This window comes from Oncorhynchus keta, chromosome 1 (genome assembly GCF_023373465.1).
Source record: "Oncorhynchus keta strain PuntledgeMale-10-30-2019 chromosome 1, Oket_V2, whole genome shotgun sequence".
Lineage (NCBI taxonomy): Eukaryota > Metazoa > Chordata > Actinopteri > Salmoniformes > Salmonidae > Oncorhynchus > Oncorhynchus keta.
Genome location: NC_068421.1, coordinates 18,270,710 through 18,342,798, shown reverse-complemented (window position 1 = coordinate 18,342,798; position 72,089 = coordinate 18,270,710). Strand labels below are relative to the sequence as shown.

General features: G+C 42.7%; 1 protein-coding gene across 17 annotated transcripts; it reads right to left on the bottom strand.

Annotated features, from left to right (window-relative positions):
- Positions 1 to 27,726: 27,726 nt before the first annotated feature.
- On the bottom strand, positions 27,727 to 60,294 carry LOC118392891 (2-phosphoxylose phosphatase 1-like). 17 transcript variants are annotated; one of them, XM_052511688.1, is made up of 6 exons: positions 59,608 to 60,294; positions 56,326 to 56,469; positions 41,823 to 42,011; positions 33,029 to 33,155; positions 29,822 to 29,961; positions 27,727 to 29,707 (listed from the first exon to the last, which is right to left on the bottom strand). In XM_052511688.1, exons 2-6 carry the CDS (start codon positions 56,402 to 56,404, stop codon positions 28,650 to 28,652), a joined length of 1,593 nt encoding a protein of 530 aa, XP_052367648.1. In that variant the 5' UTR covers positions 56,405 to 56,469; positions 59,608 to 60,294; the 3' UTR covers positions 27,727 to 28,649. The 17 variants fall into 17 exon arrangements, with proteins under 17 accessions (XP_052367648.1, XP_052368148.1, XP_052368115.1 ...); XM_052512188.1 differs by lacking the exons at positions 41,823 to 42,011; positions 56,326 to 56,469; positions 59,608 to 60,294 and adding exons at positions 33,375 to 33,572; positions 40,904 to 41,139; XM_052512155.1 differs by lacking the exons at positions 41,823 to 42,011; positions 56,326 to 56,469; positions 59,608 to 60,294 and adding exons at positions 33,375 to 33,572; positions 35,995 to 37,573.
- Positions 60,295 to 72,089: the final 11,795 nt, after the last annotated feature.

The following is a 72,089-nucleotide window of genomic DNA, read 5'->3' as shown; positions in this document are numbered from 1 at the left end:
TCCTTCCTTACCTCTCTCTCCTTCCTTACCTCTCTCTCCTTCTTACCTCTCTCCTCTCCTTCCTTACCTCTCTCCTTTCTTACCTCTCTCCTTCTCTCTCTTTCCCCTCTCTCTCCTTCCTTACCTCTCTCTCTCCTTCCTTACCTCTCTCTCTCCCTTACCTCTCTCTCCTTCCTTACCCTCTCTCTCCTTCCTTACCTCTCTCTCCTTCCTTCTTCTCTCTCCTTCCTTACTGCTCTCTCCTTCCTTACCTCTCTCTCCTTCCTTACCTCTCTCTCTCCTTCCTTACCCCTCTCTCTCCTTCCTTACCTCTCTCTCCTTCCTTACTCTCTCTCTCTCCTTCCTTCTTCTCTCCTCTCTCTCCTTCCTTACTCTCTCTCTCCTTCCTTACCTCTCTCTCTCCTTCCTTACCTCTCTCTCTCCTTCCTTACCTCTCTCTCTCCTTCCTTACCTCTCTCTCCTTCCTTACCTCTCTCTCTCCTTCCTTCCTCTCTCTCCTTCCTTACCTCTCTCTCTCCTTCCTCTCCTTCCTTACTCTCTCTCTCCTTCCTTACTTCTCTCTCTCCTTCCTTCTCTCTCTCCTTCCTTACCTCTCTCTCCTTCCTTTCCTCTCTCTCCTTCCTTACCTCTCTCTCTCCTTCCTTACCTCTCTCCTTCCTTCCCCTCTCTCTCCTTCCTTACCTGCTCTATCCTTCCTTACCCCTCTCTCTCCTTCCTTACTGCTCTCTCTTCCTTACCTCTCTCCTTCCTTACCTCTCTCTCTCCTTCCTTACTGCTCTCTCCTTCCTTACCTCTCTCTCTCCTTCCTTACCTCTCTCTCTCCTTCCTTACCTCTCTCTCTCCTTCCTTACCTCTCTCTCCTTCCTTACTGCTCTCTCCTTCCTTACCCTCTCTCTCTCCTTCCTTACCTCTCTCTCTCCTTCCTTACCTCTCTCTCCTTCCTTACCTCTCTCTCCTTCCTTACTGCTCTCTCCTTCCTTACCTCTCTCTCCTTCCTTACCTCTCTCTCTCCTTCCTTACTCTCTCTCTCCTTCCTTACTGCTCTCTCCTTCCTTCCCTCTCTCTCTCCTTCCTTACCTCTCTCTCTCCTTCCTTACTCTCTCTCTCCTTCCTTACCTCTGTCTCTCCTTCCTTACCTCTTTCTCTCCTTCCTTACCTCTCTCTCTCCTTCCTTACCCCTCTCTCTCCTTCCTTACCTCTCTCTATCCTTCCTTCTACATCTCTCCCTCTTTCTCCCTCTTGTTCTCCAGTTCTTTCCTCACCTGGTCCTGCTGTCCCTGTGTCTCTGTACAATAATTCAATCAAGGAGTCTCCCAGCTGGAGCTCTGAGTTTCTCCTCTACATTATAAAGGTTAACCACAGTAGGAGCTGAGAGAGATTTGGTTTACAATCTGTACCTCTGACAGGGGAGTGCCAGCCAATGCGCGTTTGTATGTGTGTGCGTGCATGTGTCCTAGTAATCCAAACAGACACAAATACACACACAAACCTTAAATAGCGACACATGTTACCGTATACTGAGACCATATCATACTTGCAGGTTAACATAACCACACTAATACATTCCATCCATATAGAGACCTGCAACACACACACAACACACACACACCCAGGGCCCAGAGTGGCGCTGTGCTAGAACAGGTAGGTCACAGAGAGAGCCGTGTTCAGCCCATGTTCTGTTCCACCCCTGGGCCATCAGGGATTCTGTTCCCCAGCCAGGAACCTGCTGAGAAAGACAGGAAGTGGAACCCTTCCACCTGATACACCACCTTGCAGAGCCCCAGGGGAATCATTTTGGTGTGACCCACGTGATGGATTAGCTGCTATTCCAGAACTGCTGTTTACCTTCACTCAATCAAAGGCAAATCAGGCAGGCAGGCAGACAGATGGTGTGGTGGGGACTCAGGTCCACACAATGGAACAGAACACATGGCAAACATGGAAATGCAGCCAAATAAGGCCACTCTTCAGGAAGACTGCATTGCCTCTAGAGAAAGTTGTGTGTTCTGCAGGAGGAACGTGAGGACATGAGCTAGAAAGTCATCATTCATGTTGTTACAGGTGACATGACAAGGTTAACCCTTTCTTCTCCTCAAACAGGACCAATACAGAAACAAGCCTCTTAATCTCTTAATGACTTGATCTGACATGTGGTCAGACAGACTCTTCACCTACTTTTCAAAACCCCTTTGGAGGAGAAGGTCAGAGGGGAGAGGAGACATCTCTTCCACTGCTCTCTCACACCATGTCTACTCAATTCAATTCAATGGGGTTCAATGGCATGGGAAACATGTATACATTGCCCAAGCAAGTGAAATGGATTATAAACTAAAGTGAAATAAACAATAAAAATGTTCAGAGAACATTACACTCACACAAGTTCCAAAAGAATAAAGACATTACAAATGTCATAGTATGTAAATATACAGTGTTGTAATGATGTACAAATAGTTAAGGTAAAAAAAGGAAAAGAAAAACATAAATATGGCTTGTATTGACAATGGTTGCCTTTTTCTTGTGGCAACAGGTCACAAATCTTGCTGCTGTGATGGCACACTGTGGTATTTCACCCAATAGATACGGGAACTTATCAAAATTGTATTTGTTTTCTAATTCTTTGTGGGTCTATGTGATCTGAGGGAAATTGTGTCTCTAATATGGTCATACATTTGGCAGGAGGTTAGGAAGTGCAGCTCAGTTTCCACCTCATTTTGTTGACAGTGTGACCATAGCCTGTCTTCTCTTGAGAGCTCTCCCTCTCTGTCTCCCTCACCCTCCCTGTCTGTCTCTCTCTCCCTCTGTCTGTCTCTCTCTCCCTCTGTCTGTCTCCCCCTCTCTCCTCTGTCTGTGTCACCCTCTCTGTCTCCCCCTCTCTCCTCTGTCTGTGTCACCCTCTCTGTCTCCCCCTCTCTCGACAGACAGACAGACAGACAGACAGACAGTCTCTCTCTCTCTCTCTCAGCAAGGTGGCAGTAATAATCAAACTCATCTCTCTCTCTCTCTCTCTCAGCAAGGTGGCAGTAATAATCAAACTCAATTAGCTCAGCTCTGTCCCTTAGAGCAGAGTGACACTCATAAATTCAGATAATTTTAGCTAATGAGCACTAACACCAACCCCAATAAATCATACACACACACGCATGCATGCATAGTACAAACACACCCCCACACAAATGGATGCGTGCATGCATAGTACACACACACACTCACACACATATGCATGTGCCACGTATTCACACAGACACACTTGTCTAGTAGCCAGCTCTCACAGACTCCCTCATCTCAGGGTGTTTGTTTAAGTAAAAGCTTAATAAAGACTCACATCTGAGAAAACACAGCAGGGTTTGTTCTAGCCACTGACAGACAGGACACACAGAGTCTTTGGCCCTCAATTAGCTGACCCTTAGCCTAACACACACTTTCCCGCCCAATCCTTCCCTGATGTCACCTTGAGCTTTGTGTCTATGAATATCACATTTCTTGATTTGGCAGACAGGTTTGTGTTTTCTACATCATGGTACCACTAAATATCGTATGCAGATAACTATCTGTCCCCAATGAAAAATCCCTCAAGTAATATTGTCACAAGAAGTGTATTTATTTATTGTATTCTACCTTTACTTAACAAAGTTAGTCTCAAGATAAAAAGCGATTTTTCAAGAGAGGCCTGGAAAAAGACAGTAGCAGCAAAACATCAGTTTCAGACAAACAGGCACATGACATCAACAAGACACAAATACATCAATATATCAGGTTCAGACAAACAGTCACATGACATCAACAAGACATCATATACATCAATATATCAGTTTCAGACAAACAGGCACATGACATCAACAAGACACAAATACATCAATATATCAGTTTCAGACAAACAGGCACATGACATCAACAAGACACAAATACATCAATATATCAGTTTCAGACAAACAGGCACATGACATCAACAAGACACAAATACATCAATATATCAGTTTCAGACAAACAGGCACATGACATCAACAAGACACAAATACATCAATATATCAGTTTCAGACAAACAGGCACATGACATCAACAAGACACAAATACATCAATATATCAGTTTCAGACAAACAGGCACATGACATCAACAAGACATCATATACATCAATATATCAGGTTCAGACAAACAGGCACATGACATCAACAAGACATCATGTACATCAATATATCAGTTTCAGACAAACAGGCACATGACATCAACAAGACATCACATACATCAATATATCAGTTTCAGACAAACAGTCACATGACATCAACAAGACATCATGTACATCAATATATCAGTTTCAGACAAACAGGCACATGACATCAACAAGACATCATATACATCAATATATCAGTTTCAGACAAACAGGCACATGACATCAACAAGACATCATATACATCAATATATCAGTTTCAGACAAACAGGCACATGACATCAACAAGACATCATATACATCAATATATCAGGTTCAGACAAACAGGCACATGACATCAACAAGACATCATATACATCAATATATCAGTTTCAGACAAACAGGCACATGACATCAACAAGACACAAATACATCAATATATCAGGTTCAGACAAACAGGCACATGACATCAACAAGACACAAATACATCAATATATCAGTTTCAGACAAACAGGCACATGACATCAACAAGACATCATATACATCAATATATGAGGTTCAGACAAACAGGCACATGACATCAACAAGACATCATATACATCAATATATCAGTTTCAGACAAACAGGCACATGACATCAACAAGACATCATATACATCAATATATCAGTTTCAGACAAACAGGCACATGACATCAACAAGACATCATATACATCAATATATCAGTTTCAGACAAACAGGCACATGACATCAACAAGACATCATATACATCAATATATCAGGTTCAGACAAACAGGCACATGACATCAACAAGACATCATATACATCAATATATCAGTTTCAGACAAACAGGCACATGACATCAACAAGACATCATATACATCAATATATCAGGTTCAGACAAACAGGCACATGACATCAACAAGACATCATATACATCAATATATCAGTTTCAGACAAACAGGCACATGACATCAACAAGACATCATATACATCAATATATCAGTTTCAGACAAACAGGCACATGACATCAACAAGACATCATATACATCAATATATCAGGTTCAGACAAACAGGCACATGACATCAACAAGACATCATATACATCAATATATCAGGTTCAGACAAACAGGCACATGACATCAACAAGACATCATATACATCAATATATCAGTTTCAGACAAACAGGCACATGACATCAACAAGACATCATATACATCAATATATCAGTTTCAGACAAACAGGCACATGACATCAACAAGACATCATATACATCAATATATCAGTTTCAGACAAACAGGCACATGACATCATATACATCAATATATCAGGTTCAGACAAACAGGCACATGACATCAACAAGACATCATATACATCAATATATCAGTTTCAGACAAACAGGCACATGACATCAACAAGACATCATATACATCAATATATCAGTTTCAGACAAACAGGCACATGACATCAACAAGACATCATATACATCAATATATCAGTTTCAGACAAACAGGCACATGACATCAACAAGACATCATATACATCAATATATCAGTTTCAGACAAACAGGCACATGACATCAACAAGACATCATATACATCAATATATCAGTTTCAGACAAACAGGCACATGACATCAACAAGACATCATGTACATCAATATATCAGTTTCAGACAAACAGGCACATGACATCAACAAGACATCATATACATCAATATATGAGTTTCAGACAAACAGGCACATGACATCAACAAGACATCATATACATCAATATATCAGGTTCAGACAAACAGGCACATGACATCAACAAGACATCATATACATCAATATATCAGTTTCAGACAAACAGGCACATGACATCAACAAGACATCATATACATCAATATATCAGTTTCAGACAAACAGGCACATGACATCAACAAAACATCATATACATCAATATATCAGTTTCAGACAAACAGGCACATGACATCAACAAGAAATCATATACATCAATATATCAGTTTCAGACAAACAGGCACATGACATCAACAAGACACAAATACATCAATATATCAGGTTCAGACAAACAGTCACATGACATCAACAAGACATCATATACATCAATATATCAGGTTCAGACAAACAGGCACATGACATCAACAAGACATCATATACATCAATATATCAGTTTCAGACAAACAGGCACATGACATCAACAAGAAATCATGTACATCAATATATCAGTTTCAGACAAACAGGCACATGACATCAACAAGACATCATGTACATCAATATATCAGGTTCAGACAAACAGGCACATGACATCAACAAGACATCATGTACATCAATATATCAGGTTCAGACAAACAGGCACATGACATCAACAAGACATCATATACATCAATATATCAGGTTCAGACAAACAGGCACATGACATCAACAAGACATCATGTACATCAATATATCAGGTTCAGACAAACAGGCACATGACATCAACAAGACATCATGTACCTCAATATATCAGTTTCAGACAAACAGGCACATGACATCAACAAGACATCATGTACATCAATATATCAGTTTCAGACAAACAGGCACATGACATCAACAAGACATCATATACATCAATATATCAGTTTCAGACAAACAGGCACATGACATCAACAAGACATCATATACATCAATATATCAGTTTCAGACAAACAGTCACATGACATCAACAAGACATCATGTACATCAATATATCAGTTTCAGACAAACAGGCACATGACATCAACAAGACATCATATACATCAATATATCAGTTTCAGACAAACAGGCACATGACATCAACAAGACATCATATACATCAATATATCAGTTTCAGACAAACAGGCACATGACATCAACAAGACATCATGTACATCAATATATCAGTTTCAGACAAACAGGCACATGACATCAACAAGACATCATATACATCAATATATCAGTTTCAGACAAACAGGCACATGACATCAACAAGACATCATATACATCAATATATCAGTTTCAGACAAACAGGCACATGACATCAACAAGACATCATATACATCAATATATCAGTTTCAGACAAACAGGCACATGACATCAACAAGACACAAATACATCAATATATCAGTTTCAGACAAACAGGCACATGACATCAACAAGACACAAATACATCAATATATCAGTTTCAGACAAACAGGCACATGACATCAACAAGACACAAATACATCAATATATCAGTTTCAGACAAACAGGCACATGACATCAACAAGACATCATATACATCAATATATCAGTTTCAGACAAACAGGCACATGACATCAACAAGACATCATGTACATCAATATATCAGTTTCAGACAAACAGGCACATGACATCAACAAGACATCATATACATCAATATATCAGTTTCAGACAAACAGGCACATGACATCAACAAGACATCATATACATCAATATATCAGGTTCAGACAAACAGTCACATGACATCAACAAGACACAAATACATCAATATATGAGTTTCAGACAAACAGGCACATGACATCAACAAGACATCATATACATCAATATATCAGTTTCAGACAAACAGGCACATGACATCAACAAGACATCATATACATCAATATATCAGGTTCAGACAAACAGGCACATGACATCAACAAGACACAAATACATCAATATATCAGTTTCAGACAAACAGGCACATGACATCAACAAGACACAAATACATCAATATATCAGTTTCAGACAAACAGGCACATGACATCAACAAGACATCATATACATCAATATATCAGTTTCAGACAAACAGGCACATGACATCAACAAGACATCATATACATCAATATATCAGTTTCAGACAAACAGGCACATGACATCAACAAGACATCATATACATCAATATATCAGGTTCAGACAAACAGGCACATGACATCAACAAGACATCATATACATCAATATATCAGTTTCAGACAAACAGGCACATGACATCAACAAGACATCATATACATCAATATATCAGGTTCAGACAAACAGGCACATGACATCAACAAGACACAAATACATCAATATATCAGTTTCAGACAAACAGGCACATGACATCAACAAGACATCATATACATCAATATATCAGTTTCAGACAAACAGGCACATGACATCAACAAGACATCATATACATCAATATATCAGTTTCAGACAAACAGGCACATGACATCAACAAGACATCATATACATCAATATATCAGTTTCAGACAAACAGGCACATGACATCAACAAGACATCATATACATCAATATATCAGGTTCAGACAAACAGGCACATGACATCAACAAGACATCATATACATCAATATATCAGGTTCAGACAAACAGGCACATGACATCAACAAGACATCATATACATCAATATATCAGGTTCAGACAAACAGGCACATGACATCAACAAGACATCATATACATCAATATATCAGTTTCAGACAAACAGGCACATGACATCAACAAGACATCATATACATCAATATATCAGTTTCAGACAAACAGGCACATGACATCAACAAGACATCATGTACATCAATATATCAGTTTCAGACAAACAGGCACATGACATCAACAAGACATCATATACATCAATATATCAGGTTCAGACAAACAGGCACATGACATCAACAAGACATCATATACATCAATATATCAGTTTCAGACAAACAGGCACATGACATCAACAAGACATCATATACATCAATATATCAGTTTCAGACAAACAGGCACATGACATCAACAAGACATCATATACATCAATATATCAGTTTCAGACAAACAGGCACATGACATCAACAAGACATCATATACATCAATATATCAGTTTCAGACAAACAGGCACATGACATCAACAAGAAATCATATACATCAATATATCAGTTTCAGACAAACAGGCACATGACATCAACAAGACATCATATACATCAATATATCAGTTTCAGACAAACAGGCACATGACATCAACAAGACATCATATACATCAATATATCAGTTTCAGACAAACAGGCACATGACATCAACAAGACATCATATACATCAATATATCAGTTTCAGACAAACAGGCACATGACATCAACAAGACATCATATACATCAATATATCAGTTTCAGACAAACAGGCACATGACATCAACAAGACACAAATACATCAATATATCAGTTTCAGACAAACAGGCACATGACATCAACAAGACATCATATACATCAATATATCAGTTTCAGACAAACAGGCACATGACATCAACAAGACATCATATACATCAATATATCAGTTTCAGACAAACAGGCACATGACATCAACAAGACATCATATACATCAATATATCAGGTTCAGACAAACAGGCACATGACATCAACAAGACACAAATACATCAATATATCAGTTTCAGACAAACAGGCACATGACATCAACAAGACATCATATACATCAATATATCAGGTTCAGACAAACAGTCACATGACATCAACAAGACATCAAATACATCAATATATCAGGTTCAGACAAACAGGCACATGACATCAACAAGACATCATATACATCAATATATCAGGTTCAGACAAACAGTCACATGACATCAACAAGACATCATATACATCAATATATCAGTTTCAGACAAACAGGCACATGACATCAACAAGACATCATATACATCAATATATCAGGTTCAGACAAACAGGCACATGACATCAACAAGACATCATATACATCAATATATCAGTTTCAGACAAACAGGCACATGACATCAACAAGACATCATATACATCAATATATCAGTTTCAGACAAACAGGCACATGACATCAACAAGACATCATATACATCAATATATCAGTTTCAGACAAACAGGCACATGACATCAACAAGACACAAATACATCAATATATCAGTTTCAGACAAACAGGCACATGACATCAACAAGACATCATATACATCAATATATCAGTTTCAGACAAACAGGCACATGACATCAACAAGACATCATATACATCAATATATCAGTTTCAGACAAACAGGCACATGACATCAACAAGACATCATATACATCAATATATCAGTTTCAGACAAACAGGCACATGACATCAACAAGACATCATGTACATCAATATATCAGTTTCAAACAAACAGGCACATGACATCAACAAGACATCATATACATCAATATATCAGTTTCAGACAAACAGGCACATGACATCAACAAGACATCATGTACATCAATATATCAGTTTCAGACAAACAGGCACATGACATCAACAAGACATCATATACATCAATATATCAGTTTCAGACAAACAGGCACATGACATCAACAAGACATCATATACATCAATATATCAGTTTCAGACAAACAGGCACATGACATCAACAAGACATCAAATACATCAATATATCAGGTTCAGACAAACAGGCACATGACATCAACAAGACATCATATACATCAATATATCAGTTTCAGACAAACAGGCACATGACATCAACAAGACATCATATACATCAATATATCAGGTTCAGACAAACAGGCACATGACATCAACAAGAAATCATGTACATCAATATATCAGTTTCAAACAAACAGTCACATGACATCAACAAGACATCATATACATCAATATATCAGTTTCAGACAAACAGTCACATGACATCAACAAGACATCATATACATCAATATATCAGTTTCAGACAAACAGTCACATGACATCAACAAGACATCATGTACATCAATATATCAGTTTCAGACAAACAGGCACATGACATCAACAAGACATCATATACATCAATATATCAGTTTCAGACAAACAGGCACATGACATCAACAAGACATCATATACATCAATATATCAGGTTCAGACAAACAGGCACATGACATCAACAAGACACAAATACATCAATATATCAGTTTCAGACAAACAGGCACATGACATCAACAAGACATCATATACATCAATATATCAGTTTCAGACAAACAGGCACATGACATCAACAAGACATCATATACATCAAAACTAAAAGCAGCATGGTTGTACACGACAAAAGTCACAGTCTCACAAGAAGTGACAGTGCTTCAAATATCACTCGGCCACTTAACCCAGCTCAGCTATTCTCTGTCAAGCCCTTCTAACTACGGGGACAGCGCCTTCTAACTACAGAACAGCACCTTCTAACTACGGGGACAGCGCCTGCTAACTACAGAACAGCACCTTCTAACTATAGAACAGCACCTTCTAACTATAGAAAAGCACCTTCTAACTACAGAACAGCACCTTCTAACTACAGAACAGCACCTTCTAACTACAGAACAGCACCTTCTAACTACAGAACAGCACCTTCTAACTACAGAACAGCACCTTCTAACTACAGAACAGCACCTACTAACTACAGAACAGCACCTTCTAACTACAGAACAGCACCTTCTAACTACAGAACAGCACCTTCTAACTACAGAACAGCACCTTCTAACTACAGAACAGCACCTTCTAACTACAGAACAGCACCTTCTAACTACAGAACAGCACCTTCTAACTACAGAACAGCACCTTCTAACTACAGAACAGCACCTTCTAACTACAGAACAGCGCCTTCTAACTACAGAACAGCGCCTTCTAACTACAGAACAGCGCCTTCTAACTACAGAACAGCACCTTCTAACTATAGAACAGCACCTTCTAACTATAGAACAGCACCTTCTAACTACAGAACAGCACCTTCTAACTACAGAACAGCACCTTCTAACTATAGAACAGCACCTTCTAACTACAGAACAGCGCATTCTAACTACGGGGACAGCGCCTTCTAACTACAGAACAGCACCTTCTAACTACAGAACAGCACCTTCTAACTACAGAACAGCACCTTCTAACTACAGAACAGCACCTTCTAACTATAGAACAGCACCTTCTAGCTTTTGAATTAATCAAATGTATTTATGAAGCCCTTTTTACATCAGCAGATGACACAAAGTGCTATACAGAAACCCAGCATAAAACCCCAAACAGCAAGCAATGGAGATGTAGAAGCACAGTGGCTCGGAAAAACTCCCTTGAAAGGCAGGAACCTAGAAAGAGGAGGAACAAGGCTCTGAGGGGTGGCCAATCCTCCATGGTCAAGATGTTCAAACGTTCATAGATGACCAGCAGGGTCAAAACATAATCACAGCGGTTGTAGAGGGTGCAGCAGGTCAGCACCTCAGGAGTAAATGTCAGTTGGCTTTTCATAGCCGATCATTCAGAGTTAGAGACAGCAGGTGCGGTAGAGAGAGAGAGAGAGAGACGAAAACAGGTCCTGGACAAGATAGCACGTCCGGTGAAAAGGTCAGGGTTACAGAACAGTTTAAACTGGAGCAGCAGCACGACCAGGTGGACTGGGAACAGCAAGGAGTCACCAGGCCAGGTAGTCCTGAGGCATGGTCCTAGGGCTCAGGTCCTCTTAGAGGAGAGAAAAAGAAAAAGAAAAAGAAAAAATGAGAGAGAGAGAGACAGAATTAGAGGGAGCATACTTAAATTCACACAGGACACCGGATAAGACAGAATAAATATTCCAGATATAACAGACTGACCATAGCCACCGACAAATAAACTATTGAAGCATAATTCCTGGAGGCTGAGACAGGAAGGGTGGGGAGGCAGCACCGTCTAACCATAAATGTGATTTGAACCACTAACCCTTACCATCATCATTACCCTGACTATCTCATATCGGTTCCGATAATGTTCCTACTTTACTCTGTTCTAGCAGTGACTACCTTCACACTTTAATCTGTTCTAATAGGAACTACCTGTTAAGGTTGTCTTCCGGTGAAAGAGAGGAGGACCAAAATGCAGCGTGGTTATCTCGATACATCTTAAATAAAGAATATAACGAACAAAAGAAAACCACTAAACGGAACGTGGAAAAACCAAAACAGCCCTATTTTTTTTCATAAAAAATAATTTATTACCTTCAATACCATTCATTCTTTACAACTCATAATTTTCATACATACTCCAATAATGGTATTTTAATTTAACTAAACAAAAACCCCAAACAAAACCTCAGGGGAGCATCTTCCCTCCCCATCACCCTACAAACTACCTTTCCCCATCTCCCCGTCCCTAATCTATCCCCTTACAAATCTAAATGACACCCAGCCCTAAACCCCCCTTCCACCACTCCTGAGCAGCATGCTGCCCCCACTTCCTCTCCTCCCTCTTCATCCTCCCCCTCAAATCTCCTTCCACCCTCCTCACTATCCCTTCCACCCCCCAATCTCTCCCTGCCTTCACCATGTTCTGCCTGGCTTCCCACAGCCCCCGTTTAAAGAGACTCATGAGAAGCCAGAGCGGAAACCTGTGCCTATCCGTCCCTCTCGCTCTCCCTACAACTGCAGCTGGTTTGGAAAAAAATAGGGGAGTCTGAGTCCCCAAACAAAAAACTCCCCAACTCCTCCTGTACCCAGTCCTGGGTCTTGTTAGGTGTGTCCCCACCCAACAGAAGTTGAGGGCCTGGGGAAACCAGCAGCAACCCAGAGGTTTCTCCCACCCCCATCGCTCTCTTGGCCATCCCCTCTCTCTCACTGTCGGCCAATCGCACGCACCCTCCTCTTCACTCTCTTCTTTGGTGATGGCGGCAGTGGAGAGATACCACCTCCCCCGCCAGCTCCTCCACCATATCCCTCATCTCTTCCACCAGGGCACTTTCCCCCACTCCACTTGCACTTCCACCATCTCCTTCTCCAACACTCCTCCTTCGCTTTCTTCTCTCTCATGCTCCTCCACTCGGTTGCCTTCTTCCGCCGCTTTTCCTGGTTCTCCTACTCCCGTGCCTTCCGTTTCCTTCTCTCTTCCATCCGCCACTTCTTGCTCCTCCTCCTTCCTTGCGGCCTTTCCCTCTGGACCTGTACTCTGGTAATGAGGCGTGCTTCCTTCCCCTTCTCTTCTTCCCCCATCCCCCGCTCCTGCTCCCCCCAGCCACAGACACGTATGACATCTGACGAGCCGGGCACCCTCGCCACAGGTGTGCTGACGAGCCACACCTGTGGCACGCCTTAGGCTTGTCACAATCCTTCGCCTCATGCTCCCCAGATCCACAAAATCTGCATTTTCTTGAGCTGCACGAGGCGAAGATGTGGCCGTAGGCCATACAGCGCCTGCAAAATTTGGGCTGACGTGCCTAAAACAACGTCCCCCTGTCAGCCCCTAGGGAGAACATAGCAGGAGGATGGAGGTAGCCACCATGTCCCTTTGGGTCCTCCCTGAGGAGGGCCTGGAAGCCTCTCCTCCCATTCCAAAACCCAAGGGAGTCTTTGAAGTGCCTTGCTGAGGAGATGTTATCCATGTATCTCCCCAGAAAGGCCCTCACCTCTTCGTCCTTAACGTAAGGGTTGTAAATGTTGACAGTTACAACCCTAAAGTTGTTCCTCGCCAGGCTTGTTATTTCATAGTGGCACATCGGCCTCTCACCTCCCACTGCTCTTGCCCTTCTCAGGATATCATCGTGTTTTTCCTCTGTATATAGTGCCACGTCGTATGCTCCCTCCAACAAGTTGCCTTGGAAGCAAAATACGCCCTTCACCATCAGCTTTAGAATCCCCATCAAGATTGTCCTTCCAAAAGTTTCCCGTCCTAAAGGCTCCAACTCCTTTTCCTTCCAAGCAAACCGAATCGTGTTGGCCAGCCCAATCCCAGGGACCGACCGTGTTGATGTATTTAGCACCATCTCCACAAGGAGAATGGTGCACCCGGCTCACGTTCTCTTCTCTTCCAAAACAAGGAAAAAATATAAACCAAAGTGACTGAGCCTATCTGGTGCAAAGTAACACAGAGACAGGAACAATCACCCACGAAACACTCAAAGAATATGGCTGCCTAAATATGGTTCCCAATCAGAGACAACGATAAACACCTGCCTCTGATTGAGAACCACTCCAGGCAACCATAGACTTTTCTAGAGAACCCCACAAACCACAATCCCATAACCTACAAAAAAACCCTAGACAAAACACACCACAATAAATAACCCATGTCACACCCTGGCCTGACCAAAACACAAAATACTAAGACCAGGGCGTGACACTACCTCCACATTTTAGTCTGTTCGAGCAGTGACTACCTCCACACATTAGTCTGTTGTAATAGTAACAACCTCCACATGTTAGTATATTCTAGTAGTGACTACCTCCACACATTAGTCTGTTGTAATAGTAACTACCTCCACATATTAGTATGTTCTAGTAGTGACTACCTCCACACATTAGTCTGTTGTAATAGTAACTACCTCCACACATTAGTCTGTTGTAATAGTAACTACTTCCACATTTTAGTCTGTTCTAGCAGTGACTACCTCCACACATCAGTCTGTTGTAATAGTAACTACCTCCACATTTTAGTCTGTTCTAGCAGTGAATACCTCCACACATTAGTCTGTTGTAATAGTAACTACCTCCACATTTTAGTATGTTCTAGTAGTGACTACCTCCACACTTTAGTCTGTTCTAGTAGTAACTACCTCCACATTTTAGTCTGTTCTAGCAGTGAATACCTTCATTAGTCTGTTGTAATAGTAACAACCTCCACATTTTAGTATGTTCTAGTAGTGACTACCTCCACACATTAGTCTGTTGTAATAGTAACTACCTCCACATTTTAGTATGTTCTAGATGTGACTACCTCCACATTTTAGTCTATTCTAGCAGTAACTACCTCCACACATTAGTCTGTTGTAATAGTAACTACCTCCACAGTTTACTCTGTTCCAGTAGTGACTACCTCCACAGTTTACTCTGTTCCAGTAGTGACTACCTCCACAGTTTACTCTGTTCTAGTAGTGACTACCTCCACAGTTTACTCTGTTCCAGTAGTGACTACCTCCACAGTTTACTCTGTTCTAGTAGTGACTACCTCCACAGTTTACTCTGTTCCAGTAGTGACTACCTCCACAGTTGACTCTGTTCTAGTAGTGACTACCTCCACACTTTAATCTGTTCTTGAAGTGACAATGTCCACAGTTTACTCTGTTCCAGTAGTGACTACGTCCACAGTTTACTCTGTTCCAGTAGTGACTACCTCCACAGTTTACTCTGTTCCAGTAGTGACTACCTCCACAGTTTACTCTGTTCCAGTAGTGACTACCTCCACAGTTTACTCTGTTCCAGTAGTGATTACCTCCACAGTTTACTCTGTTCCAGTAGTGACTACCTCCACAGTTTACTCTGTTCCAGTAGTGACTACCTCCACAGTTTACTCTGTTCCAGTAGTGACTACCTCCACAGTTTACTCTGTTCCAGTAGTGACTACCTCCACAGTTTACTCTGTTCCAGTAGTGACTACCTCCCCACTTAAGTCTCTTCTAATAGTGATTACCTCCCCACTTAAGTCTCTTCTAGAAGTGATTACCTCCCCACTTAAGTCTCTTCTAATAGTGACTACCTCCCCACTTAAGTCTCTTCTAATAGTGATTACCTCCCCACTTAAGTCTGTTCTAATAGTGACTACCTCCCCACTTAAGTCTGTTCTAATAGTGACTACCTCCCCACTTAAGTATGTTCTAATAGTGATTACCTCCCCACTTAAGTCTGTTCTAATAGTGACTACCTTCCCACTTAAGTCTGTTCTAATAGTGACTACCTCCCCACTTAAGTCTGTTCTAATAGTGATTACCTCCCCACTTAAGTCTGTTCTAATAGTGACTACCTTCCCACTTAAGTCTGTTCTAATAGTGACTACCTCCCCACTTAAGTCTGTTCTAATAGTGACTACCTCCCCACTTAAGTCTCTTCTAATAGTGACTACCTCCCCACTTAAGTCTCTTCTAATAGTGACTACCTCCCCACTTAAGTCTCTTCTAATAGTGAATACATCCCCACTTAAGTCTGTTCTAATAGTGACGACCTCCCCACTTAAGTCTCTTCTAATAGTGATTACCTCCCCACTTAAGTCTGTTGTAATAGTGACTACCTTCCCACTTTTTTTTTATTTTATTTTATTTTATTTCACCTTTATTTAACCAGGTAGGCTAGTTGAGAACAAGTTCTCATTTGCAACTAGACCTGGCCAAGATAAAGCATAGCAGTGTGAACAGACAACACAGAGTTACACATGGAGTAAACAATTAGCAAGTCAATAACACAGTAGAAAAATGGGCAGTCTATATACAATGTGTGCAAAAGGCATGAGGTAGGCGAATAATACAATTTTGCAGATTAACACTGGAGTGATAAATGATCAGATGGTCATGTACAGGTAGAGATATTGGTGTGCAAAAGAGCAGGAAAGTAAATAAATAAAAACAGTATAAAAACAGTATGGGAATGAGGTAGGTGAAAATGGGTGAGCTATTTACCTATAGACCAGCTGCAGCGAGTTAGCTGCTCGGATAGCTGATGTTTGAAGTTGGTGAGGGAGATAAAAGTCTCCCCTTCAGCGATTTTTATTGTTCCAGTCACAGGCAGCAGAGTACTGGAACGAAAGGCGGCCAAATGAGGTGTTGGCTTTAGGGATGATCAGTGAGATACCCTGCTGGAAGTCGGATGGGTCTAACCAGTGAACTGAGATAAGGCGGAGCTTTACCTAGCATGGACTTGTAGATGACCTGGAGCCAGTGGGTCTGGCGACGGATATGTAGTGAGGGCCAGCCGACTAGAGCATACAGGTCGCAGTGGTGGGTGGTATAAGGTGCTTTAGTGACAAAACGGATGGCACTGTGATAGACTGCATCCAGTTTGCTGAGTAGAGTGTTGGAAGCCATTTTGTAGATGACATCGCCGAGGTCGAGGATCGGTAGGATAGTCAGTTTTACTAGGTCCAGCGTGAGTGAAGGAGGCTTTGTTGCGGAATAGAAAGCCGACTCTTGATTTGATTTTTGATTGGAGATGTTTGAGTGAGTCTGGAAGGAGAGTTTGCAGTCTAGCCCCTAGGTACTTATAGATGTCCACATATTCAAGGTCCGAACCATCCAGGGTGGTGATGCTAGTCGGGCATGCGGGTGCAGGCAGTGGGAAGTCTTAAGTCTGTTCTAATAGTGACTACCTCCCCACTTAAGTCTGTTCTAATAGTGACTACCTCCCCACTTAAGTCTCTTCTAGTAGTGACTACCTCCCCACTTAAGTCTCTTCTAATAGTGATTACCTCCCCACTTAAGTCTGTTCTAATAGTGACTACCTCCCCACTTAAGTCTGTTCTAATAGTGACTACCTCCCCACTTAAGTCTCTTCTAATAGTGACTACCTCCCCACTTAAGTCTGTTCTAATAGTGACTACCTCCCCACTTAAGTCTCTTCTAATAGTGACTACCGCCACACTTTATTCTGTTCTAGTAGTGACTACCTCCCCACTTAAGTCTCTTCTAATAGTGACTACCTTCCCACTTAAGTCTGTTCTAATAGTGACTACCTCCCCACTTAAGTCTGTTCTAATAGTGACTACCTCCCCACTTAAGTCTCTTCTAATAGTGACTACCTCCCCACTTAAGTCTCTTCTAATAGTGACTACCTCCCCACTTAAGTCTCTTCTAATAGTGACTACCTCCCCACTTAAGTCTCTTCTAATAGTGAATACCTCCCCACTTAAGTCTGTTCTAATAGTGACTACCTCCCCACTTAAGTCTGTTCTAATAGTGACTACCTCCCCACTTAAGTCTGTTCTAATAGTGACTACCTCCCCACTTAAGTCTGTTCTAGTAGTGACTACCTCCCCACTTAAGTCTCTTCTAATAGTGACTACCTCCCCACTTAAGTCTGTTCTAATAGTGACTACCTCCCCACTTAAGTCTGTTCTAATAGTGACTACCTCCCCACTTAAGTCTCTTCTAATAGTGACTACCTCCCCACTTAAGTCTGTTCTAATAGTGACTACCTCCCCTCTTAAGTCTGTTCTAATAGTGACTACCGCCACACTTTATTCTGTTCTAGTAGTGACTACCTCCCCACTTAAGTCTCTTCTAATAGTGACTACCTCCCCACTTAAGTCTGTTCTAATAGTGATTACCTCCCCACTTAAGTCTCTTCTAATAGTGACTACCTCCCCACTTAAGTCTGTTCTAATAGTGACTACCTCCCCACTTAAGTCTGTTCTAATAGTGACTACCTCCCCACTTAAGTCTGTTCTAATAGTGACTACCTCCCCACTTAAGTCTCTTCTAATAGTGACTACCTCCCCACTTAAGTCTCTTCTAATAGTGACTACCTCCCCACTTAAGTCTCTTCTAATAGTGATTACCTCCCCACTTAAGTCTGTTCTAATAGTGACTACCTCCCCACTTAAGTCTGTTCTAATAGTGACTACCTCCACACTTTATTCTGTTCTAGTAGTGACTACCTCCCCACTTAAGTCTCTTCTAATAGTGATTACCTCCCCACTTAAGTCTCTTCTAATAGTGACTACCTCCCCACTTAAGTCTCTTCTAATAGTGACTACCTCCCCACTTAAGTCTCTTCTAATAGTGACTACCTCCCCACTTAAGTCTCTTCTAACAGTGATTACCTCCCCACTTAAGTCTCTTCTAATAGTGACTACCTCCCCTCTTAAGTCTGTTCTAATAGTGACTACCGCCCCACTTTATTCTGTTCTAGTAGTGATTACCTCCCCACTTAAGTCTCTTCTAATAGTGATTACCTCCCCACTTAAGTCTCTTCTAATAGTGACTACCTCCCCACTTAAGTCTCTTCTAATAGTGACTACCTCCCCACTTAAGTCTCTTCTAATAGTGACTACCTTCCCACTTAAGTCTCTTCTAATAGTGACTACCTCCCCACTTAAGTCTGTTCTAATAGTGATTACCTCCCCACTTAAGTCTCTTCTAATAGTGATTACCTCCCCACTTAAGTCTCTTCTAATAGTGACTACCTTCCCACTTAAGTCTGTTCTAATAGTGACTACCTCCCCACTTAAGTCTCTTCTAATAGTGACTACCTCCCCACTTAAGTCTCTTGTAATAGTGACTACCTTCCCCTTAAGTCTGTTTAAGTCTACCTTCTTAATTCTGTTCTAATAGTGACTACCTCCCCACTTTAAGTCTCTTCTAATAGTGATTACCTCCCCACTTAAGTCTGTTCTAATAGTGACTACCTCCCACTTAAGTCTCTTCTAATAGTGATTACCTCCCACTTAAGTCTGTTCTAATAGTGACTACCTCCCCACTTAAGTCTCTTCTAATAGTGACTACCTTCCCACTTAAGTCTGTTCTAATAGTGACTACCTCCCCACTTAAGTCTGTTCTAATAGTGATTACCTCCCCACTTAAGTCTGTTCTAATAGTGATTACCTCCCCACTTAAGTCTGTTCTAATAGTGATTACCTCCCCACTTAAGTCTGTTCTAATAGTGACTACCTCCCCACTTAAGTCTGTTCTAATAGTGATTACCTCCCCACTTAAGTCTGTTCTAATAGTGACTACCTCCCCACTTAAGTCTGTTCTAATAGTGATTACCTCCCCACTTAAGTCTGTTCTAATAGTGACTACCTCCCCACTTAAGTCTGTTCTAATAGTGATTACCTCCCCACTTAAGTCTCTTCTGTTACCTCCCACTTAAGTCTCTTCTAATAGTGATTACCTCCCCACTTAAGTCTGTTCTAATAGTGACTACCTCCCCACTTAAGTCTCTTCTAATAGTGACTACCTCCCCACTTAAGTCTCTTCTAATAGTGACTAACTTTATTCTGTTCTAATAGTGACTACCTCCCCACTTAAGTCTCTTCTAATAGTGATTACCTCCCCACTTAAGTCTCTTCTAATAGTGACTACCTCCCCACTTAAGTCTCTTCTAATAGTGACTACCTCCCCACTTAAGTCTCTTCTAATAGTGACTATCTCCCCACTTAAGTCTGTTCTAATAGTGACTACCTCCCCACTTAAGTCTCTTCTAATAGTGACTACCGCCCACTTTATTCTGTTCTAGTGTGTTAAATAAAGTGAAATAAAAAGTGATTAAAATAATAGTGACTACCTCCCCTTAACTTTAAGTCTGTTCTAATAGTGACTACCTCCCCACTTAAGTCTGTTCTAATAGTGATTACCTCCCCACTTAAGTCTCTTCTAGATGTGATTACCTCCACACTTTAGTCTGTTCAAGTTGTTACTACCTCAACACTGTACTCTGTTCTAACAATGACTTCCTCCACACTTTACTCTGTTCTGGTATTGACTACCTCCACACTTTACTCTGTTCTGGTATTGACTACCTCCACACTTTAGTCTGTTCAAGTTGTTACTACCTCCACACTGTACTCTGTTCTAACAATGACTTCCTCTACACTTTACTCTGTTCTGGTATTGACTACCTCCACACTTTCCACCTCTTCCTCTGGGGCTTTCTCTCAGCTCCACCATGCCAATAGACGTCTTCCTCTTTAAAACCTTCTACTTCTCTACAATATGTAATCAATCTATCTCTGTCTCCCTCCTTTTCTCTTCTGTTCCCACACCTGTGGCTTCATCTGTGGTTAGGAGAGTGGGTGGAGGCAGCCTCATGTTTGCCATAACCACCTCCCTCCCTCCCTCCCTTTCATTCCTTCCTTATTTCTTCCTTTCTTTTACTCGACACTCTTCTTTCCCTCTGTCTGCGGTGTCAATCACTCCCTCCCACCCTACATTACTCTCCCTCTATCTGGTTCCCATGTCAACAGAGTAGCCTCTCTATGTGTCTGATTGACTCAGGGTCACAAGCTTTGTTTGGGCATCTACATTCATGAGGTGTTGGCGTGGTTTAAAGAGTAAAGTAGTTATGGTGTGGGCTCCGACAAACAAGCCAAGTAGCTAACATGTGTTCAGACATGCGCGCGCACGCACACACACACACACACACAGAGAGGAGACGGAGCTCGTCGTGGCAGTACAACACATTAAAGACTGAGACCTGCTTGAGCTCTCGGGTTGTGGGAGGAAATTGCTGATCCGCCCTGATATACAGTATGACATCGGAGAGAGTGTATGGTAGCGTATGGGTGTCAGACAGACGCTGGAGGGTAGGGAGAAACAGGCAGGGTGAAAGGAAAACAGCCTGGTCAAGAGAGGAAAGGAGGGGTTCTATCAATAACAGTGATGTCAGTGCAGGACCAAGAGAAGAGGTGAACAAGACAGTATAGAAATTATATACTAGAGAAGCTGTTTGAAAAAATATAGCCAATAATGGACTAAAGGAGCCTAACGTTAGTCCTTAGTCTAATGACCTTACTTGTTCTTTTTAAAGGGGAATTGGCTCTGGAAGCCAACGTGAATCGATTGTTAATTACGGTATGGTTCTAGAAACATAAATCCCTCTACTTTCATATCACATCAAAATAACTGTACACTTTTTCAACTGGTTTTAACACAGTTGCACCTAACAGTATTTTTCAGTGACAACATGTTTGTGGCGTCCTTCTACGGTTTACAAACAGGTGTTCGGAGAAGCAGATATCTAATCCACTACAGGCAGTCCACTTCCGTTTGTTTTCAGTAAACACGTGCTGTAACATGGAGATATGGCAGTGTGGGAACCCGAACCCTATATACAGTGCCTTGCGAAAGTATTTGGCCCCCTTGAACTTTGCGACCTTTTGCCACATTTCAGGCTTCAAACATAAAGGTATAAAACTGTATTTTTTTGTGAAGAATCAACAACAAGTGGGACACAATCATGAATTGGAACGACATTTATTGGATATTTCAAACTTTTTTAACAAATCAAAAACTGAAAAATTGGGCGTGCAAAATTATTCAGCCCCTTTACTTTCAGTGCAGCAAACTCTCTCCAGAAGTTCAGTGAGGATCTCTGAATGGTCCAATGTTGACCTAAATGACTTATGATGATAAATACAATCCACCTGTGTGTAATCAAGTCTCCGTATAAATGCACCTGCACTGTGATAGTCTCAGAGGTCCGTTAAAAGCGCAGAGAGCATCATGAAGAACAAGGAACACACCAGGCAGGTCCGAGATACTGTTGTGAAGAAGTTTAAAGCCGGATTTGGATACAAAAAGATTTCCCAAGCTTTAAACATCCCAAGGAGCACTGTGCAAGCGATAATATTGAAATGGAAGGAGTATCAGACCACTGCAAATCTACCAAGACCTGGCCGTCCCTCTAAACTTTCAGCTCATACAAGGAGAAGACTGATCAGAGATGCAGCCAAGAGGCCCATGATCACTCTGGATGAACTGCAGAGATCTACAGCTGAGGTGGGAAACTCTGTCCATAGGACAACAATCAGTTGTATATTGCACAAATCTGGACTTTATGGAAGAGTGGCAAGAAGAAAGCCATTTCTTAACGTTATGTTTGGCGTAAAAGCAACACAGCTCATCACCCTGAACACACCATCCCCATTGTCAAACATGGTGGTGGCAGCATCATGGTTTGGGCCTGCTTTTCTTCAGCATGGACAGGGAAGATGGTTAAAATTGATGGGAAGATGGATGGAGCCAAATACAGGACCATTCTGGAAGAAAACCTGATGGAGTCTGCAAAAGACCTGAGACTGGGATGGAGATTTGTATTCCAACAAGACAATGACCCAAAACATAAAGCAAAATCTACAATGGAATGGTTCAAAAATAAACATATCCAGGTGTTAGAATGGCCGTCAAAGTCCAGACCTGAATCCAATCGAGAATCTGTGGAAAGAACTGAAAACTGCTGTTCACAAATGCTCTCCATCCAACCTCACTGAGCTCGAGCTGTTTTGCAAGGAGGAATGGGAAAAAATTTCAGTCTCTCGATGTGCAAAACTGATAGAGACATACCCCAAGCGACTTACAGCTGTAATCACAGCAAAAGGTGGCGCTACAAAGTATTAACTTAAGGGGGCTGAATAATTTTGCACACCCAATTTTTCAGTTTTTGATTTGTTAAAAAAGTTTGAAATATCCAATAAATGTCGTTCCACTTCATGATTGTGTCCCACTTGTTGTTGATTCTTCACAAAAAAATACAGTTTTATATCTTTATGTTTGAAGCCTGAAATGTGGCAAAAGGTCGCAAAGTTCAAGGGGGCCGAATACTTTCGCAAGGCACTGTAAGTGTGTATCAATTGAACCTTTTTAATGTTTTATTTCTCGCTGATACTAAAGATAAGATCCTTATGCTTCCAAAACCTCAAGAGATGCCTGTTAATGTTCAGACCCCCTACAGATGACGCCTTTGTCCAATGACGTATGTGTGATGTAATGGAATGGCTGTAAAAAAGACAGATAGTGAGTGTATCATGTTACTGCCCCGGCACTAAGGATGACAATTAGCTTCTATATCCAACTCATACACTTTTATATTCATGTGAAAACTAAAATGTTGTTAGTATCGGTGTCAATACATTTCATAAATAGAACAAACACATTCATGATTCATACTACATCAGACAATATCTGGCTGTTTTAGAAGGGTAGGGGCAAAACGCATTCATTACATTCCATATTCCCCGCTTTGTCAAGAAACAACCTATGTTGATGTTGATGGCAACCCTGCCATGTTATTTCATTTTGCAGTCAATATTGTTATTTTTCTGCAAGTTCTGGAAGTGGATAATGGGACAGGTTTACGAGGGCACTTTAGAAAATGAGCCTGTGGAATTGATGTTTTGCCATCGTCAGGATGTTATTCATCGAGATGACACATTACTGGTCAAGGCCAGGGAGTAAACGCTTTAGTTTGTATACATATAGAAAATATATTGATTGTGCGTTAAGCCCTGTGGTACTCATGACAAACTATTCCTGTGATTCTGGTGGATGGGACACAGTCCAGGCAGCCATTAGTGAAGGTATACTGCCATCTAGTGCTAGAGTTGTACATGACCATGAAAATTAGTCTAGACCAAGGGTGTCCAACTATTACCGTACGAGGTTCCGGAGCCTGCTGGTTTTCTGTTCTACCTGATATTTATTTGCATACACCTAGTGTCCCAGTGTCCCAGGTCTAACCAGTCCCTGATTAGAGGGGAACAATGAAAAAAGGCAGTAGAACTGGCTTGGAGGTCCAGTTGAGTTTGAAGGGTCAAGGGAGGCCATAGACTTAGATAGACAACACATCTTTGTATCATTTCAATTATGGCATCTCTGAAAGCACAGGAAGCACCATCAAAATGTATGCCCATTTTGAAGTAGTAATTGTTCTTCTTCTACTACTTCTATGAGTTGGTAAACAAACTGAAAGGCGTTCATACTGCCACCTGGTGTGTGTTGTTGGGACAGGTAGGAAGCCAAGCTTGGCGATTTACTGCCACCTGCAGTTATGGAATGTTTACTCATAACAGAGTATATATAATTCATTGGCTGATCCCTATTGATGACCTGGAGGGAATTATGTGATCCTTCCTTAACCCTTAGGAAGTCCCACCCTTCTTCAAAGTGACGCTGACCATGCTAAAGCAGGCTTGTGGGCAGTAGAGTTGTCTATCTAAGCCCATGGTCTAAACCAGGGGTATTCAACTCTTATCCTACGAGGTCTGGAGCCTGCAGGTCTAAATCAGTCCCTGATTAGAGAGGAACAACTAACAAAAGTGTAAGTGGCTTGGAGGTCCAGAGTTGATGGGTCTAGGCTGTTTCACAGAGGAATGATACTCCATCTCCACCTAATAATGTTCAAATGCAATGATAGCCAAGTATGGGGTTCTCTGTGTGGAAATAGTTGTTTGATATTTCAGGAGGTACAGGCAACTCTGTTGCACTACAGAAGAGCTTCTCAACTTAAGTTGTCGAGCACTACGATAACTAATGGTTTCATCATGGCATTGTAATCTGCTAAATGACCAAGACTTGTGGAGACTGGACATCAATGACTGAAATTGAGCTGAATACGACTAGACACTGTGTAGACACTGGCTCTCAGGATCTTGAGTCCCAGTGGCTGTAGCAGCATCTACCTGACATAACTACTCACCACCAGGGGGCATACATTCCTTATTTTACGACAGTTGAGAGTCCAGGGATATCAATATTCAAAATCTATGTTGATTTCTACGTAGTCGCTATATAAAGTCTACATCCTCTTGAAATTATTTCACATTGTACTGCCTTCAAATGTAATCTAAAAAGGGATTACATTATATTTTTTGTCATACAGATCTACACAACCTATACATTTTCAAAGTAAAACAAAATTGGATAATTGGATAAGTCTACACACCCTGAGTTAATACTTGGTAGAAGCACCTTTGGCAGCCAATACAGCTGTGAATCATTTTCATTAAGATTCTACCAACTTTGCACAACTCTTACAGGCTGATGACTACACCAATTTATTGCAAAATAAATGTAGAAATCTGTTATTCAATTATTGCACCCACACTGCTCACGCGCGCCGAAGAGCGTCTGCGTTGCCAAGGGCTAAAATAGAAATCAGTTCTATTTCTGACGCAGATCGTGCTGCAAGTCCTGCCTCTCCCATCTCCTCATTGGTTTATAGAAGCAGGTACCCACGTGCCATCTCCTCATTGGTTATACCCACGTGGGTGACTGAAAGACGAACGAGGTCAGTGGCGGTGATGCACCTAATTTATGAAGTTGCCAATCGCAATATAAAGTCAAGAGAAGAAAAAGCCTGGAAGGAAGACAGATGACTAGAAACGATTCGGTTGACCGTTTTATGTGTGGATTAATTGTCAGAGTAGAGGACCTTGTGCATTTCAGGTAAAATAACAACTCAATGTTTATATCCCAGGACAAATTATCTAGCAACAGCAAGCTAGCTAAATAGGACAAATTAGCTAGCAAGTGCAAGCTAACTAGCTAAATTGACATAAATGTTTAATGCTTTTCGACCTGTCCCCAAATTAAAATAATTGGTTCAGAGTTAGTTTTGATATTTTAACCTGCGTGTCATGATCACGTTTGGTGTGGGGGGACAAAATAAATTAATGCACAATGGCGCATGATGGTGCACGGGCGCAGCCGGTTTGGGTTCCGTGTTAGGGCAACATATATCCATTGTTTTTGTAAAAATTGCTCAAGCTCATTAAATTTGGTTGGAAATCATTGATGGACAGCAATATTCAAACGTCATCTGTGATTTTCAAGCAAGTTTAAGTCAGGACTGAGACTAGACCACACAGGAACACTCAACGCCTCTTGGAAAGCCATCCTGGTGTCTTTGGCATTACAATTTGTGTAATTGTCTCGCTGAAAAATACAACTCCATCCAAGGGTCAGGTTTTCAGAAGACTGAGGTGGGTTTTACTCTAACTTTTTACCTGGGCTTTGCTCAGGTAACTCCCCAGTCCCTACTAATGATAAGCATACCCATAACATGATGCTGCCACCACAATACTTGAAAATGTTATGAATTCCAATTTGTTGTAGCTAGACGGCTAATGCTAACGTTAGAGGTTAAGGTTAGGAGAAGGGTTAGCTAACATCCTAAATAGTAAAGTAGCTAAATTGCAAAGTTGCCCGAGATGAGATTCAAACACGTAACCTTTGGGTTGCTGGACATTTGCATTATACGCCCAACTATCCACCTTTCGTTGTTGCCTAAGTAACCTTCTATCTTATGTTACCATACCAAACATAACATATCATACTAATTTCAGTGTCCTGGATTTATGTTTACTATGTTACGTCTAGTCTATGAGACTTGGGTAATTCAGAACATACGTTAGCTCATATGTTTTCACACAGAGACAGTTGTGAGGAAACATGTTTTATTAGTTCGTGGCCCACTGTGTAATGTGCTTTATAGTCAAAATTATAATTATTCAAACTGATGAGCATTATTCAAAAAAATGTCCACAGAAATTACAATTACTGATGACATATTTATTAACTGTCATTGCCATCTTCCAGCAGCAGTGGAATCTACATACCATAACAACTAGCCTTCTAGCCTTCACCAAGGTGCATTGGGTGTAAATTGTTGGATTGACTTAATTCTTAACACTGAAATTTACTTCAGCTTAAAGTATGTGAGTAAACTAAAATAAATTAATTGTACAGCAAAACTGACCCTAATTCTAATTGGTCTCCAGCACCATTTTAATCAAAATGTCAGACAATATCAAGACAAACTATAACTGGCAGTTTAGTGTTTCCAGTTTCAACGTTCCCCTTTCAATGCAGGAATTTGTGAAAAGCGGAATCAACATTCCCAGTTGGAATGCAGGAATGTGTGAATCAAGTGCCTGAGTCCTTCCACCTCTATTCCTTACAAACATTTCCAAAACTAAGAAATTGTAGAAAGGTCAATGATGAAATGTGTATAATTGCAGGTTAAGTATCCTGGTGTGATTGTCAACCCCACAAGGCTGTCAGTTTAGAAGTCAAACTTTATCGACAAAGACATCTGATCAAGAAGGCGTGAAGAGTATGTATAAAGTATGTGAGCACGTGTGTTTGTGTATAGGAATTTGCTGGTGAAAATATGTATTTTTGCAGTGATATGTATGATCAGCATTTATGCTTTCTAGGAATGTTTGTGACTTTAGAAAATGTCAAAAGGACACTACCATCAAAGTGGGAAAAGAGCTATTAACAAATTCGAAAATCAGCTAAATTATAATTCCCTCTTTCTCTGACTCATTCTCTTCTCTCTCTATCCTTCCATCTGTCAGTCAGCCTGTCTGTCGGTAGCAGGCGTTGTGGTAGGACGTGGCGTTGAGGACATTGAACATGTCTTTCTTGACGAACGACAGGAATTTACCCAGGGGGCATAACGGCTGTGCGGCGTTGCGGTCATGTGAGCGACAGAAGGTGGTATGGAAAGTCACATCCTCTCCGTTGTACAGAACCCTCACAAACATGTCTCCCCAATTACCACCCTTTGACCTCTCCCCTTTCAACCAAGCAGCCTTATTCTGGCCCTGGCCTTGCCCCTTATATTGTCCCTGCGTTGCGGGCGGACTCTTCCACAACTCAAACACAACCCTCGCCGCAAACCTCGGGAAGAGTGCATCCTCCAAGCCCAGAGCGCTTAGTAGTGGTGCGACAGTGACGTCATGAGCCGAGGACAGGGTGAACGCCTCCTCTCCTCCAGCGCGGGGTTTTCGTCCCCGAGCGTAGGCCTTGGCGACACGCTCCATCCGATTGGCGGTGCGGTTGAGGTAGGGGTGCGTGGCGAGCACGGCGTAGCGGCGATACAGTCCCACCCGCCTCCTGTCCACCTCGTCCTCTAACTGCTGCCTCCGGATCACAGCGAACTGGGCCAGAGTCAGACAGCCCCCACTGCCGAGAGCACTCCCTGCTGACACACAGGGGAAGGACAGGCCGTGGCACAGGTGGCACAGCAGAGAGTCTATAGGGTTGGCAGCTCTGAGCTGGCGCGGGGGCAGACCTAGCGTACGGGCCATGTCTGCGTAGGTCCTCTCCAGTTCAGTGTCTGCCGCTCTGAGGCGGTACTGTCTCCTCTGCTCCTCCTCCAGATAGGGATTCCTGGCAGGACAGTCGCAGGCTGAACCACAGAACAACGTGCTCCACTGGTGGTGGACTGTCAGAAGGCTCCAGTCAAAGTCTGGCAGGAACCCATACAGAAGAGCCATCCCGCTCTGGAGGGTGCGGCTCCTGCCCGTAGTCTCCACCCACACCTGCTTGGTCGACAAATTGGGCAGGAGGAGTTTGTGGCGCTTGTAGGCTAGGCGAAGGAGCTGGCCATTGCGTAAGTGCTGCACCACACCTGAAGACGGGGAAGACAGAGATTGGTTGAACATTTCAGATCTAAACCCAGTCCATCTGGAATGTCACTGGTTGGTTCATTACGCATCTTTAATGTGATTGATTGGTTGGTTACCTGTCTGAGTGAGCTCACCCATCTCACAGGCGCTGTGGTTAGGGAGGCGGGGCAACGAGCTGAGAGTCCCCTCCCAGTGGCCACGCCCCCCCTGGGCCATGTGACCAATGAAAGAATTCAGCTGGGGGTGGGAGGGTTTCCTGGAAGGGGGAGAGAGATGAACAAAGATGCAGAAGGCAAGGTAAGGAGGGAGAATAGTTTCCAGCTGGAGAAAGACAGACAGAGACAGTGGGTCGACTGCATGCTCGTGCCAACTCACACACACACATGGACACACACACACACATGGACACACACACACACAGACACGCACGCACAGACACACACGCACGCACAGACACACGCTACATCTGCCCCCTAGGATCCTGCCTACATCCCATATGCTAGTGCAGAATAGATCCCCATAATTACACACTGATCAAAATAAAAACAGACCCAGATTGTAGACCTTTAGAAATAGTCTCTCTCTCTCTCTAAACCTCTTCTCTCTCTCTCTCTGTTTCTCTCTCTCTGTTCTCCCTCTCTAAACCTCTTCTCTCTCTCTGTTTCTCTCTCTAAACCTCTCTTCTCTCTCGCTCTCTCTCCTCTCTGTTCTCCCTCTCTAAACCTCTTCTCTCTCTCTCTCTGTTTCTCTCTCTCTGTTCTCCCTCTCTAAACCTCTTCTCTCTCTCTGTTTCTCTCTCTAAACCTCTCTTCTCTCTCGCTCTCTCTCCTCTCTGTTCTCCCTCTCTAAACCTCTTCTCTCTCTCTCTCTGTTTCTCTCTCTGTTCTCCCTCTCTAAACCTCTTCTCTCTCTCTCTCTGTCTCTCTCTCTCTGTTTCTCTCTCTCTGTTTCTCTCTCTCTGTTCTCTCTGAGAGTCATTTGGTTTGGGTTGTGCCTTCTTATGACATGCCACACATTAGTGAAGATGTGTAATTACGTTGTAGGTTTGGCTTCATAGCAGACATATTCACCAGTCCTCTCAGCTCTGTGAAGGCCAGGCCCAGTGAACACGGATGACTCAGATTACTGACTCTTCCTCTGCAAGACCCATCAGCTCAGAATGAAATGCCCATGTTGAATTTTGCAAATGGCCAGACTTCCCTTTCTATAAATAATATATTTTCAGAAACTGCTATCTGCATGATGAGAGACAGAGCAGTGGGATGACAGACAGGGTGACTGGTGGATGAGAGGGGGAGGTGAACAGTGGGATGACAGACTGGATGACTGGTGGAGAGTGGGAGGTAAACAGTGGGATGACAGACAGGGTGACTGGTGGATGAGAGACAGAGCAGTGGGATGACAGACAGGGTGACTGGTGGATGAGAGACAGAGCAGAGCAGTGGGATGACAGACAGGGTGACAGGTGGATGAGAGGGGGAGGTGAACAGTGGGATGACAGACAGGGTGACTGGTGGATGAGAGACAGAGCAGAGCAGTGGGATGACAGACAGGGTGACAGGTGGATGAGAGGGGGAGGTGAACAGTGGGATGACAGACAGGGTGACTGGTGGATGAGAGACAGAGCAGAGCAGTGGGATGACAGACAGGATGACAGGTGGATGAGAGGGGGAGGTGAACAGTGGGATGACAGACTGGATGACTGGTGGAGAGTGGGAGGTAAACAGTGGGATGACAGACAGGAAGACAGGTGGAGACTGGTGGATGAGAGGGGGAGGTGAACAGTGGGATGACAGACTGGATGACTGGTGGAGAGTGGGAGGTAAACAGTGGGATGACAGACAGGGTGACTGGTGGATGAGAGACAGAGCAGAGCAGTGGGTTGACAGACAGGATGACAGGTGGATGAGAGGGGGAGGTGAACAGTGGGATGACAGACTGGATGACTGGTGGAGAGTGGGAGGTAAACAGTGGGATGACAGACAGGAAGACAGGTGGAGACAGGTGGAGGAGAGGGTAGGTGAACAGTGGGATGACAGGTGGATGAGAGGGGGAGCAGAGCAGTGAGATGCAGTGGGATGACAGACAGGATGACAGGTGGATGAAAGGGGGAGGTGAACAGTGGGATGACAGGTAGATGAGAGGGGGGGGTGTGTGTGTGTGTGTGTGTGTGTGTGTGTGTGTGTGTGTGTGTGTGTGTGTGTGTGTGTGCGCGCGCGCGCACCAGAGAGTAGCAGGAATAGGAAGCAGTAAACACACCCATCACAATAATGATGATAATGACAGTCTACCAGAGAGAGAGAAAGAGATGGAGGGAAAACAAGAGGAGAAAATGAGATGGATAAAAGTTCAAAGGAGACAGAATGACTGTTAGACAGTCAACATAGTCACACTTTGAAATAAGGAGAGAGTGTCTCAGTGTAGTCTGATCACTCCGATGCTCCTAGGTCTGAGACTCTGGCCCCAAGCAGGACATGCACCTCCCTGACACTCCAGATAATTACATAGCAGACCATTCTCATATCCAGTTCCAGAAGGAGCAGTCAGACTGAACATCTTGTAGCTCCACATCCCACACTGCATAACCACAGCTAATCACTTCAACTAACAACAACATATTCTCTTCTCACATTCCCCTCTTCTTCATAGCAATTATTGCTTAAGTTTTTCACCGATGTGGTAACTAGAAAATACTAGGGGGTAAGAGAGGGGAGATGGTTAATTTCACAAGACAAAGTGGTATCATTTTCTGATGCAGTCAAAACCACATTTTTTGGGAGGAATGACAAGAGAAATGTGATTATTATGGATGGTCCCTGCCAACTAGAGTCAATCACCACCTTCCGGAGACACCTGAAACCCCACCTCTTTAAGGAATACCTAGGATAGGATAAGTAATCCTTCTCACCCCCCTAAAGATTTAGATGCACTATTGTAAAGTGGCTGTTCCACTGGATGTCATAAGGTGAATGCACCAATTTGTAAGTCGCTCTGGATAAGAGCGTCTGCTAAATGACCTAAATGTAAAAATGTAAATGTAAATGTAACTAGATCTGTTGAGCGAGAGAGAAGGAGAGAGGTGTGTCTGATTCACATGTCTATGTGTCATGTTTTCCTGCCCTGTATTCACAATGATCTAATGGAAACTGTGGCGCTGGAGGGAATACCTCATATTTACACTGGAGACTTAATTCAGGAGGCCATCTTTATTTAACAGAAGGCCTTATTAATGAATGACAAATGAACAGGAGACTACAGACTATTTTTTGTATCATCATTCCCTGGGTTTGGTTGGATGTTCAGTCAGTGGGCGTTGCTCTCACCTCTTTGGGGACAGGGTGCAGTCGATGGCAGGCCGCTTGGTTTTGGGGATGGCGTAAAGGGGGTAACGGTCGCCATGGCGAATCATCACCTGGACAGACAGCAGCTTGTAGTCCACAGGGCTGTGTCCTGGGAGGGGAGAGAACCACGTATATTCATCAACACCACCATCATCATCAACATCATCATCACCACCATCACCATCATCACCACCATCGTCATCACCATCATCAACACCATCAACACCATCATCACCATCATCGTCATCACCGTCATCACCATCATCACCGTCATCAACACCATCACCATCATCACCATCATCATCATCATCATCATCATCATCCTCACCATCATAGAAGAAGTAGTGCTTGAAGCTGTGGCTGTAAGCCTCGTTGTGGTAGTGATAGTTATGATTTATTAAAAAAAATACATTCTTGGCTTATTCTTGGTGTAATATCAGAGGGCAGCTTTACAGATAACCTTGAAGTATGTGAAACAAGTGACTCCAATCCTTATTGATAAATCTGAAGTGTCGCCATCATGAGTCTGTGAGAGAGTGCATGGTTTGAAGTTAGTAGTTGTCTATTGACTGACAGAGACAAACCGTTCCAGCAGTCAGATGTTCTTCAATACCACAGTGGCCATGAATCATCTGACCTGCCCTTTATCCTCTCTATCCTCTAACCATGACCCTTTATCCTCTCTATCCTCTAACCATGACCCTTTATCCTCTCTATCCTCTAACCATGACCCTTTATCCTCTCTATCCTCTAACCATGACCCTTTATCCTCTCTATCCTCTAACCATGACCCTTTATCCTCTCTATCCTCTAACCATGACCCTTTATCCTCTCTATCCTCTAACCATGACCCTTTATTTATCCTCCTAACCATCTTTATCCTCTAACCATGACCCTTTATCCTCTCTATCCTCTAACCATGACCCTTTATCCTCTCTATCCTCTAACCATGACCCTTTATCCTCTCTATCCTCTAACCATGACCCTTTATCCTCTCTATCCTCTAACCATGACCCTTTATCCTCTCTATCCTCTAACCATGACCCTTTATCCTCTCTATCCTCTAACCATGACCCTTTATCCTCTCTATCCTCTAACCATGACCCTTTATCCTCTCTATCCTCTAACCATGACCCTTTATGCTCTCTATCCTCTAACCATGACCCTTTATCCTCTCTATCCTCTAACCATGACCCTTTATCCTCTCTATCCTCTAACCATGACCCTTTATCCTCTCTATCCTCTAACCATGACCCTTTATCCTCTCTATCCTCTAACCATGACCCTTTATCCTCTCTATCCTCTAACCATGACCCTTTATCCTCTCTATCCTCTAACCATGACCCTTTATCCTCTCTATCCTCTAACCATGACCATTTATCTTCTCTATCCTCTAACCATGACCCTTATCCTCTCTATCCTCTAACCATGACACTTTATCCTCTAGCAAACTATGACCCTTTATCCTCTCTATCCTCTAACCATGACCCTATATCCCCTCTTTCCTCTAACCATGACCCTTTATCCTCTCTATCCTCTAACCATGACCCTTTATCCTCTCTATCCTCTAACCATGACCCTTTATCCTCTCTATCCTCTAACCATGACACTTTATCCTCTCTTTCCTCTAACCATGACCCTTTATCCTCTCTATCCTCTAACCATAACCATTTATCCTCTCTATCCTCTAACCATGACACTTTATCCTCTAGCAAACTATGACCTAACCCCAGCCTATCAATTATCTTTACATAACCCAACACATCTGGCCTACACACTAGAGGTCGGCCAATTAATCGGCCATTCCGTTTTCAGCCGATTACATTGCACTCCACGAGGAGACTGCGTGGCAGGCTGACTACCTGTTATACGAGTGCAGCAAGGAGCCACGGTAAGGTGCTCGCTAGCATTAAACTTATCTTATAAAAAACAATCAATCTTAACATAATCACCAGTTAACTACACATGGTTGATGATATTACTAGTTTAACTAGCTTGTCCTGCGTTGCATATAATTAATGCGGTGCCTGTTAATTTATCATTGAATCACAGCCTACTTCGCCAACAGGTGATGTAACAAGCACATTCGCGAAAAAAGAACTGTCATTGCACCAATGTGCACCTAACCATAAACATCAATACCTTTCTTAAAATCAATACACAAGTATATATTTTTAAACCTGCATATTTAGTTAATATTGCCTGCTAACATGAATTTCTTTTAACTAGGGAAATTGTTTCACTTCTCCTGTGTTCTGTGGAACAGATTCAGGGTATATGCAGCAGTTTGGGCCGCCTGGCTCGTTGAGAACTGCGAAGACTATTTCTTCCTAACAAAGACAGCCAACTTTGTCAAACGGGGGATGATTTAACAAAAGCGCATTTGCGAAAAAAGCACAATCGTTGTATTCTGCCCTTGAGTTGCGTTCCCATGCAAAACTAGACAGATAGCTAACAACTAAGTCTTCAATAAAACTCCCAAGGCGTGACTTTTCTTGAATGAATATATTGAAACGTTTATGTTGTGAAACTGCAAAATACAGAAAAGAATATACTTTAGTGTTCAATTCACACCGACATACTGTAGCTGTACATTAAACATTTGAAGTTGCATGAATACAAAGCACGCGCTAAGGTACCATGCATCTGGCATGATGCCAAACCATATAGCTAATTGTTAACCATATGGTGATTGCTCCTTTCATTACTCTAATAATGTATAACCATCTATGTAGAATAACAAAGCATATTACACTAAAAACAGTAACAAAACTACAGTATTGTATATTTTACAATTCGTTTGCATGACGCATGAGCAAAGTAATACAGCTAACGACATACACAAAAGGCATTGCAATTTGTGAGTAAATGCAACCAACATTGATATGTAAGAAACTCTATCAATAACAAGATTATCATCATTAGCTAAATGCTTGAATCAAACTTACAAACAAATATTTTTCCAAGGCTGAAGCGTGACAAGAAATAACTACATTGAAAGACCTGCACCGTAGCGTTGTTTGTAGCTGCTTCTATGCGTGCAAAACAAATTCTGAACTTCCGTTTGCGTTGACTTTCTAAGTACCAGAAAGCGCCACTAGGGGGCAAATAACACCATTGAACACAATGAAAATCCAATTTAACCATTGTAATAAAATAATCTGTTATCTTCTAACAGGATGGCAGCACACTCCCCGCCTGGTATAATGAAATTGTGCCACTATGAAATAAAACATATCAAGAAACAAATAATGTCCTTTCTATTTTTATCTTTTGTCTCTAGGATGCTTCACAAAGAAGAACAACAATCTCTGAGATTGGTCTCAGAAACACCTTAGCAGCTCCTTGCTTGACAATTTTTAGTTCTACTTTCCTAACTTTTTTGTCAGTACTGGGAAAGGTTTTGACCACAAGCCCGACTGGCCAGTCATTTCTGTGTGCCTGACTGTCTTTCAATAAGACAACATCTCCCACTTTTACATTTGGCTTTTCTGCTGTCCATTTTCTGCGTCTCTGCAGCGTTGTCAGGTACTCCTGTCTCCACCTTTTCCAAAAGGTGTCAGCGAGACACTGGACTTGCTTCCACTGTTTCCATTTCTCTTCTTTTTCTGTTGGAAGAGGGACATCCCACTCACTCTGATCAGAAGAGAGTTCTCTGATTAAGGCTTTACCTTGCATTGTTATTGGAGCCACGAACCCAAGGGGGTCATAAAGACTATTCACTGTGGACAGGATGCCTCTCCGCGTAAAAGGCTTCTCATTGTGGGACACCTGGAATGAGAAGCTGTCTGTTTCCAGGTTCCAGGAAAGTCCCAGACTCCGTTGAAAGGGGAGAGGATCCACTCCTAGGTCCAGATCTTTTAAGTGTTTCGCACGGTCCTCCATAGGGAAGGCTTCCATAACTGTTTTGCTATTGGATGCAATCTTGTGTAGTTTCATGTTGGACTCCGCCAACATTGCTTGTGTTTTTCTTAGAATGTTGATAGCTTCTTCTGTAGTAGCTACTGATGTCAGACCATCATCGACGTAGAAGTTCCTCACTACATATTGCTTGGGTTCTGACCCGTGTTCCTTCTCACCCTGTAGCGCTGCTCGTCTCATGCAGTAGATGGCTACGGCTGGTGAAGGGCTGTTCCCAAATACATGGACTTTCATCCTGTACTCAGTTATGTTTCTATCTGGGTTGTTGTCTTCATACCAGAGAAACCTTAAGTAATCTCTGTGATCCTCACGTACACCAAAACAGTAAAACATTTGTTGCACATCTGCTGTTAGTGCAATGCAATCCTTGCGGAAACGCATTAGGACACCCAAGAGTGTGTTGTTTAAGTCTGGACCACTGAGCAGAACATCGTTAAGTGACACGCCTTGACACTTAGCACTGGAGTCAAATACTACTCGTATTTGTTCAGGCTTTTGTGGATGGTAAACACCAAATATGGGCAGATACCAACGTTCTTTGTCTCCCTCTAGTGGCTGTGAAGGTTCGGCTTGGTCGTTATCCAGCATCTTTTGCATGAAGTCAATAAAATGACGCTTCATGTCAGGCTTTTGTCTAAAGTCCTGCGAAGTGATGTGAGACGGTTCATGGCCTGCTCCCTGTTATTAGGAAGGCGACGTCTATTGGGGCGAAAGGGTAGTGGAGCCACCCAGTTGTTTCCATCATCCTGGAAAACCTGTTTGTCCATAATGTCCAAGAAGGCTTTGTCCTCCACTGATGGTGCTGGTTTATCATCGTCTTGTGTTTTGTCGAACACGGAACATCCCAGGTTGTCTGTGTTCACAGTTGTGATTGGATCTCTCGAGTGCACGTAGAGGGAGAGATGTGTTTCTGAGCTACGCTGTTGTAGTTCTCTTTTACCTGGATGATGTCAGGGCAAGGGCTCAGATAGGATGTGCGACCATTTTGAAGTATGTTTGTCCTGAACACGTTAACATTGGCTGGTCGGTGAGCCGTTCCCAGACAGACCTCACCCACAATGACCCACCCGAGGTCGAGTCGCTGTGCATAAGAAGGAGTGTTGTGGGGCCCATTGATTTGCTCTCGTACCTTGTGTACCCTTAAGATGTCTCGTCCTAAGAGTAGGAGGATGGGAGCGTCTGGGTCCACAGCTGGAATTCTGTCCATAACTGGTTGCAGATGGGGATGATGATACGCAATGTCGGGGGAGGGAATCTCCATCCTATCGTCTGGCATCATATCACACTCTATCAGAGTAGGGAGAGTGAGCTGCATGTGTCCATCTATAGACTCCACCATGAAGTTGACGGCTCTCCTGCCTGAAGTCTCTGTTACCCCAGAACACGTCTTCATGGTGTATGGAGCAGAGTTACCATTGATGTTGAAGAGACTGAAAAACTCTGTCTTGGCCAGAGATTTGTTACTTTGTTCATCAAGCACTACATACATTTTGACAGCTTTCTCTCTTTTCCCAGCCGGATAAGCTTTGACTAAGCATATTTTCGAACATGATCTTGGATTGACTGCCTCACCACAGATCTCTGTACACTTTGAGGTGACAGATAGAAGAGCATCGTCACCTTGCTCCCCGCCATTATCTGTCTCTGCTGTAGCGGTGTATGTATTTGTAGGGGCTGGGCCTGGATGCAGAGCAGCAAGATGCCTGTCGCTGTCGCACTCAGAGCACTTGATTGAAACCTTACAGTCTTTAGCTCTGTGCTGAGTTGTCCCACAACATCGGAAACAAATGCCATTGTCTTTGAGATATGATTTGCGCTCATCTAGAGTTTTGTATCTAAACCCACGACACTTTTTAAGAGGATGAGGCTTGTTATGTATTGGGCAGTGACGGTCAGGGTTTTCAACCTTTGTCTTACTGGGTTTGGTTTGGTGGTCTGAAGCCTCAGATGACACATCTGTCTTGTATACAGTCACAGGTGTCTTGCTGCTGTACCTGGCAGGTTTCTCACTTTTCATGGACACCTGGTTAGTTGAGGTGTAGAGGGTGAAGCTGGGGTCATTTCTAATTTTCGCCTGGTTCCTGATGAATCTCGAGAAGAACGAGAATGGTGGGAATGCTACCCGATAGTCCTCCTTATATTTGGATCCCTGTGCTATCCATTTTCTTGTAAACTGAATGGAAGTTTCTCTACAATAGGGTTTACCCCCGAGATGTGTCCAGATAAGCGAGGCCTGGAAGGTACCCTTCTACTTTAGCACACTCCAGTTCGAGAAGAATGTCACCTAGTTCTCTTAGTTTGTGATTGTCTTTGTTAGTCAGTTCAGGAAAATCATCAATTTTCTTCAACAGTGCATTCTCGATCACTTCGGGTGTACCATAGCACTCTTCTAGTCGTTGCCAGACCATGTTAAGCCCTGCTGTTGCGTTGAAAATATGGACAGATCTAATTCTGTTTGCTTGCTCAGACGACTCTGCCCCTAGCCACTTGGTAATTAGATCTAACTCTTCCCTGGCTGATAAATTCAAGTCTCTGGTCGCATTGAGAAAGGATGCTTTCCATGCCCAATAATTTTCAGGGCGATCATCAAACTTCAGGAGTCCCGAACTCACCATCTCACGGCGTAGGAGGTACTTGATGAGGTCTGGTGCCACTTGTGACTCAGGGAAGTTGTGTGTGTGTGACTGGAAGTGGGCTTGCTTTCCATTTCCACCATGCTGCTGTTCATTTCTTTTGAACGGAGAGTCTCTGCTCATGTTCTGTTGTTTGCTACTTACTGGATTATGGCATGTAGCTGGGTCAACACTAAGCTCTTGTTTCTCCACTTCAAATGGAAGTTCAGCAAAGTAGGGCCTAGCATGTTGTTGCACATACTCACATGTACGTTGGACTGGACTTAAGGGCTGTGTCCCTGTGTCTAGTTCTTTGCGAAGCTCTCTGCGTTCTGATTCTACAGCTTCTTCAAAGGCTGCAGCTTCAGCCAACGCAGCAGCAGCTGCTCTCTCAACTTGGAGAACATATAAAGTTGCCTCGAGGTCAGCTTTTTGCTTCTCTATTTCTGCCTTTTGTTTCATCACAGAAGCTTCCTTCTCAGCATAAGAGATTTGTGCGCGTGCTGCCTCCGCCTTGGCGCGTGCTTTGACGGCTGCAGAACTCGCCGTTGAGGATCTGCTTGACTGTTTTGATGACCTTGATCTTGTAGATTGAGACTTGGTCCCAATGTGCTGAAGAGGCTCTTCCATCTCTCTCTGTTGAACACCTGGCTCTGGTTGTTGCATCGTAGACTGCTGGTCTTCCCTAGGATAAGAGGCTTTGTTGGCTGATGAACGTAGAAACATAACCACCGTGTGCAGTTATTCTTGTGCTTGAGCCCGCTGTGATGATGTTTTTTCACTATTCTGCCCTTGAGTTGCGTTCCCATGCAAAACTAGACAGATAGCTAACAACTAAGTCTTCAATAAAACTCCCAAGGCGTGACTTTTCTTGAATGAATATATTGAAACGTTTATGTTGTGAAACTGCAAAATACAGAAAAGAATATACTTTAGTGTTCAATTCACACCGACATACTGTAGCTGTACATTAAACATTTGAAGTTGCATAAATACAAAGCACGCGCTAAGGTACCATGCATCTGGCATGATGCCAAACCATATAGCTAATTGTTAACCATATGGTGATTGCTCCTTTCATTACTCTAATAATGTATAACCATCTATGTAGAATAACAAAGCATATTACACTAAAAACAGTAACAAAACTACAGTATTGTATATTTTACAATTCGTTTGCATGACGCATGAGCAAAGTAATACAGCTAACGACATACACAAAAGGCATTGCAATTTGTGAGTAAATGCAACCAACATTGATATGTAAGAAACTCTATCAATAACAAGATTATCATGATTAGCTAAATGCTTGAATCGAACTTACAAACAAATATTTTTCCAAGGCTGAAGCGTGACAAGAAATAACTACATTGAAAGACCTGCACCGTAGCGTTGTTTGTAGCTGCTTCTATGCGTGCAAAACAAATTCTGAACTTCCGTTTGCGTTGACTTTCTAAGTACCAGAAAGCGCCACTAGGGGGCAAATAACACCATTGAACACAATGAAAATCCAATTTAACCATTGTAATAAAATAATCTGTTATCTTCTAACAGGATGGCAGCACACGTTGCATCAATGCCTTTCTTAAAATCAATACACAGAAGTATATATATTTTTAAATCTGCATATTTATTTAGTTAAAAGAAATTAATGTTAGCAGGCCATATTAACCAGGGAAATTGTCAGGGTATATGCAACAGTTTGGGCCGCCTGGCTCGTTGCGAACTAATTTGCCAGAATTTTACATAATTATGACATAACATTGAAGGTTGTGCAATGTAACAGCGATATTTAGACTTATGGATGCCACCCGTTAGATAAAATACGGAACGGTTCGCTTTTATTTTAGACTAAATAGAAGGTATTTATGTATTATATTAAGTTAAAATAAAAGTGTTCATTGTTTATTCAGTATTGTTGTAATTGTCACTATTACAAATATATAAAATCGTCCGATTAATCAGTATCGGCTTTTTTTTGTCCTCCAATAATCGGATTCGGTATCAGCGTTGAAAAATCATAATCGGTCGACCTCTAGTACACACATCTAAGTGTTCCGTATTTCTAAACCTTCCTTGTTACCTACTGACTGACTTCCTAAAGTTCTGTTATAAAACCTGAGCGATCTTCACTGATTGGTTGAGGCAATGGCTAACACGTTAGCAGACTGTGTGTGTGTTTGTGTGAGTGAGTGTGCGTGAGTGTGTGTGTGTGTGAGTGTGTGTGTGTGTGTGTGTCTCACCCTCCCAGGACTGTTCAGAGCGGTTGGGGGTGTTGCAGTAGCCATACGCCTCAGTGATGGGGTCTGGATCAGGATCCTCTGTGTGGGGGACAGGGATCACTCTCTTCCTGCTTTTCCCTTGGCCCTGGCCTTGACCCTGACCCTGGTGGGGCCGCTCCTCACCCATGGGCGTAGTGGGGATTAGGTGGACTGGAGAGAGATGGGGGGGGGTATAAACATTTTCAAATTACTTTAACTTCTTATGGGCCAAAATCCATTGAAATTGCAGAGCGCAAAATTCAAACTACAGAATTATAAATATTTAACTTTCATAAAATCATAAGTGTAATACATCAAAATAAAGCTTAACTTCTTGTTAATCCAGCCGCTGTGTCAGATTTCAAAAAGGCTTTGCGGCAAAAGCACACCATGCGATTATCTGAGGCCACGCCCGCATACAAAAGCATGAAAAACATGTTTCAACCGGGCAAGTGGGCCACGAAAGTCAGAAATAGCAATATAATAAATGCCTTACCTTTGATGATCTTCTTCTGTTGGCACTCCAAAAGGTCCCAGTTACATCACAAATGGTCCTTTTGTTCAATAATACCCTTCTTCATATCCATAAAACTCAAGTTTAGCTGGCGCTGTCGCGGTTCATGAATCCACTGCCTCCCTCTCTCTTTCTCTTTCTCTCTCTCTCTCTCTCTCTCCCGTGTTTGTGTGGGCGTGGTTCCCAATCTCGGCCTGATTGTCTGCGCCAGCTGGAACCACTTATCTTCCCTTTATATGTTCTGTAACCAGTGTTTCTTGTTGTCAGATCGTTGTTACTTCCCTGAGGTTGTGTCGTGTGTCTGTGCTCTTCTCTCGCCGCCCTTGTGTGGATTATCTGCTGTGCTCCTTCCTACCCATCCGGACACACTCCCCTGGATTTCTCAGCACGCTATCATTGGAAGATGCGCCCTAGTCCCTGGGTCGGATTCCGTCTGAGTACAGTCTGTCTGTCCTGTTGCTGTTGTAAACTGTATTCATTAAACCATCGTTGCTTGCATCTTGCATCCGCCTCTGTGTTGTCACAGGCGCGCTGCTTCAGTCAATAATCCAACCAGTTTCCCTCCATCAAAATGCATACAAAATTAATCCCAAACGTTACTAATAAACTTTTCCAAGCAAGTCAAACAAAGTTTATAATCAAACCTTAGGTACCCTAATACGTAAATAAATGATACAATTTAAGATGGAGAATCATTATTGTCTTTACCGGAGAAAAATACCAAAGAACGCGCTCTCTTCCACTCGCTTGGAAACACTACAGCCAAAATGGGAGCCACCTAGAAAAACTACCATTTCGGGCTAATTTTTCCAAAAACTAGCTTGAAACTCTTTCTAAAGACGGTTGACATCTAGAGGAAGCCCTCGGAACTGCATTCTGGGAGGATTTCGCCTCATAATAAAAATGACAGCCATTGAAACAGTTGTTTCAGTTGTAGAAACTTTATATCCTAGTTGAGTAACAGGCAGTTTACATTGGGTACGCTTTTCATCCAGACGTGAAAATACTGCCCCCTACCCAAGAGAGGTTAATGGGTCAACTCCTCAATGTTTGACAGATTGTGAGGGAGAAAGAGACTAAATGAAATAGCAGAGAATGAAGGATTGAGTGAGAGAAAGAGAGCGAGAGAGAAGTATAGCGAGAGAGAAGTATAGCGAGAGACACCACTGACATCCATTGCTCAAAGGACCCTTCTTTATTAGGTATATAGTCAATTAACCTCCCCTCAGCCCCCTGTCAGCCCATCATGTTCCCAGCCTCAGCCCAGCCTCCCCCTAAGCCCAGCCTCAGCCCAGCCTCCCCCTCAGCCCCCTGTCAGCCCATCATGTTCCCAGCCTCCTCCTCGGTCCAGCCTCAGCCCAGCCTCCTCCTCAGTCCAGCCTCAGCCCAGCCTCCCCCTCAGCCCCCTGTCAGCCCATCATGTTCCCAGCCTCAGCCCAGCCTCCTCCTCAGTCCATCCTGTCCCCAGCCTCCTCCTCAGCCCAGCATCAGCCCATCATGTCTCCAGCTTCAGCCCAGTCTCCTCTTCAGTCCAGCCTCCCCTCAGCCCAGCCTCAGCCCAGCCTCAGCCCATCATGTCCCCAGCCTCCTCCTCAGCCCAGCCTCAGCCCATCATGTCCCCTGCCTCACCTTCAGCCCAGCCTCAGCGCCGGCCCAGCCTCCCCCAGCTTTAGCCAAACCTCAGCCCAGCTCATCTACACGTGAACAGCAGTAGAACCCTGTACAGAACCCCTCACCAATAACCCAGGGTTGCCTTGTCAACCATTGACCTGCGACCCCAAGGCCAGGCTGCCCAATGGGAGAAAGCGGTGTGGGAACCACTGCAGTCCCATTCAGAAACACAGGATCCTGGGAAGAAGTTGAAACGCAATGCCCTCCTGACAATACTCACTACCCCGCACACACATAGACACACACACATAGAGACACACACATCTCAGAAACCCTGGTTGTCCTGAAGCACGGCGGTGGAGTAGGTAAATATTACATATCTTTGCAAAGAGAGACAAAGCAAGACACTTTCTAACTATAAAAAGAGAGAGGCCCTTTCATTCCTATGACAACCTTTAAATCAACTAGCCTAAATAGAAGCCACACTATCTTAAAGTGAGGGCATCCATATTAACCCCAAACAGTACATCTCCCGAGTACAGCAACCCCCTCAGAGTGGAGTGGAAACAGGAAAGACATTTGAAGCTATAAAAACAGTGTAACCATGACAATGAAAAATAGACTTGTCGAATTGCACTACCGTTCAAATGTTTGGGATCACTTAGAAATGTCCTTGTTTTTGAAAGAAAAGCACATTTTCAGTCCATTAAAATAATATCAAATTGATCATAAATACAGTGTAGACATTGTTAATGTTGTAAAAGACTATTGTAGCTGGAAACGGCTGATTTTTTTAAATGGAATATCTACATAGGTGTACAGAGGTCCATTATCAGCAACCATCACTCCTGTGTTCCAATTGCACATTGTGTTAGTTAATCCAAGTTTATCATTTTAAAAAGCTAATTGATCATTAGAAAACCCTTTTGCAATTATGTTAGCACAGCTGAAAACTTGTTCTGATTAAAGAATTCCGGGAGAAAGGTCTTTGTTTCTGGCCATTTTGAACCTGTAATCAAACCCACAAATGCTGATGCTCCAGATACTCAACCAGTCTAAAGAAGGCCAGTTGTATTGCTTCTTTAATCAGAACAAGTTTTCAGACACATCGACGGCCCTCAAAGAATTTCATTTGACTCTATGTAAACTGGAAACCACATATCCTGAGGCTGCATTTATTGTAGCTGGGGATTTTAACAAGGCTAATCTGAAAACAAGGCTCCCTAAATGTTATCAGCATATCGATTGTGCGACCCAATCGATATGCTGATAAAATTTAGGGAGCCTTGTTTTCAAAACCCTGGATCATTGTTATTCTAACTTCCGCGACGCATATAAGGCATTCTCCCTCCCTCCTTTCGGAACAGCTGACTACGACTCCCAGCCTATAGACAGGAACTAAAACAGGAAGCAGCCGTGCTCAGGTCTGTTCAACGCTGATCCGACCAATCGGATTCCACACTTCAAGATTGCTTCGATCACGTGGACTGGGATATGTTCCGCACAGGTGGTGAGGGTAGGTAACAACATTTCCACCCTGCTGATCCTCAACACTGGTGCCCCACAGAAGTGCGTTCTCAGCCCTCTCCTGTACTCCCTGTTCACCCATGACTGCGTGGCAACACACGCCTCCAACTCAATCATCAAGTTTACAGATGACACTACAGTGGTAGGCTTGATTACCAACAACGACGAGACGGCCTACAGGGAGGAGGTGAGGGCCCTTGGAATGTGGTGCCAGGAAAATAACCTCACGGGACCGAGAGACTGAAAAACAGCTTCTATCTCAAGGCCATCAGACTGTTGAACAGCCATCACTAGCATTGAGTGGCTGCTGCCAACATACTGACTCAACTCTAGCCACTTTTATAATGGAAAAATGTATGTAATAAATGTATCACTAGCCACTTTAAACAATGCCACTTTATATAATGTTTACATACCCTACATTATTCATCTCATATGTATATACTGTACTCTATACCATCTACTGCAGCTTGCCTTTGCCGTTCGGCCATCACTCATTCATATATTTTTATGTACATATTCTTATTCATTCCTTTACACTTGTGTGTATAAGGTAGCTGTTGTGAAATTATTAGGTTAGATTACTTGTTAGATATTACTGCATGGTCAGAACTAGAAGAACAAGCATTTCGCTACACTCGCATTGACATCTGGTAACCATGTGTATGTGACAGATAATATTTTATTTTATTTGTATAGACTTACCGGTCAGTTAGCATCAGTATAGACTCACCGGTCAGTTAGCATCAGTGTAGACTCACCGTCAGTTTAAAAAATAAAAAAAAATATCAGTTAGCATCAGTGTAGACTCACCGGTCAGTTAGCATCAGTGTAGTTAGCATCAGTGTAGACTCACTGATCAGTTAGCATCTGACTCACCGGTCAGTTAGCATCAGTGTAGACTCACTGATCAGTTAGCATCAGTGTAGACTCACCGGTCAGTTAGCATCAGTGTAGACTCACTGATCAGTTAGCATCAGTATAGACTCACCGGTCAGTTAGCATCAGTGTAGACTCACTGATCAGTTAGCATCAGTGTAGACTCACCGGTCAGTTAGCATCAGTGTAGACTCACTGGTCAGTTAGCATCAGTATAGACTCACCGGTCAGTTAGCATCAGTGTAGACTCACCAGTCAGTTAGTATCAGTATAGACTCACCGGTCAGTTAGCATCAGTATAGACTCACCGGTCAGTTAGCATCAGTATAGACTCACCGGTCAGTTAGCATCAGTGTAGACTCACCAGTCAGTTAGTATCAGTATAGACTCACCAGTCAGTTAGCATCAGTATAGACTCACCGGTCAGTTAGCATCAGTGTAGACTCACTGATCAGTTAGCATCAGTATAGACTCACCGGTCAGTTAGCATCAGTGTAGACTCACTGATCAGTTAGCATCAGTATAGACTCACCAGTCAGTTAGCATCAGTATAGACTCACCGGTCAGTTAGCATCAGTGTAGACTCACTGATCAGTTAGCATCAGTATAGACTCACCAGTCAGTTAGCATCAGTATAGACTCACTGATCAGTTAGCATCAGTATAGACTCACCGGTCAGTTAGCATCAGTGTAGACTCACCAGTCAGTTAGTATCAGTATAGACTCACCGGTCAGTTAGCATCAGTATAGACTCACCGGTCAGTTAGCATCAGTATAGACTCACCAGTCAGTTAGCATCAGTATAGACTCACCGGTCAGTTAGCATCAGTGTAGACTCACTGATCAGTTAGCATCAGTATAGACTCTTCGGTGAGTTAGCATCAGTGTAGACTCACTGATCAGTTAGCATCAGCATAGACTCACCGGTCAGTTTGCATCAGTGTAGACTCACTGATCAGTTAGCATCAGTATAGACTCACCAGTCAGTTAGCATCAGTGTAGACTCACTGATCAGTTAGCATCAGTATAGACTCACCGGTCAGTTAGCATCAGTGTAGACTCACTTATCAGTTAGCATCAGTATAGACTCACTGGTCAGTTAGCATCAGTTAGCATCATCAGTTAGCATCAGTATAGACTCGGTCAGTTAGCATCAGTGTAGACTCACTGATCAGTTAGCATCAGTCAGTGTAGACTCACTTATCAGTTAGCATCAGTTAGCATCAGTTAGCATCATAGACTCACCGGTCAGTTAGCATCAGTGTAGACTCACTGATCAGTTAGCATCAGTATAGACTCACCAGTCAGTTAGCATCAGTATAGACTCACCAGTCAGTTAGCATCAGTGTAGACTCACTGATCAGTTAGCATCAGTATAGACTCACCGGTCAGTTAGCATCAGTGTAGACTCACTTATCAGTTAGCATCAGTATAGACTCACTGGTCAGTTAGCATCAGTGTAGACTCACCGGTCAGTTAGCATCAGTGTAGACTCACTGATCAGTTAGCATCAGTATAGACTCACCAGTCAGTTAGCATCAGTATAGACTCACCGGTCAGTTAGCATCAGTGTAGACTCACTTATCAGTTAGCATCAGTATAGACTCACCGGTTAATTAGCATCAGTTAGCATCAGTTAGTATAGACTCACCGGTCAGTTAGCATCAGTGTAGACTCACAGTTATCAGTTAGCATCAGTATAGACTCACCGGTCAGTTAGCATCAGTGTAGACTCACTGATCAGTTAGCATCAGTATAGACTCACCGGTCAGTTAGCATCAGTGTAGACTCACCAGTCAGTTAGACCGGTCAGTTAGCATCAGTATAGTCAGTTAGCATCAGTATAGACTCAGTTAGCATCAGTATAGACTCACCGGTCAGTTAGCATCAGTGTAGACTCACTGATCAGTTAGCATCAGTATAGACTCACTCAGTCAGTTAGCATCAGTATAGACTCACCAGTCAGTTAGCATCAGTGTAGACTCACCAGTCAGTTAGCATCAGTTAGCATCAGTAGCATAGACTCACCGGTCAGTTAGCATCAGTGTAGACTCACTTATCAGTTAGCATCAGTATAGACTCACTCAGACTCACCAGTCAGTTAGCATCAGTGACTAGACTCACCGGTCAGTTAGCATCACTCAGTTAGCATCAGTGTAGACTCACTTATCAGTTAGCATCAGTATAGACTCACCGGTCAGTTAGCATCAGTGTAGACTCACTGATCAGTTAGCATCAGTATAGACTCACCGGTCAGTTAGCATCAGTGTAGACTCACTAGATCAGTTAGCATCAGCATCATAGACTCACCGTTAGTCAGTTAGCATCAGTGTAGACTCACCTGAGTTCAGTTAGCATCAGTAGACTCACCGGTCAGTTAGCATCAGTATAGACTCAGTTAGCATCAGTAGACTCAGTATCAGTAGACTCACCGGTCAGTTAGCATCAGTGTAGACTCACCGGTCAGAGCTCACTCACTGATCAGTTAGCATCAGTGTAGACTCACTTATCAGTTAGCATCAATATAGACTCACCGGTCAGTTAGCATCAGTGTAGACTCACTGATCAGTTAGCATCAGTATAGACTCACCAGTCAGTTAGCATCAGTATAGACTCACTGGTCAGTTAGCATCAGTGTAGACTCACTGATCAGTTAGCATCAGTATAGACTCACCGGTGAGTTAGCATTAGTGTAGACTCACTGATCAGTTAGCATCAGCATAGACTCACCGGTCAGTTAGCATCAGTGTAGACTCACTGATCAGTTAGCATCAGTATAGACTCACCGGTCAGTTAGCATCAGTGTAGACTCACTTATCAGTTAGCATCAGTATAGACTCACCAGTCAGTTAGCATCAGTATAGACTCACCGGTCAGTTAGCATCAGTGTAGACTCACTGATCAGTTAGCATCAGTATAGACTCACCGGTCAGTTAGCATCAGTGTAGACTCACTGATCAGTTAGCATCAGTATAGACTCACCGGTCAGTTAGCATCAGTGTAGACTCACTGATCAGTTAGCATCAGTATAGACTCACCGGTCAGTTATTATCAGTATAGACTCACCAGTCAGTTAGTATCAGTATAGATTCACCAGTCAGTTATTATCAGTATAGACTCACCAGTCAGTTATTATCAGTATAGACGCACCAGTCAGTTAGTATCAGTATAGACTCACCAGTCAGCTAGTATCAGTATAGACTCACCAGTCAGTTAGTATCAGTATAGACTCACTGATCGGTCAGCATCAGTATAGATTCACCGGTCAGTTATTATCAGTATAGACTCACCAGTCAGTTATTATCAGTATAGACTCATCCGGTGACGAGGGAAAGGAGGAGGAAGTGTATTCTGAGATCTGCTCACTGGGAAGAGGGGAAGACACACACTGGAACCCATTCACTGAACTGGTCCCGTCTCCCCGCACACACACACTCACCGACAAACACACACGCCTGCGCACTCGGCAGACCCATGGCCCCATTACAGGCCTGCTCACTGCCCTGGTCTGCCACAGTCGCTCATACAAAGGGCCTTTTGTAACGGACTGCCCACACTATGTAAGAGCACACATACTGAAGAAACACGCAAGCCACACAAGCCCAGGGCATCAACGCCAACTCACACACCCGCAAACACACAGAGTTGTGTACAAGCTTGGAGCATGAACCCACACACAAACACATACACACTGGGTACCAAAGCAACACACATGCAAGCCTACAGTACGTACACAACATCAGGGGTCCAGGTCTAAGTAACAACTAGCTAGCCTTAAGAAACGTACAGCAGGGCCAGTAATTAGGGGAAGAGCATGTAGTTCTGACTGTATGACTGTATGCATTGGCTGAGAGTTGAAAAAGGTGAGCCTAGGACACTGATGAGAGCTTCCTTCCAGCCTTACACCTCAGTGTTTTACACCGCCTGTACTGTGGTAAAGAGTCAGCTTCTACAGTAAACCTTAAACACACAGGATGGACAGTAAATTACCTTCCTCCTTCTCTTCCTCCATCTCTCCCACCTGAGAAATAAAAAAGGGCCATTTCCAAATGGTGATGGAGAAAGAGGGAGGGAGAGGAATAGGGAGAAAGGTATCTAGAATAAACATAATGTGTGGCCTTGGCAGTCAAAACCATCCATCCTGGAAAAGAGTAGCATCCTAATGCTCAACCCACACATTTAATTAAGCCCCAGTGTTAGTGATACCGTGCTAAAACAACACCAGCTATACTGTAATTCGGGGGTTGGGTATCATTTCAAGATAGCTAGGTGTCAACACCACATCTCAGTCATAGTCAGTATCAGCAAAGTCAGTGCTAGTGTAGGTGTTAGTTCACAAACTGCAATTCCTCTCAGCCTACTGGACTTGGACTGTCTGCATTTCAAATGAACCTTATAAAACATACTTTTATAATACCACTGCCACGACGAACACCACACACCACTGCCACGACGAACACCACACACCACTGCCACGACGAACACCACACGCTACTGCCACGACGAACACCACACACAACTGCCACGACGAACACCAGACGCCACTGCCACGACGAACACCACACGCTACTGCCACGACGAACACCACACACTACTGCCACGACGAACACCACACACTACTGCCACGACGAACACCACACGCTACTGCCACGACGAACACCACACACCACTGCCACGACGAACACCACACGCTACTGCCACGACGAACACCACACACTACTGCCACGACGAACACCACACACCACGACGAACACCACACACCACTGCCACGACGAACACCACACACCACTGCCACGACCAACACCACACACTACTGCCACGACCAACACCACACACCACTGCCACGACGAACACCACACACTACTGCCACGACGAACACCACACACCACGACGAACACCACACACCACTGCCACGACGAACACCACACACCACTGCCACGACGAACACCACACACCACTGCCACGACGAACACCACACACTACTGCCACGACGAACACCACACACCACTGCCACGACGAACACCACACACCACTGCCACGACCAACACCACACACCACTGATACGACCAATATCACACACTACTGCCACGACAAACACCACACACTACTGCCATGACCAACACCACACACTTCTACCACGACCAATACCACACACCACTGCCACGACGAACACCACACACCACTGCCACGACCAACACCACTGATACGACCAATATCACACACTACTGCCACGACAAACACCACACACTACTGCCACGACCAACACCACACACTTCTACCACGACCAATACCACACACTACTGCCACGATGAACACCACAAACTACTGCCACGACCAATATCACACACCACTGCCACGACCAATACCACACACCACTGCCACGACCAATACCAAACACTACTGCCACGACCAATACCACACACCACTGCCATGACTAATAACATACACTACTGCCACGACCAACACCACTGCCACGGCAAATACCACACACTACTTCCACGACCAATACCACACACTACTGCCACGACTAATACCACACACTACTGCCACAACCAATACCACACACTACTGCCACGACTAATACCACACACTACTGCCACAACCAATACCACACACTATTGCCACGACTAATACCACACTACTGCCACAACCAATACCACACAATACTGCCACAACCAATACCACACACTACTGCCACAATCAATACCACACACTACTGCCACAACTAATACCACACACTACTGCCATGACCAATACCACACACTACTGCCACAACCAATACCACACACTACTGCCATGACAAATATCACACACCACTGCCACGACCAATACCACATACTTTCCTATATTCCTGTATCTATACTTTCCTATATTCCTGTATCTATACTTTCCTATATTCCTGTATCTATACTTTCCTATATTCCTGTATCTATACTTTCCTATATCACTGCTGATGTTATCGTGTCCCCCTCTCTTCATGACTTTATCTCCTCTTCCATTCCCTCTCCTGTCGTCTCTCTCTTTCGTCTCTCCTTTCCTCTCTTCTATCTCTCTCCAGCTGTTTTTGTTCCCCTCCTTCTCCATCCTCTGTTCCACTATGCATCACACCTCTCTTCCTGTGGGACTCCCGGCCGCTTGTCAAACAGTTGTCATGGTGACCCCAGTCCAGGCAGTGTCAGAGTCACGGCAAACCATCTGTCATCGCCTGTCTGGATCACACACCATAATCAATCAGGTTTCAGAAAACAAATTGAAAACAAATTGAAAGCCATGCTTCAATACACTGGCTTGTTTCCCCAATGTTCAAATAAAGAAAAGAAAAGCAATATGGAGGGAGTGAGTGAGTCAGGGAAGGCAGGAGGAAAAGGAAAAGTGAGAGAAGAAGCATAAGAAAGAACAGACCAAAACAGAAAGATAAAGAGTCAGAGACTAAAATAGAAAAAGAGAGAGATGAGAGGGAAGGAAAGTGGAGGAGAAAGAGGGATGACAATCAATGAAACATGAAGTGCTGGTGTCCCACTGGACTTTCCCTGGCTCCTTGGCTGTACTAGAGGATAATGACCTGCAGGCTGATGAATAAGTTATGACAGCCTCTCTCCAACACACAGACAACCTACAGATCACATGACAGGGAAGGAGAGGACGCCAACACAGACCATACTTTGATTTCGTAAATATCATGTTCTCCTCAAGTGATTGACAACTACATCAAGAGTCAAGACACATGCTCAATGACAAAGTAAGAGACCCGTACGAGTCTAGCATATGCATGTGTGACGTGCACACACACACACACACGTACACACACTATGGTAACAATTACAGTGGGATTTAATGTTTTATTGCCTTTTGTTTTTGCTAAAGGAGAAGATTGGAGGGCAGGAGCGGAGAATGGTTTTAAGTAGTTGCATTAAAGTTACTTCAGCCTATAATCCCCCTCAGACAGACACATCTTTGAGGGAGAGAGAGATGGCAGCAGGGTCCCAGAGTTCACACATTCTCAATGCAGTTAAGACACACACTCACAGTCACAGAATTCCAATCTCTTCTGGTGTCTGTAAAGACTTGAGGGAAGAGAGCAGGGTACAGAGTGAGAGAGAGAAAGGTATGCACTGCACAGCATATTTCACATATACAGTGGGGCAACAAAGTATTTAGTCAGCCACCAATTGTGCAACTTCTCCCACTTAAAAATATGAGAGAGGCCTGTAATTTTCATCATAGGTACACTTCAACTATGACAGACAAAATGAAAAAAAAATCCAGAAAATCACATTGTAGGATTTTTAATGAATTTATTTGCAAATTATGGTGGAAAATAAGTATTTGGTCAATAACAAAAGTTTATCTCAATACTTTGTTATATACCCTTTGTTGGCAATGCCAGAGGTCAAACGTTTTCTGTAAGTCTTCACAAGGTTTTCACACACTGTTGCTGGTATTTTGGCCCATTCCTCCTTGCAGATCTCCTCTAGAGCAGTGATGTTTTGGGGCTGTTGCTGGGCTGTTGCTGGGCAACACGGACTTTCAACTCCCTCCAAAGATTTTCTATGGGGTTGAGATCTGGAGACTGGCTAGGCCACTCCAGGACCTTGAAATGCTTCTTACGTTGCCCGGGCGGTGTGTTTGGGATCATTGTCATGCTGAAAGACCCAGCCATGTTTCATCTTCAATGCGCTTGCTGATGGAAGGAGGTTTTCACTCAAAATCTCACGATACATTCATTCTTTCCTTTACACGGATCAGTCGTTCTGGTCCCTTTGCAGAAAAACATGATGAAAGCATGATGTTTCCACCCCCATGCGTCACAGTAGGTATTTTTTATTTAATTATTTACTTTTATTTTACCTTTATTTTACTAGGCAAGTCAGTTAAGAACAAATTCTTATTTTAAATGCCTAGGAACAGTGGGTTGACTGCCTGTTCAGGGGCAGAACAACAGATTTGTACCTTGTCAGCTCGGGGATTCGAACTTGCAACCTTTCGGTTACTAGTCCAACGCTCTAACCACTAGGCTACCCTGCCGGTATGGTGTTCTTTGGATGCAACTCAGGATTCTTTGTCCTCCAAACACGACGAGTTGAGTTTTTACCAAAAAGTTATATTTTGGTTTCATCTGACAATATGACATTCTCGCAATCTTCTTCTGGATCATCCAAATGTTCTCTAGCAAACTTCAGACGGGCCTGGACATGTACTGGCTTAAGCAGGGGGGCACGTCTGGCACTGCAGGATTTGAGTCCCTGGCGGCGTAGTGTGTTACTGATGGTAGGCTTTGTTACTTTGGTCCCAGCTCTCTGCAGGTCATTCACTAGGTCCCCCCGTGTGGTTCTGGGATTTTTGCTCACCATTCTTGTGATCATTTTGACCCCAAGGGGTGAGATCTTGCGTGGAGCCCCAGATCGAGGGAGATTATCAGTGGTCTTGTATGTCTTCCATTTCCTAATAATTGCTCCCACATTGATTTCTTCAAACCAAACTGCTTACCTATTGCAGATTCAGTCTTCTCAGCCTGGTGCAGGTCTACAATTTTGTTTCAGGTGTCCTTTGACAGCTCTTTGGTCTTGGCCATAGTGGAGTTTGGAGTGTGACTGTTTGAGGTTGTGGACAGGTGTCTTTTATACTGATAACAAGTTCAAACAGGTGCCATTAATACAGATAACGAGTGGAGGACAGAGGAGCCTCTTAAAGAAGAAGTTACAGGTCTGTGAGAGCCAGAAATCTTGCTTGTTTGTAGGTGACCAAATAATTATTTTCCACCATAATTTGCAAATAAATTAATTAAAAATCCTACAATGTGATTTTCTGGATTTTTTTTCTCATTTTGTCTGTCATAGTTGAAGTGTACCTATGATGAAAATTACAGGCCTCTCTCATCTTTTTAAGTGGGAGAACTTGCACAATTGGTGGCTGACTAAATACTGTTTTGCCGCACTGTATGTTATAATATGAGTTTACATATTGAACCTGTGTAGCTGTACTGTACTATATGGCCACAGTTCAAAAAGTAATACAGGGGAAGGAGCCTAAAAGAGGTGTTGAGACGGAGCCGGGGGGGATTTTCTGGCAAATGCACAGCCAAAAACGCTATATCTGCAGCACTGGGTTGCACAGTAATCCTGTGTGTGTGTGTGTGTGTGTGTGTGTGTGTGTGTGTGTGTGTGTGTGTGTGTGTGTGTGTGTGTGTGTGTGTGTGTGTGTGTGTGTGTGTGTGTGTGTGTGTGTGTGTGTGTGTGTGTGTGTGTGTTGTGGTGTGGTGTGTGTGAGGGAGAGCAAGATGGATATTGAGTCCGTATTTGATCTGATAATACATGTTTGTCCAGACAAGAACTAATCCTAGTGAAAAACTGAAAAACACTTCATCACAGTCTGACATGGTTTTCAGGAACCCAGAATAATCAACATAATCTGGGACTAGGATTTTTCCGCCAAATATGGATGTTACTTTTGCAGCTCAATAATATCCTCCAGTCTAGCCTACATTTGAATGATAGTCTTTTCACATAACAGCTAAAGAACTATTCTTCCCATCCACTGACAGTAAGAGTCTTCCGTATCTAATCGACAGGGACGGTTTCCTTGTATTTACTGGCATCGAGGACACTGTGTCTGGACTATGCACAGGGGAGATGGTGTACAATGACCTAACGGTGGCGGAGGCCATTTTCTACCGGCAGCGCCTGCCATTCCACAGCAGACACGTCATAGGAAGAACACTTAAGGGTATCTAGGGGAATCATAGTGGATAGGTCTCATCTACATAGAGAATGTCTCTAGAGGACCTGTCTTTTTCCATGTCACTGGGTCCCTTGGAGAACAAAACACAAGTGGCCAGATGTAATACACACACACCACATGATCATACACAAACACACCTGGATATACACACCAAGCGCTCGTACACAAATTACAACCACAAATAATGGCAGAGGTAGAGACAGTAAACAAACTTACAGAATTGGAGGCTGAGGCTCACGATGGCCAGCACTGCCCCCACCACCACCAGGAGGATGAATAGGTTTCTAGCCAGCATCCTGACATGTGATTGGTCAGTCTCCCTGTCAGTCAGCCACCCACACCTTGCCCCATTCCTGCTGGCTAAATAGACACAACAAAGACAAGCAACATTATGAAACAAACATGTCTATAACAGGCCTCTAAACCAAAAACGTTTCTGCACACAATGGAAAACAAGTTTGTGCCATTTTCCACTATACATCCTGCCTTCTATGAATAGACCAATGAGAGAGCATGGATCTAGGATCTAGGAACCATCAGGGAGGGAAAGGAAGAAAGAACATGTTTTTTTTTTAAACTACCATTTCCGTCAGTTATACACAAAACAACCCTGCTATTAGGCAGACTAAAAATAAGAGCATGGCTAGATGAGGTAAAAGGATGCCTCAATCAGAATCCTCAATCACCTCCCCTCAGAAATGGCCTACATGACTGAGATGTTCTCTCAAGTCATGTTCATTATAAGGTTTATATTTGGACTTAGAGAGTTCAAAACGTGGTAAACTAAACTGTCTCCAAAATATTTTTGCTTTTCAATGTATAAATGTTTATATGTAACCAGCCTGTATGTACAGTATCTTAACGTGGTGAAACTCTTCTGTAGAAGTCCTGTCGTGCTTACTGCTACATTGTAGTAGGCTACTAGCGAGGAGATACTATTTCATGATGATTGTAGTAGGCTACTAGCGAGGAGATACTATTTCATGATGATTGTAGTAGGCTACTAGCGAGGAGATACTATTTCATGATGATTGTAGTAGGCTACTAGCGAGGAGATACTATTTCATGATGATTGTAGTAGGCTACTAGCGAGGAGATACTATTTCATGATGATTGTAGTAGGCTACTAGCGAGGAGATACTATTTCATGATGATTGTAGTAGGCTACTAGCGAGGAGATACTATTTCATGATGATTGTAGTAGGCTACTAGCGAGGAGATACTATGTCATGATGATTGTAGTAGGCTACTAACGAGGAGATACTATTTCATGATGATTGTAGTAGGCTACTAACGAGGAGATACTATTTCATGATGATTGTAGTAGGCTACTAGCGAGGAGATACTATTTCATGATGATTGTAGTAGGCTACTAGCGAGGAGATACTATTTCATGATGATTGTAGTAGGCTACTAACGAGGAGATACTATTTCATGATGATTGTAGTAGGCTACTAACGAGGAGATACTATTTCATGATGATTGTAGTAGGCTACTAGCGAGGAGATACTATTTCATGATGATTGTAGTAGGCTACTAACGAGGAGATACTATTTCATGATGATTGTAGTAGGCTACTAACGAGGAGATACTATTTCATGATGATTGTAGTAGGCTACTAGCGAGGAGATACTATTTCATGATGATTGTAGTAGGCTACTAACGAGGAGATACTATTTCATGATGATTGTAGTAGGCTACTAGCGAGGAGATACTATTTCATGATGATTGTAGTAGGCTACTAGCGAGGAGATACTATTTCATGATGATTGTAGTAGGCTACTAGCGAGGAGATACTATTTCATGATGATTGTAGTAGGCTACTAGCGAGGAGATACTATTTCATGATGATTGTAGTAGGCTACTAACGAGGAGATACTATTTCATGATGATTGTAGTAGGCTACTAGCGAGGAGATACTATTTCATGATGATTGTAGTAGGCTACTACGAGGAGATACTATTTCATGATGATTGTAGTAGGCTACTAGCGAGGAGATACTATTTCATGATAATTGTAGTAGGCTACTAGCGAGGAGATACTATTTCATGATGATTGTAGTAGGCTACTAGCGAGGAGATACTATGTCATGATGATTGTAGTAGGCTACTAACGAGGAGATACTATTTCATGATGATTGTAGTAGGCTACTAACGAGGAGATACTATTTCATGATGATTGTAGTAGGCTACTAGCGAGGAGATACTATTTCATGATGATTGTAGTAGGCTACTAACGAGGAGATACTATTTCATGATGATTGTAGTAGGCTACTAACGAGGAGATACTATTTCATGATGATTGTAGTAGGCTACTAGCGAGGAGATACTATTTCATGATGATTGTAGTAGGCTACTAGCGAGGAGATACTATTTCATGATGATTGTAGTAGGCTACTAGCGAGGAGATACTATTTCATGATGATTGTAGTAGGCTACTAGCGAGGAGATACTATTTCATGATGATTGTAGTAGGCTACTAGCGAGGAGATACTATTTCATGATGATTGTAGTAGGCTACTAGCGAGGAGATACTATTTCATGATGATTGTAGTAGGCTACTAACGAGGAGATACTATTTCATGATGATTGTAGTAGGCTACTAACGAGGAGATACTATTTCATGATGATTGTAGTAGGCTACTAGCGAGGAGATACTATGTCATGATGATTGTAGTAGGCTACTAACGAGGAGATACTATTTCATGATGATTGTAGTAGGCTACTAACGAGGAGATACTATTTCATGATGATTGTAGTAGGCTACTAACGAGGAGATACTATTTCATGATGATTGTAGTAGGCTACTAACGAGGAGATACTATTTCATGATGATTGTAGTAGGCTACTAACGAGGAGATACTATTTCATGATGATTGTAGTAGGCTACTAGCGAGGAGATACTATTTCATGATGATTGTAGTAGGCTACTAACGAGGAGATACTATTTCATGATGATTGTAGTAGGCTACTAACGAGGAGATACTATTTCATGATGATTGTAGTAGGCTACTAGCGAGGAGATACTATTTCATGATGATTGTAGTAGGCTACTAGCGAGGAGATACTATTTCATGATGATTGTAGTAGGCTACTAGCGAGGAGATACTATTTCATGATGATTGCACTAATTAAAACAATGTTGACGCATTGTGACAGTTTGTCTGTTCGCCTCGACTACAATGCTATGCTGACCAGCTGCAAGGGAAGGAATTATTTGGTAGCTAGCGAACTGGCTAACTGTAGCTAGATCATCTTGTTATAGCTAACACATCAGTACTATCGGTATAACAATTAAAGTTACAGCTTGTAAAGATAAATATGCGGTAATGAACTTGTATTTTGTTCGCGGAATCTACCTTAATAACGTTGTTATTACAAAACGCTAAGCCTTTGTTTACAATGTACCTATTCAACACAGAGTCGTGGGAACACGCTAATTAGCTAAACTGACTAACTAACATATTGCTTGCTGGTCGTTTATCTCGGATCATCTTACCCGGTAGTCTCAATCAGAAGTTGAATCCACCCAGCGCCGTGCTGGCTTGTACTCTTCTAGACTCCCTAGCGATGTGCTGTCGTGCTGGCTGTCCTGTGTCCTGCCGGGGGACTCCACTGTGCTGCCCTAGCCTCCTACTGTAGGTTCAGATGCAACTGAAATGTAATCCTACTGTAGGTTCAGATGCAACTGGAATGTAATCCTACTGTAGGTTCAGATGCAACTGACATGTAATCCTACTGTAGGTTCAGATGCAACTGGAATGTAATCCTACTGTAGGTTCAGATGCAACTGGAATGTAATTCTACTGTAGGTTCAGATGCAACTGGAATGTAATCCTACTGTAGGTTCAGATGCAACTGAAATGTAATCCTACTGTAGGTTCAGATGCTACTGAAATGTAATGGCTCGCTGCGCCGTCTCCCGGAAAACCTTCGCTATGCATTCGATTGCACCCCTCTTCTTTTGTCTTGCATCTCCACAATTCCGGTGTGAGACGTGGAGGACCGCCGGGTTAACCTGCCATCAACATTATTCTACGGCGATCAACCGATATGATGTTGTGATTTTAAAAAAAGTTATAGAATTGCATCAAAATAGGAATCATTTTGCAGAGAAACAGCTTGATCGTTCATGTTCCCGCCACATGCATCTACTTATACTAGTCCTAAAAATAAGTAAATGATTTTGATGATGATGATGATGTAGAAGAGGTGATCCCCCTGGCTGATGAAGAAAGGAGGGAAGTGAAGACAGATGAGAGGGGGAGAAGAAAAGCAGCAAGAACCTCAAGGGAAGAAGAGAATGCTGGGAAGTTGTTAGAAATGAACACACACAAACTAACAGAGAGAAAGACAACAACCCATATTTATGTTGATTTATTTTCCATGTTGTACTTTAACTGTTGGCACATCGTTATAACACAGTACATGGCCATAATATGACATTTGAAATGTCTCTATTCCTCTGAAAGTTTGTGAGTGTGTAATGTTTATTTTACTTGTGTTTATTATCTATTTCACTTACTTTGGCATTGTTAACATATGTCTCCCAAGCCAATAAATGCCTTTGAATTGAGAGAGAGGCTTGTTCACCTAGCCATCAAACTATCTGCACTGACTCTATGCACACTCACAAGACTATATATATATATATATACACACACACACACACACACTACACTGACACTCTCACACAACATCCACACCCATTCACATACACTAAATATGCACACACATACACACACGTGCATACCAGCACACGCACACACATATACTTTTACACTCATCATATTCTGCTGTTGCTGTTCTTTATTTTACTCCTATTATCTATCCTGATGCCTAGTCACTTAACCCTGCTTTCATGTACATATCTACCTCAAAGATCTCATACCCAAGCACATTGATCTGGTAATGGTCTTCCCTGTATATAGTTCCATTCTTTTGTCATTTATTCCACACATATTCACATACACTACATCGTTTCTTTATACCCTGCATCATTGGGAAGGGCTCGTCAGAAAGCGTTTCATGGTTAAGTACCCAATGTATTTGGGGCACGTGACAAATACGATTTGATTTTGAATATCCTCCTGACAATACTGACACCGTGTGGACAAAGTTGACAACATGTTATTGAGATAAAAGCACATTTTAGCCTGGGCAGCACCATTGAGGACTTTCACCATTTCCACAACTGGTAGGGACTTACTAATAGTTAAGGAAGGACCACATAATTCCATCCAGCTCATAAGGAGGGATCCGCCAATGAATTAAACTCATGAGTAAACATTCCATAACTGCAGGTGGCAGTAAATCGCCAAGCTTGGCTTCCTACCTGTTCCAACAACACACACCAGGTGGCAGTATGAATGCCTTTCAGTTTGTTTACCAACTCATAGAAGTAGTAGAAGAAGAAAATTGACTACTTCAAAATGGAGATGACCTCAATGGTGCTGCCTATGCGCTCACAGTCTCCATAATGCTAAAACTGTTAATGCAATGTTACTCCCAATAGTAGTGGACAGTGACTGGACCTTGCCTTGGTGAATGCAGGGACATTTTAGTATCCTGCAACCTTGACCCTACAGATGATTAATCACATACCAGTAGACATAACATATCACCGTCAGACAAAATTATGTAGAAGCATTTTTTTTGTATCTTTATAACAGAGGAGGCTGGTGGGAGGAGCTATTGGAGGATGGGCTCATTGTAATGGCTGGAATAGAACAAATGGAATGGTATCAAACACATCAAACATATGGAAACCACGTATTTGACTCCATCCTCCCCTCAGAAGCCTCCACTGCTGCAGCCCCCTATACGTCTTTTGGTGTGTTTTCACAGTCTATCTGTTTGTGGATAATGTTTATTTATTTATCCAGGTTAGTCTCATTGAGATAACATTTATTTTCAAGAGACCTGGTCCAACCAAGACAGCAGCAGGTTTGATATATAATTATACTGTTTTCTAGTACACATTCTACTATAGTTAGTTATTGTAACAGCTGACCATTAGAATTAAACGGTTGGTTAGAAACACATCATTATCAAATCAACTTTTCAAAAGATAAGGAGTGGATAGATGATGTAGGCCAACTTTTAGTGCGCATCAAGATACTAAAGTAGTATGTTGTCCGTGACTAGCCTCGTATGAACCATCCTGATCTTGCGAGCTTACATTCTGTTCATGAGATCAGGATGGTTCGTTGGAGGCTGGTCCGTGACGGTACTGATATGACAAAAAAGGACAGGTGAAAAAAGCGTTAGTTCACTTGTTCTGTTCTTTCTCGTCAGGGTAGGTGAAGGATGAGAGACAATGAAACAAAGGGATTTAAGATAAGATTCCTTCTGAAGTCATTTGAATGTGAAAATGCTTTGACAGAACGCAGCCTTGTGGACACGGGAACTTTGACAGCACTGATTAACTTGGCTAGTTCCCAGAGTTTTCAATCATTTGCTATTCTCATACAATGTGGATCAAACAGGGGCGATTACAATGATCTTCTGAGTTCTGGTTTTCAAAGTATCTGTGTCCGTCACAAAGGAAGAAGGCCCACTCTGGAGTAAGGAATTTCCTATGAGGATGGATGGAGCATAGAAATAGAATAATTAGAATACAGTTCAAGTAATGAGGGAGGCAGGATGTGCCTAATCTTGAAAATCTAGCAAAGTGGGGTTGAGGATATAATTTGAGGACACTGAGAAAGATCAACAGTGCCAGACTTCTGTATCACTGTCTGTACCATGCATACCACCAAATTCCAACGGTCTACTCATGTCATGTGGTTGAATTGTTACTATGGCCACAGACTACACTCTCTCTCACACACACATGTACAGTAGTTCTTAACTGGCACCTTTATCCATCACAGTAACATTTACTTCATACTTAAAAACCGTATCTCTTGTACTGAGGCCACTGAGTGTCTACTGGTCATACCATTTCACAATGATGTAGCTTCACATGGAAGCTTCTTGAAAATGACAACAACAATGTTTGATAACACTAGGCCTGTTTCACTGAACCACTTCTGATAACACTAGGCCTGTTTCACTGAACCACTTCTGATAACACTAGACCTGTTTCACTGAACCACTTCTGATAACACTAGGCCTGTTTCACTGAACCACTTCTGATAACACTAGACCTGTTTCACTGAACCACTTCTGATAACACTAGGCCTGTTTCACTGAACCACTTCTGATAACACTAGACCTGTTTCACTGAACCACTGATAACACTAGACCTGTTTCATGAACCACTTTGATAACACTAGGCCTGTTTCACTGAACCACTTCTGATAACACTAGGCCTGTTTCACTGAACCACTTCTGATAACACTAGACCTGTTTCACTGAACCACTTCTGATAACACTAGGCCTGTTTCACTGAACCACTTCTGATAAGGCCTGTTTCACTGAACCAGAGGCCTGTTTCACTGAACCACTTCTGATAACACTAGACCTGTTTCACTGAAACCACTTCTGATAACACTAGGCCTGTTTCACTGAACCACTTCTGATAACACTAGGCCTGTTTCACTGAACCACTTCTGATAACACTAGGCCTGTTTCACTGAACCACTTCTGATAACACTAGGCCTGTTTCACTGAACCACTTCTGATAACACTAGGCCTGTTTCACTGAACCACTTCTGATAACACTAGGCCTGTTTCACTGAAACCACTTCTGATAACACTAGGCCTGTTTCACTGAACCACTTCTGATAACACTAGGCCTGTTTCACTGAACCACTTCTGATAACACTAGGCCTGTTTCACTGAACCACTTCTGATAACACTAGGCCTGTTTCACTGAACCACTTCTGATAACACTAGGCCTGTTTCACTGAACCACTTCTGATAACACTAGGCCTGTTTCACTGAACCACTTCTGATAACACTAGGCCTGTTTCACTGAACCACTTCTGATAACACTAGGCCTGTTTCACTGAACCACTTCTGATAACACTAGGCCTGTTTCACTGAAACCACTTCTGATAACACTAGGCCTGTTTCACTGAACCACTTCTGATAACACTAGACCTGTTTCACTGAACCACTTCTGATAACACTAGGCCTGTTTCACTGAACCACTTCTGATAACACTAGGCCTGTTTCACTGAACCACTTCTGATAACACTAGACCTGTTTCACTGAAACCACTTCTGATAACACTAGACCTGTTTCACTGAAACCACTTCTGATAACACTAGGCCTGTTTCACTGAATCACTTCTGATAACACTAGGCCTGTTTCACTGAATCACTTCTGATAACACTAGACCTGTTTCACTGAAACCACTTCTGATAACACTAGGCCTGTTTCACTGAAACCACTTCTGATAACACTAGGCCTGTTTCACTGAACCACTTCTGATAACACTAGACCTGTTTCACTGAACCACTTCTGATAACACTAGGCCTGTTTCACTGAACCACTTCTGATAACACTAGGCCTGTTTCACTGAATCACTTCTGATAACACTAGGCCTGTTTCACTGAATCACTTCTGATAACACTAGACCTGTTTCACTGAAACCACTTCTGATAACACTAGGCCTGTTTCACTGAAACCACTTCTGATAACACTAGGCCTGTTTCACTGAACCACTTCTGATAACACTAGACCTGTTTCACTGAACCACTTCTGATAACACTAGGCCTGTTTCACTGAACCACTTCTGATAACACTAGGCCTGTTTCACTGAACCACTTCTGATAACACTAGGCCTGTTTCACTGAACCACTTCTGATAACACTAGACCTGTTTCACTGAACCACTTCTGATAACACTAGGCCTGTTTCACTGAACCACTTCTGATAACACTAGGCCTGTTTCACTGAAACCACTTCTGATAACACTAGGCCTGTTTCACTGAACCACTTCTGATAACACTAGGCCTGTTTCACTGAACCACTTCTGATAACACTAGGCCTGTTTCACTGAACCACTTCTGATAACACTAGACCTGTTTCACTGAAACCACTTCTGATAACACTAGGCCTGTTTCACCGAACCACTTCTGATAACACTAGGCCTGTTTCACTGAACCACTTCTGATAACAATAGGCCTGTTTCACTGAACCACTTCTGATAACACTAGGCCTGTTTCACTGAACCACTTCATGCATATCATGTTGATCATTTCATTGCTGGTTATAGTATGCATATTGTTTATTTATTTCTTGCTGTTGTTTTAAATTGTTTTTATTGTGTGATCTTGAGTGAACAGCCCATCCATTTAACCTGTTGGATCCTAACTAAGAAGCATCCCTGCAGTCCCGTGGCTCTCAGATGGCCCAGAGTGGGCCCCTTCCTGTGTCCTGTGGCCAGGGTACAGAGTGCAGCAAGCAGGTCTCTGATTATTGATGATTAAATCAGGCATTGGTTCAGTGGAGGCTCCAAGGCTGTCCTGGGCTGCCTGGCTGGCCGGTCTGTCTGTCTGTCTCACATTCCTGGGTCTATTCCCGCAGTAATGTCTGAAGGTATGGCAGTAATATGAGCCAGGCTGCCTACTAAACGTGCCTCCACTTAGAGAGGCCTCTTCCACAGGACCATACGGCAATGAGAGTCATGGGATGGGGAGGGTGTGTGTGATTGGAAGTAGTGTGTGTGTGTGTGTGTGTGTGTGTGTGTGTGTGTGTGTGTGTGTGTGTGTGTGTGTGTGTGTGTGTGTGTGTGTGTGTGTGTGTGTGTGTGTGTGTGTGTGTGTGTGTGTGTGTGTGTGTGTGTGTGTGTGTGTGTGTGTGTGTGTGTGTGTGTGTGTTTCTTACATAGGCCTAGTCAGTATCTGAGAATGTTTTAAATTGACAATATGTCTGCATCATGACACAGATGTCGAGTTTTATGACTGGTGTCACATTGTTTGTATTACGCACCGCAAAAAAATGTTGACCTCAACTACATATCTCTTACCATTAGAATGCATTGACTTGATGTCTTACCAAGGTCATTTTGCTTACTTTAACTTAACCTAAAAAAGTATTGAAACAAGTCAGAATATCAGAAAACAAGACAAATGACATTGATGCATTTTCTGGGTGAGGGAGATCAATTCAAAACAAATCATTTTAACTTTATTATCTCAATACACATTTTTTAAATATTTTTTTGTGCAGTTTGCCTGCATGTTGCATCACTGTTCCAGACCAGTCACTGGTCGTCTCCACCCCATAAAATGACATAATGCAGTATCTCATCTAACTACAGCTTGTTCAAGTTTCTTAAAAATGCGTAAAAGCCAAAGTTTAGCCAGAAGTTGTTTATTCAAGCCATAGTTTACTTTGTGATGGGCAATTCCACGATAAAGTTACGCTAAGACTGCGATTCTTCACTTTTAAATGTATACCAAACAAAAAACATTCATTTCAATTTTAACAAACCATACAATTGTATGCATAATGACTATTCTGAAAAATGTACACAGTAAAAAAAAAACTATTAGTGGAAAAACTGCAGATGCAATGTTTGGAAACAGAATTACGGTAAAAGCTCCAGCAATTTTATTTTGTGAACAAACTTTATCTGCACAGTTCTTCCGGTAAATGTGTTTCAGTAACATTTTCTGTGGGAAGTAGGCCTTGTGCATAAAGTTGTATGGTTTATTAAAGTTAGATGTTTCACTTTAAAATGCATACCAAACAAAAAACATTGATTTCAGAGTCTCAGTGTAGTTCCTTTACCATGGAATTGCCATGACCCATTTTTATTTCTACATTTAGAGGCCTCCACAAGTTGTTCAAACTACAGTGTGAACTTTGAACCCTCATGTCACTGTGGTTCAGTCTGTATTTGGGTACCCAGACGCACATGAGCGGTAGGGAGCGCTGGGAAATGCACCCTTCCTTCCAGGTCAACCAATACCATACGTGTCAAGGGGAAAAACAGAGCACCTGACGAAGGTTCAAGTTTAACATTGCCACTGGCACACCCACCCACCCACCGATCCACACCCACCCACCGATCCACACCCACCCACCGATCCACACCAAACCACCCACCGATCCACACCAAACCACCCACCGATCCACACCAAACCACCCACCCACACACACAATAGAATACACAGAGATGTATAAATAGCAGCTGCTCGGTATAAAGGTCAGTTAATTTTATCAACAGAAAGGTTCAGGAGCTAACTAGCTAGAGACATTAGTTGATCATTGATTCTCTGCAGATACATCTCTGGTTCAAGAAAAACACATTTTCAAAAGAGTAGCTAAGTGATCAGGAAAGTTTTCCAAATCAGCATGTACTTGAAGGTATAGGCTAGTACGCAAGCTGAGGTGGTAATATAGGGAATTGGGTGAAAGGTTAAGGTGCAAAGTTTGGGAAATGGTAAGGAGTTCAATATATAATTGACAGTGTAAAGATGATTCAGATCAGAAGTAGGCCTCGTGGAAATGTTCGAAATAACTGCAGGTCTAAACATACCCACATATTTACAGTGCCTTCGGAAAGTATTCAGTACCCCTTGACTTTCTTTGCTAATTTATCAAAAAATAAATAAATAAACTGAAATATTACATTTACATAAGTATTCAGACCCTTGACTCAGTACTTTGTTGAAGCAACTTTGGCAGTGATTGCAGCATCGAGTCTTCTTGGGTATGACGCTACAAGTTTGGCACACCTGTATTTGGGGAGTTTCTCCCATACCTTTTGTGCAGATCATCTCAAGCTCTGTCAGGTTGGATGGGGAGCGTTGCTGCACAGCATTTTCAGGTCTCTCCAGAGATGTTCGATCAGGTTCAAGTCCGGGCTCTGGCTGGGCCACTCAAGGACATTCAGTGACCTATCCCGAAGCCACTCCTGGGTTGTCTTGGCTGTGTGCTTAGGGTCATTGTCATGTTGGAATGTGAACCTTTGCCCCAGTTTGAGGTAATAAGCACTCTGGAGCACGTTTTCATCAAGGATCTCTCTCTGTACTCCGTTCATCTTTGCCTCGATCCTGACTAGTCTCCCAGTCCCTGCCGCTGAAAAGCATCCCCACAGCATGATGCTACCACCACCATGATTCACCGTAGGGATGGTGCCAGGTTTCCTCCAGACGTGACGTTGGCATTCAGGCCAAACAGTTCAATCTTGGTTTCATCAGACCAGAGAATCTTGTTTCTCATGGTCTGAGAGTCGTTAAGTGCCTTTTGGCTAACTCCAAGTGGGCTGTTATGTGCCTTTTACTGAGGAGTGGCTTCCGTCTGGTAACTCTACGATAAAGGCCTGATTGGTGGAGTGCTGCAGAGATGGTTGTCCTTCTGGAAGATTCTCCCATCTCCACAGAGGAACTCTAGAGCTCTGTCAGAGTGACCATAAGGTTCTTGGTCACCTCTCTGACCAAGGCCCTTCTCCCCCGATTGCTCAGTTTGGCCGGGTGGCCAGCTCTAAGAAGAGTCTTGGTGGTTCCAAACATCTTCAATTTAAGAATGACGAAGGCCACTGTGTTCTTGGGGACCTTCAATGCTGCAGACATTTTTTGGTACCCTTCCCCAGATCTCGACACAATCCTGTCTTGGAGCTCTACAGACAATTCCTTTGACCTCATGGCTTGGTTTCTGCTCTGATATGCACTGTCAGCTGTGGGACCTTATATAGCCAGGTGTGCCTTTCCAAATCATGTCCAATCAATTGAATTTACCACAGGTGGACTCCAAACAAGTTGCAGAAACATCTCTAGGATGATCAATTGAAACAGGATGCAGCTGAGGTCAATTTCGAGTCTCATAGCAAAGGGTCTAAATACTTGTGTAAGTAAGGTATTTCTGTTCTTTATTTTTAATAAATGTGCACACACAAAACATTTTTTTTGCTTTTGTCGTTATGGGGTATTGTGTGTAGATTGTGGAGGAAAAAATATGATTTAATCCATTTTAGAATAAGGGGTCTGAAAACTTCCCGAAGGCACTGAACAAAGTCACACTCATAAGATATGAGGATCCCGCCATTGGCTGTAAGGATATCCCTCCATGCCGTGACAGTCTCCTTATATGGTGGATGTGACACAAACACATCTCAGCTACTTTATACACATGGGCCTTCCCAGGTATTCCCCAAATCAATTATCTTTGTAAGAAAGTTCCCTAACATGGCAGAGCACCCTAATATGGTCGACACACAACTCACCTCTCCCAAATATAGTGAGGAAAAGGAACCAACATGTTCTCTTCTCTTCTGTCAGCTGGAGAAACGTCATCCATAGTGAACTGAAACTAACTTCTGACAAACTTATGTTGTTATCCAATTTTAGAGCATTTTACAAGTCGATTGTTTATCATTCAGTTGTTATTTTATTTCAGTTGAAGACACTGCATTATATGTCTGATGGTGATTTGTGTTACTGTTCACTAGACTCAAAATTACATTACCATCTCAAGTCCCAGGCTACTGCCAGTCCAGATTGACAAACAATAATCATCTATATTGACACTCATATAATCCTCTGATGGAAATGTTTATACCTTGTTATTCTGTTATTATTACCTATATGAAAAGGGAGCGGGAGAGAGACAGAGAGAGAGACAGAGGACAGAGAGGCATAGACAGAGGACAGAGACAGAGGTCAGACACAGAGACAAATGACAGAGAACAGAGACAGAGGACAGACACAGAGACAGGAGAGAGGACAGAGAGACAAAGACAGTGAGGCATAGGGATGGGGAAGAGGGAGGACAATCCTATTTAAACAGATATTAATGAGTAACATATGTTCTAGAATAGACCATTGACCCTGGTTCAGAGAAGAGCTCTGGTTTCTCATGATACTTCTGTTTTGATCATTTTCACTTCTGAAACAAACCGCTCATCCTTGCCAAGTTGTGTCTGACACTAGATCAATACAAACACATGACATGACTTTATGTCACAAAGGCTATTAGACTGACTGTTGGTGACAACACTGTAGATTTCTATTTTACATCCAGATACATCTATTTTATCATTGAGTGAGGAGTTAAGCATATAATTACTCCATCTAGTATTGTAACGGTATTTAACAGTGAATGGCCTCCTTTTAACAAGCTCTCCCTCAACATCAGTAAGACCAATGAGCTGATCGTGGACTACACATCAACGAGGCTGTTGTGGAGCAGGTCGAGAGCTTAGAGTTACTTGGAGTCCACATCACTAAGGACTTAACATGATCCACACACACCCACACCGTTGTGAAGAGGGCACTACAGCATCTCTTCCCTTTCAGGAGACTGCAACGTCATCCATAGTGAACTGAAACTAACTTCTGACAAACTTATGTTTTTATCCAATTTTAGAGCATTTTACAAGTCGATTGTTTATCATTCAGTTGTTGTTTTATTTCAGTTGAAGACACTGCATTATATGTCTGATGGTGATTTGTGTTACTGTTCACTAGACTCAAAATTACATTACAAGGAATTTAGCATGGCCCCTCAGGTCCTCAAAATGTTATACAGCTGCACCATTGAGAGCATCTTAACTGGCTGCATAACCACTTTGTATGGCAACTGCACCGCCCTCGACCACAAAACGCTATGGAGGGTGGTGTGGACAGTCCAGTACATCACCGTGATCCAGGACCTCTATATCAGGCGGTGTCAGAGGAAGGCCCAGAAATGGCAAAAGACTTCAGCCACCCAAACCAGGCTGTTCTCCCTGCTACCATCCAGCAAGCAATACTGGAACATCGGGTCTCGGACCAACAGGTTCTACCCACACACACACTCACTACACTGACACTCTCACACAAACCCACACACACATATACTACATCCGCACACACACACTACATAACACACACACATATTGACACAAAAACACAGACACACAGACACACACACTTTCCCACTCATCATATACGCTGCTGCTGCTCTGTTCCTTTTTTACTTGTATTATTGTCCATACTGTATCTACCTAAAATACCTCGTACCCCTGCACATTGATATGGTACTGGTACTCCCTCCATATAGCTTCATTCTTGTGTATTTTATTCCTTGTGTTTTTACTATACCTTTTCTTATTTTTTAAAAACAGCATCGTTCGGAAAGGGCTCGTAAGCACGCATTTCACGGTTATGTCTACACCTGTTGTATTCGCGCATGTGACAAATACAATTGGATTTGTTTTGCATATGCTATTCCAAAATAACTAGATAACTGGTGCAGCCTAATGAACTCATATTGTACATTGGCTCAAAGTAATAGTCACTGACACATGAACCTGTGTATTACATGGGTCAGTTTCAAAGTCATTTCAATTGAGACTCTTAGATTCCTTTTTAGTCCAAGAGCCCTAGGAGAACTACTACACTGTACGCACATCCACACACTGGCTACTGTGTGTTCCCTAAATACTGGGGAAGATCATGAGATATCGCAGTGACTCTTGGCAGAAAGATTACAAAGCTTTAATCGTATTCTGATGAGGGGAGTTCTCAAGCTCTCCCCCTGGCTCTATGACAGTTTTTGTAACTGTATTACAAGTCCAGGGGATGTGTGCTGCTCACACACACAGAATCAGGAAGTCAGGATACACCTCCTATCTCGCTCATCCTACAGGGAAAGGATTATTACATAAAAAGCAGTAATGGACATCCACACGGTCAAAATCACTGCAGAGTAATTCCATAAGGACTCAGTGTTATTTGAGCATCTACAGATGTAGGATCTTAATTTGAGCCAGTTTGCTACAGCAGGAAAATAATCGTGCAGCAACAGGAAATGTGAATTATTATGTGGATTATAATTAATGGACTTTTTTTTTAGGGGTTGATGCATTTTTTGTTAGGGCAAATCCAGTCAAACATTTCAAAGTGGAAATTACAAACTTGTAATGCCTTTTTAAACCTTGAATACACTACAAGTTTACATTTCCAGCTGTGCAGGGACATTCTCACCAATAGAAGAGTGATCTAGCTACATCTGCAGTAAGAAACATCCGGCGGATTTTGCTCATAACTCCTCTACCAGGCCAGCCGGGTACAACCAGTCATTCAGGGTCTTCTGGAGA

Bases quoted from the DNA above. Each gene is read 5' to 3' on its own strand.
- LOC118392891 (XM_052511688.1), bottom strand. From the start codon at position 56,404: ATGCTGGCTAGAAACCTATTCATCCTCCTGGTGGTGGTGGGGGCAGTG. The intron at 42,012-56,325 runs GTAAGTTTGTTT...ATCTCTCTCCAG, and splicing joins GAGCCTCAGCCTCCAATTCT to TCCACCTAATCCCCACTACG. The intron at 33,156-41,822 runs GTGAGACACACA...CTCCCCTCCCAG, and splicing joins CTCTGAACAGTCCTGGGAGG to GACACAGCCCTGTGGACTAC.